This window comes from Mesoplodon densirostris, assembly GCF_025265405.1.
Source record: "Mesoplodon densirostris isolate mMesDen1 chromosome Y unlocalized genomic scaffold, mMesDen1 primary haplotype SUPER_Y_unloc_1, whole genome shotgun sequence".
NCBI lineage: Eukaryota > Metazoa > Chordata > Mammalia > Artiodactyla > Ziphiidae > Mesoplodon > Mesoplodon densirostris.
The window spans coordinates 2,187,455-2,248,402 of NW_026778236.1; the positions used below are offsets into that span (position 1 = coordinate 2,187,455).

The 60,948-nt window shown below is 44.5% G+C and overlaps 1 pseudogene; it reads left to right on the forward strand.

Moving 5' to 3' along the window:
* Positions 1-51,855: 51,855 nt before the first annotated feature.
* On the forward strand, positions 51,856-60,571 carry LOC132482962 (RNA-binding motif protein, X chromosome-like; annotated as a pseudogene).
* The last annotated feature ends 377 nt before the right edge of the window (positions 60,572-60,948 follow it).

Genomic DNA, 60,948 nt, shown 5'->3' on the forward strand with positions numbered 1-60,948 from the left:
ATATGTCTGAATAGACAGTGTCTCGAGAAGTCTATCAGTTGTTCTTGAACAGTACGTTTAATGTTTGTTCTCCTGGAGAATCAGTTGCCAAGGCAGCGATGAAAAGCCAGTGAAGTTCCTGGAATTTGTCCCTGAATTGAGAAGTTGGGGGTGGGGGTGGAGCTAGGTTTGAAATGCTGCGGGAGGGAATATTGAGTAGATAACTTAACTGTGATTAGCGGCGTACCCTCTTTGCTGTTGACTCTCACTTGCGGGTAGTGGAGCGTATGCCGGGCGCCAGTTTGTTCCGCTTGCACTTTTGTTTTTTGCGGTATGCGGGCCTCTCACTGCTGTGGCCCCTCCCACCGCGGAGCACGGGCTCGGTACCCAGAGGCTCCAGACGCGCAGGCCCAGCGGCCATGGCTCACGGGCCCAGCCGCTCCGCGGCATATGGGATCCTCCCAGACCGGGGCACGAACCCGTATCCCCTGCATCGGCAGGCGGACTCTCAACCACTGCGCCACCAGGGAGGCCCTCTCCACTAGTTTTTAAGAGAACTGTGTTTGTTCCTTTCTTCCTCATGTGTAAATTCTCATTGTGTTCCCAGTGAATTGAAGGTGCTTGCTCTTCATGCCAAGAGTTGGGCATGAGACAGGCGGTTAAGCAAGTAAAGTGAGGATTTATTTAAGCAAGAATATGCCCTCAGGGAGAGCAGGCAGTTAGGTGAGGAGCTGCTGCCCTGGGTTCCACTGGCAAGCCGGTTATGAGGGGCATACAGAGGAAGGGGTGGCATACTCATTGGGGAAGCAGGAGTTTGGGGGTCACATTCCCTGCTTCTTTGCAGCTCCAGAAGGGATTTTTGTCCTTATTTAGCTTAGTCAGAAGTGTCATGGCCTCACTGCATGGTGTGTGCTGCTTGTCTGCAAGGCTAATTTTATTGTAAGGAGAGCATAATGAGCAACAGGTTACATTTGGAAGTAGGAGAGTCCTGTCTTTCCTCATCTCTCTTTGTCTGCCTTCAGGACACTTACCACCGAAAATGTGCAGTTTCCTGTCAGTCTGGGGGTCCTTGTTTTTCTTTGTCTGCCCATGGACCTCTGCTCTTTACCAGGTGCTTGATTTCCTGCCACCTGGCCCCTCTTCCATTACTCTGCTCATATCTAGCTACTCGCCTGCTGTAGCAATTACAGTAATCTTAACCTCACAGTCCATTAATTGCATTGCAGTCACTGAAAAACATGCTTAACATCCAGATTTAATTTTGTTCATGAATGAGTGATATCCAAACCTCTGTAAGATGATTTTCTCAGACACCATCTGAGATTTCATATCAATTGTTTTTCCTCTCGTGTTTCTTTCCTGTCAAGCAGAGGACTAAAATATTAAACAATCATTATTGAAATACCAACAATTCTTTGATTTCCTACTATATACTGAACTTGTCCCTTCCAGTAGAGTTGCTTGGAAGCTGCCGGTTGGCCTACATATTAGGTAGAAACCATAAAACCCCTAAATTAGGGAACAGTTATAACTTTGCCTGATTTAAAGATCAGCTTTTGTATAATGCATACAGCTGTTATCTATCTAGACTATGGAAAGTGTCCCAAGAAATACTAACTGATCACCATCAACTGATCAACTGGTGTTTACATGAACACATTTCATTGCATAGTTTTCTCAAGTGCTCAATAATGGTTAATATACGATTAAGACACTACCAATGCAAAGCATTAACACCACAGGTCTGGGCTTCCCTAGTGGCCCAGTGGTTGAGAGTCCGGCTGCCGATGCAGGGGACACGGGTTCGTGCCCCGGTCCGGGAGGATCCCACATGCCGCGGAGCGGCTGGCCCCGTGAGCCATAGCCTCTGAGCCTGCGCGTCCGGAGCCTGTGCAACGGGAGGGGCCCCAGCGGTGAGAGGCCGGCATACCACAACAACAACAACAAAAAAAACAGTTTCATGATTTTGACCAGTCTCTAAAAAAGGCAGAATTACAAATTAACCTCAGGCTCCCACTTCATATAAAAGTAATTACAATATTTTCACACTTTTGTTTTGAACCCTGAATTATGTTTTCAGCTCAATGTGCTCAGTACGTCATTTAACGTCACAATAACCCTATCTGATAATTCTTTATCATCTTGTTTTTGTAGACTAGGTAAATTTAAGAGTGTAGGTAGCTTACCCAGTTTCATATAACTACTAAATTTTGAAGTTTAGATTATTTTCTGTCTGCCTGACTTCGTATCATATGAAATCACCAGATGCATTATGTCTTCTAGACATTCATCTTTCTGTTTCAGATTATTTTAACAGTTCCACTAAAAAAATTAAGTAAGTAGCATATCTGCATAGCAAGCAGAATGCTTCATGATCTGGTCCTCCCCATTTTACGTCTATCAAGAAATCCCTGAACTCTCCCTACTGATTACCTGGAGCTTCACGTTATTACCCCAAAATGCCTTTTCCTTTTTTTTTTTTTTTTACGGTACGTGGGCATCTCACCGTTGTGGCCTCTCCCGTTGTGGAGCACAAGCTCCGGACGGGCAGGCTCAGCGGCCATGGCTCAGGGGCCCAGCAGCTCAGGGGCATGTGGGATCCTCCCGGACCGGGGCACGAACCCGTGTCCCCTGTATGGGCAGGCGGACTCTCAACCACTGCGCCACCTGGGAAGCCCTTCTCCTTTATATTGATTAAATTAAAGCAACTGGGAAAAGTATGCAGTAAAAAGTAGAGAACACATTCTGCTGTTGCAGTTTTCTTTAGAGTTTCTCCCGCGAGTTCTCCCTCGAGATTCTCTCGCGAGTTTCTCTGTTCACCCCTCCCCCACCTCCACATCTTCCATCTTCCCTACCTCCCCTGCGGCTCATCCCTTCCCCCACCCACCGCTACATCTGGTTCCTTAGCCTCTTTCTAGAAGTAGAGCGCTTGCTCTCGAGCCTTAGTTTAGTTAACGGTCGTCTGAAGAGACGCGGAAGGAGGACTTCTGAAGAGGAGGACAAAATAAGGTAGGAAATTCGGCATTTTAGGGAGGAGAGAATAATTTATACCTCAGGAGAAAGAGTTGACACCTATATGTTCTCCTGTTACCAGAGAAAGCGTGGTAATTCAGATTTTGATTTTTCTCTCAGGCTTTTACTGTAAGAGATAAGAGCCGAGTAAGTGGTGTTTGTATAAATATGTCTGAATAGACAGTGTCTCGAGAAGTCTATCAGTTGTTCTTGAACAGTACGTTTAATGTTTGTTCTCCTGGAGAATCAGTTGCCAAGGCAGCGATGAAAAGCCAGTGAAGTTCCTGGAATTTGTCCCTGAATTGAGAAGTTGGGGGTGGGGGTGGAGCTAGGTTTGAAATGCTGCGGGAGGGAATATTGAGTAGATAACTTAACTGTGATTAGCGGCGTACCCTCTTTGCTGTTGACTCTCACTTGCGGGTAGTGGAGCGTATGCCGGGCGCCAGTTTGTTCCGCTTGCACTTTTGTTTTTTGCGGTATGCGGGCCTCTCACTGCTGTGGCCCCTCCCACCGCGGAGCACGGGCTCGGTACCCAGAGGCTCCAGACGCGCAGGCCCAGCGGCCATGGCTCACGGGCCCAGCCGCTCCGCGGCATATGGGATCCTCCCAGACCGGGGCACGAACCCGTATCCCCTGCATCGGCAGGCGGACTCTCAACCACTGCGCCACCAGGGAGGCCCTCTCCACTAGTTTTTAAGAGAACTGTGTTTGTTCCTTTCTTCCTCATGTGTAAATTCTCATTGTGTTCCCAGTGAATTGAAGGTGCTTGCTCTTCATGCCAAGAGTTGGGCATGAGACAGGCGGTTAAGCAAGTAAAGTGAGGATTTATTTAAGCAAGAATATGCCCTCAGGGAGAGCAGGCAGTTAGGTGAGGAGCTGCTGCCCTGGGTTCCACTGGCAAGCCGGTTATGAGGGGCATACAGAGGAAGGGGTGGCATACTCATTGGGGAAGCAGGAGTTTGGGGGTCACATTCCCTGCTTCTTTGCAGCTCCAGAAGGGATTTTTGTCCTTATTTAGCTTAGTCAGAAGTGTCATGGCCTCACTGCATGGTGTGTGCTGCTTGTCTGCAAGGCTAATTTTATTGTAAGGAGAGCATAATGAGCAACAGGTTACATTTGGAAGTAGGAGAGTCCTGTCTTTCCTCATCTCTCTTTGTCTGCCTTCAGGACACTTACCACCGAAAATGTGCAGTTTCCTGTCAGTCTGGGGGTCCTTGTTTTTCTTTGTCTGCCCATGGACCTCTGCTCTTTACCAGGTGCTTGATTTCCTGCCACCTGGCCCCTCTTCCATTACTCTGCTCATATCTAGCTACTCGCCTGCTGTAGCAATTACAGTAATCTTAACCTCACAGTCCTTTAATTGCATTGCAGTCACTGAAAAACATGCTTAACATCCAGATTTAATTTTGTTCATGAATGAGTGATATCCAAACCTCTGTAAGATGATTTTCTCAGACACCATCTGAGATTTCATATCAATTGTTTTTCCTCTCGTGTTTCTTTCCTGTCAAGCAGAGGCCTAAAATATTAAACAATCATTATTGAAATACCAACAATTCTTTGATTTCCTACTATATACTGAACTTGTCCCTTCCAGTAGAGTTGCTTGGAAGCTGCCGGTTGGCCTACATATTAGGTAGAAACCATAAAACCCCTAAATTAGGGAACAGTTATAACTTTGCCTGATTTAAAGATCAGCTTTTGTATAATGCATACAGCTGTTATCTATCTAGACTATGGAAAGTGTCCCAAGAAATACTAACTGATCACCATCAACTGATCAACTGGTGTTTACATGAACACATTTCATTGCATAGTTTTCTCAAGTGCTCAATAATGGTTAATATACGATTAAGACACTACCAATGCAAAGCATTAACACCACAGGTCTGGGCTTCCCTAGTGGCCCAGTGGTTGAGAGTCCGGCTGCCGATGCAGGGGACACGGGTTCGTGCCCCGGTCCGGGAGGATCCCACATGCCGCGGAGCGGCTGGCCCCGTGAGCCATAGCCTCTGAGCCTGCGCGTCCGGAGCCTGTGCAACGGGAGGGGCCCCAGCGGTGAGAGGCCGGCATACCACAACAACAACAACAAAAAAAACAGTTTCATGATTTTGACCAGTCTCTAAAAAAGGCAGAATTACAAATTAACCTCAGGCTCCCACTTCATATAAAAGTAATTACAATATTTTCACACTTTTGTTTTGAACCCTGAATTATGTTTTCAGCTCAATGTGCTCAGTACGTCATTTAACGTCACAATAACCCTATCTGATAATTCTTTATCATCTTGTTTTTGTAGACTAGGTAAATTTAAGAGTGTAGGTAGCTTACCCAGTTTCATATAACTACTAAATTTTGAAGTTTAGATTATTTTCTGTCTGCCTGACTTCGTATCATATGAAATCACCAGATGCATTATGTCTTCTAGACATTCATCTTTCTGTTTCAGATTATTTTAACAGTTCCACTAAAAAAATTAAGTAAGTAGCATATCTGCATAGCAAGCAGAATGCTTCATGATCTGGTCCTCCCCATTTTACGTCTATCAAGAAATCCCTGAACTCTCCCTACTGATTACCTGGAGCTTCACGTTATTACCCCAAAATGCCTTTTCCTTTTTTTTTTTTTTTTACGGTACGCGGGCATCTCACCGTTGTGGCCTCTCCCGTTGTGGAGCACAAGCTCCGGACGGGCAGGCTCAGCGGCCATGGCTCAGGGGCCCAGCAGCTCAGGGGCATGTGGGATCCTCCCGGACCGGGGCACGAACCCGTGTCCCCTGTATGGGCAGGCGGACTCTCAACCACTGCGCCACCTGGGAAGCCCTTCTCCTTTATATTGATTAAATTAAAGCAACTGGGAAAAGTATGCAGTAAAAAGTAGAGAACACATTCTGCTGTTGCAGTTTTCTTTAGAGTTTCTCCCGCGAGTTCTCCCTCGAGATTCTCTCGCGAGTTTCTCTGTTCACCCCTCCCCCACCTCCACATCTTCCATCTTCCCTACCTCCCCTGCGGCTCATCCCTTCCCCCACCCACCGCTACATCTGGTTCCTTAGCCTCTTTCTAGAAGTAGAGCGCTTGCTCTCGAGCCTTAGTTTAGTTAACGGTCGTCTGAAGAGACGCGGAAGGAGGACTTCTGAAGAGGAGGACAAAATAAGGTAGGAAATTCGGCATTTTAGGGAGGAGAGAATAATTTATACCTCAGGAGAAAGAGTTGACACCTATATGTTCTCCTGTTACCAGAGAAAGCGTGGTAATTCAGATTTTGATTTTTCTCTCAGGCTTTTACTGTAAGAGATAAGAGCCGAGTAAGTGGTGTTTGTATAAATATGTCTGAATAGACAGTGTCTCGAGAAGTCTATCAGTTGTTCTTGAACAGTACGTTTAATGTTTGTTCTCCTGGAGAATCAGTTGCCAAGGCAGCGATGAAAAGCCAGTGAAGTTCCTGGAATTTGTCCGTGAATTGAGAAGTTGGGGGTGGGGGTGGAGCTAGGTTTGAAATGCTGCGGGAGGGAATATTGAGTAGATAACTGTGATTAGCGGCGTACCCTCTTTGCTGTTGACTCTCACTTGCGGGTAGTGGAGCGTATGCCGGGCGCCAGTTTGTTCCGCTTGCACTTTTGTTTTTTGCGGTATGCGGGCCTCTCACTGCTGTGGCCCCTCCCACCGCGGAGCACGGGCTCGGTACCCAGAGGCTCCAGACGCGCAGGCTCAGCGGCCATGGCCCACGGGCCCAGCCGCTCCGCGGCACATGGGATCCTCCCAGACCGGGGCACGAACCCGTATCCCCTGCATCGGCAGGCGGACTCTCAACCACTGCGCCACCAGGGAGGCCCTCTCCACTAGTTTTTAAGAGAACTGTGTTTGTTCCTTTCTTCCTCATGTGTAAATTCTCATTGTGTTCCCAGTGAATTGAAGGTGCTTGCTCTTCATGCCAAGAGTTGGGCATGAGACAGGCGGTTAAGCAAGTAAAGTGAGGATTTATTTAAGCAAGAATATGCCCTCAGGGAGAGCAGGCAGTTAGGTGAGGAGCTGCTGCCCTGGGTTCCACTGGCAAGCCGGTTATGAGGGGCATACAGAGGAAGGGGTGGCATACTCATTGGGGAAGCAGGAGTTTGGGGGTCACATTCCCTGCTTCTTTGCAGCTCCAGAAGGGATTTTTGTCCTTATTTAGCTTAGTCAGAAGTGTCATGGCCTCACTGCATGGTGTGTGCTGCTTGTCTGCAAGGCTAATTTTATTGTAAGGAGAGCATAATGAGCAACAGGTTACATTTGGAAGTAGGAGATTCCTGTCTTTCCTCATCTCTCTTTGTCTGCCTTCAGGACACTTACCACCGAAAATGTGCAGTTTCCTGTCAGTCTGGGGGTTCTTGTTTTTCTTTGTCTGCCCATGGACCTCTGCTCTTTACCAGGTGCTTGATTTCCTGCCACCTGGCCCCTCTTCCATTACTCTGCTCATATCTAGCTACTCGCCTGCTGTAGCAATTACAGTAATCTTAACCTCACTGTCCTTTAATTGCATTGCAGTCACTGAAAAACATGCTTAACATCCAGATTTAATTTTGTTCATGAATGAGTGATATCCAAACCTCTATAAGATGATTTTCTCAGACACCATCTGAGATTTCATATCAATTGTTTTTCCTCTCGTGTTTCTTTCCTGTCAAGCAGAGGGTTAAAATATTAAACAATCATTATTGAAATACTAACAATTCTTTGATTTCCTACTATATACTGAACTTGTCCCTTCCAGTAGACTTGCTTGGAAGCTGCCGGTTGGCCTACATATTAGGTAGAAACCATAAAACCCCTAAATTAGGGAACAGTTATAACTTTGCCCGATTTAAAGATCAGTTTTTGTATAATTCATAGAGTTGTTATCTATCTAGACTATGGAAAGTGTCCCAAGAAATACTAACTGATCACCATCAACTGATCAACTGGTGTTTACATGAACACATTTCATTGCATAGTTTTCTCAAGTGCTCAATAATGGTTAATATACGATTAAGACACTACCAATGCAAAGCATTAACACCACAGGTCTGGGCTTCCCTAGTGGCCCAGTGGTTGAGAGTCCGGCTGCCGATGCAGGGGACACGGGTTCGTGCCCCGGTCCGGGAGGATCCCACATGCCGCGGAGCGGTTAGGCCCGTGAGCCATGGCCGCTGAGACTGGCTTTTGGAGCCTGTGCTTTGCAATGGGAGGGGCCACAACGGTGAGAGGCCGTCATACCGCAAAAAAAAACACCAAAAACCAAAACAGTTTTATGATTTTGACCAGTCTCCAAAAAAGGCAGGATTACAAATTAACCTCAGGCTCCCACTTCATATAAAAGTAATTACAATATTTTGTTTTGAACCCTGAATTATGTTTTCGGCGTTGTGCTCAATGTATGTGCTCAGTACATCATTTAACCTCACAATAACCCTATCTGATAATTCTTTATCATCTTGTTTTTGTAGACTAGGTAAATTTAAGAGTGTAGGTAGCTTACCCAGTTTCATATAACTACTAAATTTTGAAGTTTAGATTATTTTCTGTCTGCCTGACTTCGTATCATATGAAATCACCAGATGCATTATGTCTTCTAGACATTCATCTTTCTGTTTCAGATTATTTTAACAGTTCCACTAAAAAAATTAAGTAAGTAGCATATCTGCATAGCAAGCAGAATGCTTCATGATCTGGTCCTCCCCATTTTACGTCTATCAAGAAATCCCTGAACTCTCCCTACTGATTACCTGGAGCTTCACGTTATTACCCCAAAATGCCTTTTCCTTTTTTTTTTTTTTTTACGGTACGCGGGCATCTCACCGTTGTGGCCTCTCCCGTTGTGGAGCACAAGCTCCGGACGGGCAGGCTCAGCGGCCATGGCTCAGGGGCCCAGCAGGTCAGGGGCATGTGGGATCCTCCCGGACCGGGGCACGAACCCGTGTCCCCTGTATGGGCAGGCGGACTCTCAACCACTGCGCCACCTGGGAAGCCCTTCTCCTTTATATTGATTAAATTAAAGCAACTGGGAAAAGTATGCAGTAAAAAGTAGAGAACACATTCTGCTGTTGCAGTTTTCTTTAGAGTTTCTCCCGCGAGTTCTCCCTCGAGATTCTCTCGCGAGTTTCTCTGTTCACCCCTCCCCCACCTCCACATCTTCCATCTTCCCTACCTCCCCTGCGGCTCATCCCTTCCCCCACCCACCGCTACATCTGGTTCCTTAGCCTCTTTCTAGAAGTAGAGCGCTTGCTCTCGAGCCTTAGTTTAGTTAACGGTCGTCTGAAGAGACGCGGAAGGAGGACTTCTGAAGAGGAGGACAAAATAAGGTAAGAAATTCGGCATTTTAGGGAGGAGAGAATAATTTATACCTCAGGAGAAAGAGTTGACACCTATATGTTCTCCTGTTACCAGAGAAAGCGTGGTAATTCAGATTTTGATTTTTCTCTCAGGCTTTTACTGTAAGAGATAAGAGCCGAGTAAGTGGTGTTTGTATAAATATGTCTGAATAGACAGTGTCTCGAGAAGTCTATCAGTTGTTCTTGAACAGTACGTTTAATGTTTGTTCTCCTGGAGAATCAGTTGCCAAGGCAGCGATGAAAAGCCAGTGAAGTTCCTGGAATTTGTCCCTGAATTGAGAAGTTGGGGGTGGGGGTGGAGCTAGGTTTGAAATGCTGCGGGAGGGAATATTGAGTAGATAACTTAACTGTGATTAGCGGCGTACCCTCTTTGCTGTTGACTCTCACTTGCGGGTAGTGGAGCGTATGCCGGGCGCCAGTTTGTTCCGCTTGCACTTTTGTTTTTTGCGGTATGCGGGCCTCTCACTGCTGTGGCCCCTCCCACCGCGGAGCACGGGCTCGGTACCCAGAGGCTCCAGACGCGCAGGCCCAGCGGCCATGGCTCACGGGCCCAGCCGCTCCGCGGCATATGGGATCCTCCCAGACCGGGGCACGAACCCGTATCCCCTGCATCGGCAGGCGGACTCTCAACCACTGCGCCACCAGGGAGGCCCTCTCCACTAGTTTTTAAGAGAACTGTGTTTGTTCCTTTCTTCCTCATGTGTAAATTCTCATTGTGTTCCCAGTGAATTGAAGGTGCTTGCTCTTCATGCCAAGAGTTGGGCATGAGACAGGCGGTTAAGCAAGTAAAGTGAGGATTTATTTAAGCAAGAATATGCCCTCAGGGAGAGCAGGCAGTTAGGTGAGGAGCTGCTGCCCTGGGTTCCACTGGCAAGCCGGTTATGAGGGGCATACAGAGGAAGGGGTGGCATACTCATTGGGGAAGCAGGAGTTTGGGGGTCACATTCCCTGCTTCTTTGCAGCTCCAGAAGGGATTTTTGTCCTTATTTAGCTTAGTCAGAAGTGTCATGGCCTCACTGCATGGTGTGTGCTGCTTGTCTGCAAGGCTAATTTTATTGTAAGGAGAGCATAATGAGCAACAGGTTACATTTGGAAGTAGGAGAGTCCTGTCTTTCCTCATCTCTCTTTGTCTGCCTTCAGGACACTTACCACCGAAAATGTGCAGTTTCCTGTCAGTCTGGAGGTTCTTGTTTTTCTTTGTCTGCCCATGGACCTCTGCTCTTTACCAGGTGCTTGATTTCCTGCCACCTGGCCCCTCTTCCATTACTCTGCTCATATCTAGCTACTCGCCTGCTGTAGCAATTACAGTAATCTTAACCTCACAGTCCTTTAATTGCATTGCAGTCACTGAAAAACATGCTTAACATCCAGATTTAATTTTGTTCATGAATGAGTGATATCCAAACCTCTGTAAGATGATTTTCTCAGACACCATCTGAGATTTCATATCAATTGTTTTTCCTCTCGTGTTTCTTTCCTGTCAAGCAGAGGGTTAAAATATTAAACAATCATTATTGAAATACTAACAATTCTTTGATTTCCTACTATATACTGAACTTGTCCCTTCCAGTAGACTTGCTTGGAAGCTGCCGGTTGGCCTACATATTAGGTAGAAACCATAAAACCCCTAAATTAGGGAACAGTTATAACTTTGCCTGATTTAAAGATCAGCTTTTGTATAATGCATACAGCTGTTATCTATCTAGACTATGGAAAGTGTCCCAAGAAATACTAACTGATCACCATCAACTGATCAACTGGTGTTTACATGAACACATTTCATTGCATAGTTTTCTCAAGTGCTCAATAATGGTTAATATACGATTAAGACACTACCAATGCAAAGCATTAACACCACAGGTCTGGGCTTCCCTAGTGGCCCAGTGGTTGAGAGTCCGGCTGCCGATGCAGGGGACACGGGTTCGTGCCCCGGTCCGGGAGGATCCCACATGCCGCGGAGCGGCTGGCCCCGTGAGCCATAGCCTCTGAGCCTGCGCGTCCGGAGCCTGTGCAACGGGAGGGGCCCCAGCGGTGAGAGGCCGGCATACCACAACAACAACAACAAAAAAAACAGTTTCATGATTTTGACCAGTCTCTAAAAAAGGCAGAATTACAAATTAACCTCAGGCTCCCACTTCATATAAAAGTAATTACAATATTTTCACACTTTTGTTTTGAACCCTGAATTATGTTTTCAGCTCAATGTGCTCAGTACGTCATTTAACCTCACAATAACCCTATCTGATAATTCTTTATCATCTTGTTTTTGTAGACTAGGTAAATTTAAGAGTGTAGGTAGCTTACCCAGTTTCATATAACTACTAAATTTTGAAGTTTAGATTATTTTCTGTCTGCCTGACTTCGTATCATATGAAATCACCAGATGCATTATGTCTTCTAGACATTCATCTTTCTGTTTCAGATTATTTTAACAGTTCCACTAAAAAAATTAAGTAAGTAGCATATCTGCATAGCAAGCAGAATGCTTCATGATCTGGTCCTCCCCATTTTACGTCTATCAAGAAATCCCTGAACTCTCCCTACTGATTACCTGGAGCTTCACGTTATTACCCCAAAATGCCTTTTCCTTTTTTTTTTTTTTTACGGTACGCGGGCATCTCACCGTTGTGGCCTCTCCCGTTGTGGAGCACAAGCTCCGGACGGGCAGGCTCAGCGGCCATGGCTCAGGGGCCCAGCAGGTCAGGGGCATGTGGGATCCTCCCGGACCGGGGCACGAACCCGTGTCCCCTGTATGGGCAGGCGGACTCTCAACCACTGCGCCACCTGGGAAGCCCTTCTCCTTTATATTGATTAAATTAAAGCAACTGGGAAAAGTATGCAGTAAAAAGTAGAGAACACATTCTGCTGTTGCAGTTTTCTTTAGAGTTTCTCCCGCGAGTTCTCCCTCGAGATTCTCTCGCGAGTTTCTCTGTTCACCCCTCCCCCACCTCCACATCTTCCATCTTCCCTACCTCCCCTGCGGCTCATCCCTTCCCCCACCCACCACTACATCTGGTTCCTTAGCCTCTTTCTAGAAGTAGAGCGCTTGCTCTCGAGCCTTAGTTTAGTTAACGGTCGTCTGAAGAGACGCAGAAGGAGGACTTCTGAAGAGGAGGACAAAATAAGGTAAGAAATTCGGCATTTTAGGGAGGAGAGAATAATTTATACCTCAGGAGAAAGAGTTGACACCTATATGTTCTCCTGTTACCAGAGAAAGCGTGGTAATTCAGATTTTGATTTTTCTCTCAGGCTTTTACTGTAAGAGATAAGAGCCGAGTAAGTGGTGTTTGTATAAATATGTCTGAATAGACAGTGTCTCGAGAAGTCTATCAGTTGTTCTTGAACAGTACGTTTAATGTTTGTTCTCCTGGAGAATCAGTTGCCAAGGCAGCGATGAAAAGCCAGTGAAGTTCCTGGAATTTGTCCGTGAATTGAGAAGTTGGGGGTGGGGGTGGAGCTAGGTTTGAAATGCTGCGGGAGGGAATATTGAGTAGATAACTGTGATTAGCGGCGTACCCTCTTTGCTGTTGACTCTCACTTGCGGGTAGTGGAGCGTATGCCGGGCGCCAGTTTGTTCCGCTTGCACTTTTGTTTTTTGCGGTATGCGGGCCTCTCACTGCTGTGGCCCCTCCCACCGCGGAGCACGGGCTCGGTACCCAGAGGCTCCAGACGCGCAGGCTCAGCGGCCATGGCCCACGGGCCCAGCCGCTCCGCGGCACATGGGATCCTCCCAGACCGGGGCACGAACCCGTATCCCCTGCATCGGCAGGCGGACTCTCAACCACTGCGCCACCAGGGAGGCCCTCTCCACTAGTTTTTAAGAGAACTGTGTTTGTTCCTTTCTTCCTCATGTGTAAATTCTCATTGTGTTCCCAGTGAATTGAAGGTGCTTGCTCTTCATGCCAAGAGTTGGGCATGAGACAGGCGGTTAAGCAAGTAAAGTGAGGATTTATTTAAGCAAGAATATGCCCTCAGGGAGAGCAGGCAGTTAGGTGAGGAGCTGCTGCCCTGGGTTCCACTGGCAAGCCGGTTATGAGGGGCATACAGAGGAAGGGGTGGCATACTCATTGGGGAAGCAGGAGTTTGGGGGTCACATTCCCTGCTTCTTTGCAGCTCCAGAAGGGATTTTTGTCCTTATTTAGCTTAGTCAGAAGTGTCATGGCCTCACTGCATGGTGTGTGCTGCTTGTCTGCAAGGCTAATTTTATTGTAAGGAGAGCATAATGAGCAACAGGTTACATTTGGAAGTAGGAGAGTCCTGTCTTTCCTCATCTCTCTTTGTCTGCCTTCAGGACACTTACCACCGAAAATGTGCAGTTTCCTGTCAGTCTGGAGGTTCCTGTTTTTCTTTGTCTGCCCATGGACCTCTGCTCTTTACCAGGTGCTTCATTTCCTGCCACCTGGCCCCTCTTCCACTACTCTGCTCATATCTAGCTACTCGCCTGCTGTAGCAATTACAGTAATCTTAACCTCACAGTCCTTTAATTGCATTGCAGTCACTGAAAAACATGCTTAACATCCAGATTTAATTTTGTTCATGAATGAGTGATATCCAAACCTCTGTAAGATGATTTTCTCAGACACCATCTGAGATTTAATATCAATTGTTTTTCCTCTCGTGTTTCTTTCCTGTCAAGCAGAGGACTAAAATATTAAACAATCATTATTGAAATACTAACAATTCTTTGATTTCCTACTATATACTGAACTTGTCCCTTCCAGTAGACTTGCTTGGAAGCTGCCGGTTGGTCTACATATTAGGTAGAAACCATAAAACCCCTAAATTAGGGAACAGTTATAACTTTGCCTGATTTAAAGATCAGCTTTTGTATAATGCATACAGCTGTTATCTATCTAGACTATGGAAAGTGTCCCAAGAAATACTAACTGATCACCATCAACTGATCAACTGGTGTTTACATGAACACATTTCATTGCATAGTTTTCTCAAGTGCTCAATAATGGTTAATATACGATTAAGACACTACCAATGCAAAGCATTAACACCACAGGTCTGGGCTTCCCTAGTGGCCCAGTGGTTGAGAGTCCGGCTGCCGATGCAGGGGACACGGGTTCGTGCCCCGGTCCGGGAGGATCCCACATGCCGCGGAGTGGCTGGCCCCGTGAGCCATAGCCTCTGAGCCTGCGCGTCCAGAGCCTGTGCAACGGGAGGGGCCCCAGCGGTGAGAGGCCGGCATACCACAACAACAACAACAAAAAAAACAGTTTCATGATTTTGACCAGTCTCTAAAAAAGGCAGAATTACAAATTAACCTCAGGCTCCCACTTCATATAAAAGTAATTACAATATTTTCACACTTTTGTTTTGAACCCTGAATTATGTTTTCAGCTCAATGTGCTCAGTACGTCATTTAACCTCACAATAACCCTATCTGATAATTCTTTATCATCTTGTTTTTGTAGACTAGGTAAATTTAAGAGTGTAGGTAGCTTACCCAGTTTCATATAACTACTAAATTTTGAAGTTTAGATTATTTTCTGTCTGCCTGACTTCGTATCATATGAAATCACCAGATGCATTATGTCTTCTAGACATTCATCTTTCTGTTTCAGATTATTTTAACAGTTCCACTAAAAAAATTAAGTAAGTAGCATATCTGCATAGCAAGCAGAATGCTTCATGATCTGGTCCTCCCCATTTTACGTCTATCAAGAAATCCCTGAACTCTCCCTACTGATTACCTGGAGCTTCACGTTATTACCCCAAAATGCCTTTTCCTTTTTTTTTTTTTTACGGTACGCGGGCATCTCACCGTTGTGGCCTCTCCCGTTGTGGAGCACAAGCTCCGGACGGGCAGGCTCAGCGGCCATGGCTCAGGGGCCCAGCAGCTCAGGGGCATGTGGGATCCTCCCGGACCGGGGCACGAACCCGTGTCCCCTGTATGGGCAGGCGGACTCTCAACCACTGCGCCACCTGGGAAGCCCTTCTCCTTTATATTGATTAAATTAAAGCAACTGGGAAAAGTATGCAGTAAAAAGTAGAGAACACATTCTGCTGTTGCAGTTTTCTTTAGAGTTTCTCCCGCGAGTTCTCCCTCGAGATTCTCTCGCGAGTTTCTCTGTTCACCCCTCCCCCACCTCCACATCTTCCATCTTCCCTACCTCCCCTGCGGCTCATCCCTTCCCCCACCCACCGCTACATCTGGTTCCTTAGCCTCTTTCTAGAAGTAGAGCGCTTGCTCTCGAGCCTTAGTTTAGTTAACGGTCGTCTGAAGAGACGCGGAAGGAGGACTTCTGAAGAGGAGGACAAAATAAGGTAAGAAATTCGGCATTTTAGGGAGGAGAGAATAATTTATACCTCAGGAGAAAGAGTTGACACCTATATGTTCTCCTGTTACCAGAGAAAGCGTGGTAATTCAGATTTTGATTTTTCTCTCAGGCTTTTACTGTAAGAGATAAGAGCCGAGTAAGTGGTGTTTGTATAAATATGTCTGAATAGACAGTGTCTCGAGAAGTCTATCAGTTGTTCTTGAACAGTACGTTTAATGTTTGTTCTCCTGGAGAATCAGTTGCCAAGGCAGCGATGAAAAGCCAGTGAAGTTCCTGGAATTTGTCCGTGAATTGAGAAGTTGGGGGTGGGGGTGGAGCTAGGTTTGAAATGCTGCGGGAGGGAATATTGAGTAGATAACTGTGATTAGCGGCGTACCCTCTTTGCTGTTGACTCTCACTTGCGGGTAGTGGAGCGTATGCCGGGCGCCAGTTTGTTCCGCTTGCACTTTTGTTTTTTGCGGTATGCGGGCCTCTCACTGCTGTGGCCCCTCCCACCGCGGAGCACGGGCTCGGTACCCAGAGGCTCCAGACGCGCAGGCTCAGCGGCCATGGCCCACGGGCCCAGCCGCTCCGCGGCACATGGGATCCTCCCAGACCGGGGCACGAACCCGTATCCCCTGCATCGGCAGGCGGACTCTCAACCACTGCGCCACCAGGGAGGCCCTCTCCACTAGTTTTTAAGAGAACTGTGTTTGTTCCTTTCTTCCTCATGTGTAAATTCTCATTGTGTTCCCAGTGAATTGAAGGTGCTTGCTCTTCATGCCAAGAGTTGGGCATGAGACAGGCGGTTAAGCAAGTAAAGTGAGGATTTATTTAAGCAAGAATATGCCCTCAGGGAGAGCAGGCAGTTAGGTGAGGAGCTGCTGCCCTGGGTTCCACTGGCAAGCCGGTTATGAGGGGCATACAGAGGAAGGGGTGGCATACTCATTGGGGAAGCAGGAGTTTGGGGGTCACATTCCCTGCTTCTTTGCAGCTCCAGAAGGGATTTTTGTCCTTATTTAGCTTAGTCAGAAGTGTCATGGCCTCACTGCATGGTGTGTGCTGCTTGTCTGCAAGGCTAATTTTATTGTAAGGAGAGCATAATGAGCAACAGGTTACATTTGGAAGTAGGAGATTCCTGTCTTTCCTCATCTCTCTTTGTCTGCCTTCAGGACACTTACCACCGAAAATGTGCAGTTTCCTGTCAGTCTGGGGGTTCTTGTTTTTCTTTGTCTGCCCATGGACCTCTGCTCTTTACCAGGTGCTTGATTTCCTGCCACCTGGCCCCTCTTCCATTACTCTGCTCATATCTAGCTACTCGCCTGCTGTAGCAATTACAGTAATCTTAACCTCACTGTCCTTTAATTGCATTGCAGTCACTGAAAAACATGCTTAACATCCAGATTTAATTTTGTTCATGAATGAGTGATATCCAAACCTCTATAAGATGATTTTCTCAGACACCATCTGAGATTTCATATCAATTGTTTTTCCTCTCGTGTTTCTTTCCTGTCAAGCAGAGGGTTAAAATATTAAACAATCATTATTGAAATACTAACAATTCTTTGATTTCCTACTATATACTGAACTTGTCCCTTCCAGTAGAGTTGCTTGGAAGCTGCCGGTTGGCCTACATATTAGGTAGAAACCATATAACCCCTAAATTAGGGAACAGTTATAACTTTGCCCGATTTAAAGATCAGTTTTTGTATAATTCATAGAGTTGTTATCTATCTAGACTATGGAAAGTGTCCCAAGAAATACTAACTGATCACCATCAACTGATCAACTGGTGTTTACATGAACACATTTCATTGCATAGTTTTCTCAAGTGCTCAATAATGGTTAATATACGATTAAGACACTACCAATGCAAAGCATTAACACCACAGGTCTGGGCTTCCCTAGTGGCCCAGTGGTTGAGAGTCCGGCTGCCGATGCAGGGGACACGGGTTCGTGCCCCGGTCCGGGAGGATCCCACATGCCGCGGAGCGGTTAGGCCCGTGAGCCATGGCCGCTGAGACTGGCTTTTGGAGCCTGTGCTTTGCAATGGGAGGGGCCACAACGGTGAGAGGCCGTCATACCGCAAAAAAAAACACCAAAAACCAAAACAGTTTTATGATTTTGACCAGTCTCCAAAAAAGGCAGGATTACAAATTAACCTCAGGCTCCCACTTCATATAAAAGTAATTACAATATTTTGTTTTGAACCCTGAATTATGTTTTCGGCGTTGTGCTCAATGTATGTGCTCAGTACATCATTTAACCTCACAATAACCCTATCTGATAATTCTTTATCATCTTGTTTTTGTAGACTAGGTAAATTTAAGAGTGTAGGTAGCTTACCCAGTTTCATATAACTACTAAATTTTGAAGTTTAGATTATTTTCTGTCTGCCTGACTTCGTATCATATGAAATCACCAGATGCATTATGTCTTCTAGACATTCATCTTTCTGTTTCAGATTATTTTAACAGTTCCACTAAAAAAATTAAGTAAGTAGCATATCTGCATAGCAAGCAGAATGCTTCATGATCTGGTCCTCCCCATTTTACGTCTATCAAGAAATCCCTGAACTCTCCCTACTGATTACCTGGAGCTTCACGTTATTACCCCAAAATGCCTTTTCCTTTTTTTTTTTTTTTTACGGTACGCGGGCATCTCACCGTTGTGGCCTCTCCCGTTGTGGAGCACAAGCTCCGGACGGGCAGGCTCAGCGGCCATGGCTCAGGGGCCCAGCAGCTCAGGGGCATGTGGGATCCTCCCGGACCGGGGCACGAACCCGTGTCCCCTGTATGGGCAGGCGGACTCTCAACCACTGCGCCACCTGGGAAGCCCTTCTCCTTTATATTGATTAAATTAAAGCAACTGGGAAAAGTATGCAGTAAAAAGTAGAGAACACATTCTGCTGTTGCAGTTTTCTTTAGAGTTTCTCCCGCGAGTTCTCCCTCGAGATTCTCTCGCGAGTTTCTCTGTTCACCCCTCCCCCACCTCCACATCTTCCATCTTCCCTACCTCCCCTGCGGCTCATCCCTTCCCCCACCCACCGCTACATCTGGTTCCTTAGCCTCTTTCTAGAAGTAGAGCGCTTGCTCTCGAGCCTTAGTTTAGTTAACGGTCGTCTGAAGAGACGCGGAAGGAGGACTTCTGAAGAGGAGGACAAAATAAGGTAAGAAATTCGGCATTTTAGGGAGGAGAGAATAATTTATACCTCAGGAGAAAGAGTTGACACCTATATGTTCTCCTGTTACCAGAGAAAGCGTGGTAATTCAGATTTTGATTTTTCTCTCAGGCTTTTACTGTAAGAGATAAGAGCCGAGTAAGTGGTGTTTGTATAAATATGTCTGAATAGACAGTGTCTCGAGAAGTCTATCAGTTGTTCTTGAACAGTACGTTTAATGTTTGTTCTCCTGGAGAATCAGTTGCCAAGGCAGCGATGAAAAGCCAGTGAAGTTCCTGGAATTTGTCCGTGAATTGAGAAGTTGGGGGTGGGGGTGGAGCTAGGTTTGAAATGCTGCGGGAGGGAATATTGAGTAGATAACTGTGATTAGCGGCGTACCCTCTTTGCTGTTGACTCTCACTTGCGGGTAGTGGAGCGTATGCCGGGCGCCAGTTTGTTCCGCTTGCACTTTTGTTTTTTGCGGTATGCGGGCCTCTCACTGCTGTGGCCCCTCCCACCGCGGAGCACGGGCTCGGTACCCAGAGGCTCCAGACGCGCAGGCTCAGCGGCCATGGCCCACGGGCCCAGCCGCTCCGCGGCACATGGGATCCTCCCAGACCGGGGCACGAACCCGTATCCCCTGCATCGGCAGGCGGACTCTCAACCACTGCGCCACCAGGGAGGCCCTCTCCACTAGTTTTTAAGAGAACTGTGTTTGTTCCTTTCTTCCTCATGTGTAAATTCTCATTGTGTTCCCAGTGAATTGAAGGTGCTTGCTCTTCATGCCAAGAGTTGGGCATGAGACAGGCGGTTAAGCAAGTAAAGTGAGGATTTATTTAAGCAAGAATATGCCCTCAGGGAGAGCAGGCAGTTAGGTGAGGAGCTGCTGCCCTGGGTTCCACTGGCAAGCCGGTTATGAGGGGCATACAGAGGAAGGGGTGGCATACTCATTGGGGAAGCAGGAGTTTGGGGGTCACATTCCCTGCTTCTTTGCAGCTCCAGAAGGGATTTTTGTCCTTATTTAGCTTAGTCAGAAGTGTCATGGCCTCACTGCATGGTGTGTGCTGCTTGTCTGCAAGGCTAATTTTATTGTAAGGAGAGCATAATGAGCAACAGGTTACATTTGGAAGTAGGAGAGTCCTGTCTTTCCTCATCTCTCTTTGTCTGCCTTCAGGACACTTACCACCGAAAATGTGCAGTTTCCTGTCAGTCTGGAGGTTCTTGTTTTTCTTTGTCTGCCCATGGACCTCTGCTCTTTACCAGGTGCTTGATTTCCTGCCACCTGGCCCCTCTTCCATTACTCTGCTCATATCTAGCTACTCGCCTGCTGTAGCAATTACAGTAATCTTAACCTCACAGTCCTTTAATTGCATTGCAGTCACTGAAAAACATGCTTAACATCCAGATTTAATTTTGTTCATGAATGAGTGATATCCAAACCTCTGTAAGATGATTTTCTCAGACACCATCTGAGATTTCATATCAATTGTTTTTCCTCTCGTGTTTCTTTCCTGTCAAGCAGAGGGTTAAAATATTAAACAATCATTATTGAAATACTAACAATTCTTTGATTTCCTACTATATACTGAACTTGTCCCTTCCAGTAGACTTGCTTGGAAGCTGCCGGTTGGCCTACATATTAGGTAGAAACCATAAAACCCCTAAATTAGGGAACAGTTATAACTTTGCCTGATTTAAAGATCACCTTTTGTATAATGCATACAGCTGTTATCTATCTAGACTATGGAAAGTGTCCCAAGAAATACTAACTGATCACCATCAACTGATCAACTGGTGTTTACATGAACACATTTCATTGCATAGTTTTCTCAAGTGCTCAATAATGGTTAATATACGATTAAGACACTACCAATGCAAAGCATTAACACCACAGGTCTGGGCTTCCCTAGTGGCCCAGTGGTTGAGAGTCCGGCTGCCGATGCAGGGGACACGGGTTCGTGCCCCGGTCCGGGAGGATCCCACATGCCGCGGAGCGGCTGGCCCCGTGAGCCATAGCCTCTGAGCCTGCGCGTCCGGAGCCTGTGCAACGGGAGGGGCCCCAGCGGTGAGAGGCCGGCATACCACAACAACAACAACAAAAAAAACAGTTTCATGATTTTGACCAGTCTCTAAAAAAGGCAGAATTACAAATTAACCTCAGGCTCCCACTTCATATAAAAGTAATTACAATATTTTCACACTTTTGTTTTGAACCCTGAATTATGTTTTCAGCTCAATGTGCTCAGTACGTCATTTAACCTCACAATAACCCTATCTGATAATTCTTTATCATCTTGTTTTTGTAGACTAGGTAAATTTAAGAGTGTAGGTAGCTTACCCAGTTTCATATAACTACTAAATTTTGAAGTTTAGATTATTTTCTGTCTGCCTGACTTCGTATCATATGAAATCACCAGATGCATTATGTCTTCTAGACATTCATCTTTCTGTTTCAGATTATTTTAACAGTTCCACTAAAAAAATTAAGTAAGTAGCATATCTGCATAGCAAGCAGAATGCTTCATGATCTGGTCCTCCCCATTTTACGTCTATCAAGAAATCCCTGAACTCTCCCTACTGATTACCTGGAGCTTCACGTTATTACCCCAAAATGCCTTTTCCTTTTTTTTTTTTTTACGGTACGCGGGCATCTCACCGTTGTGGCCTCTCCCGTTGTGGAGCACAAGCTCCGGACGGGCAGGCTCAGCGGCCATGGCTCAGGGGCCCAGCAGCTCAGGGGCATGTGGGATCCTCCCGGACCGGGGCACGAACCCGTGTCCCCTGTATGGGCAGGCGGACTCTCAACCACTGCGCCACCTGGGAAGCCCTTCTCCTTTATATTGATTAAATTAAAGCAACTGGGAAAAGTATGCAGTAAAAAGTAGAGAACACATTCTGCTGTTGCAGTTTTCTTTAGAGTTTCTCCCGCGAGTTCTCCCTCGAGATTCTCTCGCGAGTTTCTCTGTTCACCCCTCCCCCACCTCCACATCTTCCATCTTCCCTACCTCCCCTGCGGCTCATCCCTTCCCCCACCCACCGCTACATCTGGTTCCTTAGCCTCTTTCTAGAAGTAGAGCGCTTGCTCTCGAGCCTTAGTTTAGTTAACGGTCGTCTGAAGAGACGCGGAAGGAGGACTTCTGAAGAGGAGGACAAAATAAGGTAAGAAATTCGGCATTTTAGGGAGGAGAGAATAATTTATACCTCAGGAGAAAGAGTTGACACCTATATGTTCTCCTGTTACCAGAGAAAGCGTGGTAATTCAGATTTTGATTTTTCTCTCAGGCTTTTACTGTAAGAGATAAGAGCCGAGTAAGTGGTGTTTGTATAAATATGTCTGAATAGACAGTGTCTCGAGAAGTCTATCAGTTGTTCTTGAACAGTACGTTTAATGTTTGTTCTCCTGGAGAATCAGTTGCCAAGGCAGCGATGAAAAGCCAGTGAAGTTCCTGGAATTTGTCCCTGAATTGAGAAGTTGGGGGTGGGGGTGGAGCTAGGTTTGAAATGCTGCGGGAGGGAATATTGAGTAGATAACTGTGATTAGCGGCGTACCCTCTTTGCTGTTGACTCTCACTTGCGGGTAGTGGAGCGTATGCCGGGCGCCAGTTTGTTCCGCTTGCACTTTTGTTTTTTGCGGTATGCGGGCCTCTCACTGCTGTGGCCCCTCCCACCGCGGAGCACGGGCTCGGTACCCAGAGGCTCCAGACGCGCAGGCTCAGCGGCCATGGCCCACGGGCCCAGCCGCTCCGCGGCACATGGGATCCTCCCAGACCGGGGCACGAACCCGTATCCCCTGCATCGGCAGGCGGACTCTCAACCACTGCGCCACCAGGGAGGCCCTCTCCACTAGTTTTTAAGAGAACTGTGTTTGTTCCTTTCTTCCTCATGTGTAAATTCTCATTGTGTTCCCAGTGAATTGAAGGTGCTTGCTCTTCATGCCAAGAGTTGGGCATGAGACAGGCGGTTAAGCAAGTAAAGTGAGGATTTATTTAAGCAAGAATATGCCCTCAGGGAGAGCAGGCAGTTAGGTGAGGAGCTGCTGCCCTGGGTTCCACTGGCAAGCCGGTTATGAGGGGCATACAGAGGAAGGGGTGGCATACTCATTGGGGAAGCAGGAGTTTGGGGGTCACATTCCCTGCTTCTTTGCAGCTCCAGAAGGGATTTTTGTCCTTATTTAGCTTAGTCAGAAGTGTCATGGCCTCACTGCATGGTGTGTGCTGCTTGTCTGCAAGGCTAATTTTATTGTAAGGAGAGCATAATGAGCAACAGGTTACATTTGGAAGTAGGAGATTCCTGTCTTTCCTCATCTCTCTTTGTCTGCCTTCAGGACACTTACCACCGAAAATGTGCAGTTTCCTGTCAGTCTGGGGGTTCTTGTTTTTCTTTGTCTGCCCATGGACCTCTGCTCTTTACCAGGTGCTTGATTTCCTGCCACCTGGCCCCTCTTCCATTACTCTGCTCATATCTAGCTACTCGCCTGCTGTAGCAATTACAGTAATCTTAACCTCACTGTCCTTTAATTGCATTGCAGTCACTGAAAAACATGCTTAACATCCAGATTTAATTTTGTTCATGAATGAGTGATATCCAAACCTCTATAAGATGATTTTCTCAGACACCATCTGAGATTTCATATCAATTGTTTTTCCTCTCGTGTTTCTTTCCTGTCAAGCAGAGGGTTAAAATATTAAACAATCATTATTGAAATACTAACAATTCTTTGATTTCCTACTATATACTGAACTTGTCCCTTCCAGTAGACTTGCTTGGAAGCTGCCGGTTGGCCTACATATTAGGTAGAAACCATAAAACCCCTAAATTAGGGAACAGTTATAACTTTGCCCGATTTAAAGATCAGTTTTTGTATAATTCATAGAGTTGTTATCTATCTAGACTATGGAAAGTGTCCCAAGAAATACTAACTGATCACCATCAACTGATCAACTGGTGTTTACATGAACACATTTCATTGCATAGTTTTCTCAAGTGCTCAATAATGGTTAATATACGATTAAGACACTACCAATGCAAAGCATTAACACCACAGGTCTGGGCTTCCCTAGTGGCCCAGTGGTTGAGAGTCCGGCTGCCGATGCAGGGGACACGGGTTCGTGCCCCGGTCCGGGAGGATCCCACATGCCGCGGAGCGGTTAGGCCCGTGAGCCATGGCCGCTGAGACTGGCTTTTGGAGCCTGTGCTTTGCAATGGGAGGGGCCACAACGGTGAGAGGCCGTCATACCGCAAAAAAAAACACCAAAAACCAAAACAGTTTTATGATTTTGACCAGTCTCCAAAAAAGGCAGGATTACAAATTAACCTCAGGCTCCCACTTCATATAAAAGTAATTACAATATTTTGTTTTGAACCCTGAATTATGTTTTCGGCGTTGTGCTCAATGTATGTGCTCAGTACATCATTTAACCTCACAATAACCCTATCTGATAATTCTTTATCATCTTGTTTTTGTAGACTAGGTAAATTTAAGAGTGTAGGTAGCTTACCCAGTTTCATATAACTACTAAATTTTGAAGTTTAGATTATTTTCTGTCTGCCTGACTTCGTATCATATGAAATCACCAGATGCATTATGTCTTCTAGACATTCATCTTTCTGTTTCAGATTATTTTAACAGTTCCACTAAAAAAATTAAGTAAGTAGCATATCTGCATAGCAAGCAGAATGCTTCATGATCTGGTCCTCCCCATTTTACGTCTATCAAGAAATCCCTGAACTCTCCCTACTGATTACCTGGAGCTTCACGTTATTACCCCAAAATGCCTTTTCCTTTTTTTTTTTTTTTTTACGGTACGCGGGCATCTCACCGTTGTGGCCTCTCCCGTTGTGGAGCACAAGCTCCGGACGGGCAGGCTCAGCGGCCATGGCTCAGGGGCCCAGCAGCTCAGGGGCATGTGGGATCCTCCCGGACCGGGGCACGAACCCGTGTCCCCTGTATGGGCAGGCGGACTCTCAACCACTGCGCCACCTGGGAAGCCCTTCTCCTTTATATTGATTAAATTAAAGCAACTGGGAAAAGTATGCAGTAAAAAGTAGAGAACACATTCTGCTGTTGCAGTTTTCTTTAGAGTTTCTCCCGCGAGTTCTCCCTCGAGATTCTCTCGCGAGTTTCTCTGTTCACCCCTCCCCCACCTCCACATCTTCCATCTTCCCTACCTCCCCTGCGGCTCATCCCTTCCCCCACCCACCGCTACATCTGGTTCCTTAGCCTCTTTCTAGAAGTAGAGCGCTTGCTCTCGAGCCTTAGTTTAGTTAACGGTCGTCTGAAGAGACGCGGAAGGAGGACTTCTGAAGAGGAGGACAAAATAAGGTAAGAAATTCGGCATTTTAGGGAGGAGAGAATAATTTATACCTCAGGAGAAAGAGTTGACACCTATATGTTCTCCTGTTACCAGAGAAAGCGTGGTAATTCAGATTTTGATTTTTCTCTCAGGCTTTTACTGTAAGAGATAAGAGCCGAGTAAGTGGTGTTTGTATAAATATGTCTGAATAGACAGTGTCTCGAGAAGTCTATCAGTTGTTCTTGAACAGTACGTTTAATGTTTGTTCTCCTGGAGAATCAGTTGCCAAGGCAGCGATGAAAAGCCAGTGAAGTTCCTGGAATTTGTCCCTGAATTGAGAAGTTGGGGGTGGGGGTGGAGCTAGGTTTGAAATGCTGCGGGAGGGAATATTGAGTAGATAACTTAACTGTGATTAGCGGCGTACCCTCTTTGCTGTTGACTCTCACTTGCGGGTAGTGGAGCGTATGCCGGGCGCCAGTTTGTTCCGCTTGCACTTTTGTTTTTTGCGGTATGCGGGCCTCTCACTGCTGTGGCCCCTCCCACCGCGGAGCACGGGCTCGGTACCCAGAGGCTCCAGACGCGCAGGCCCAGCGGCCATGGCTCACGGGCCCAGCCGCTCCGCGGCATATGGGATCCTCCCAGACCGGGGCACGAACCCGTATCCCCTGCATCGGCAGGCGGACTCTCAACCACTGCGCCACCAGGGAGGCCCTCTCCACTAGTTTTTAAGAGAACTGTGTTTGTTCCTTTCTTCCTCATGTGTAAATTCTCATTGTGTTCCCAGTGAATTGAAGGTGCTTGCTCTTCATGCCAAGAGTTGGGCATGAGACAGGCGGTTAAGCAAGTAAAGTGAGGATTTATTTAAGCAAGAATATGCCCTCAGGGAGAGCAGGCAGTTAGGTGAGGAGCTGCTGCCCTGGGTTCCACTGGCAAGCCGGTTATGAGGGGCATACAGAGGAAGGGGTGGCATACTCATTGGGGAAGCAGGAGTTTGGGGGTCACATTCCCTGCTTCTTTGCAGCTCCAGAAGGGATTTTTGTCCTTATTTAGCTTAGTCAGAAGTGTCATGGCCTCACTGCATGGTGTGTGCTGCTTGTCTGCAAGGCTAATTTTATTGTAAGGAGAGCATAATGAGCAACAGGTTACATTTGGAAGTAGGAGAGTCCTGTCTTTCCTCATCTCTCTTTGTCTGCCTTCAGGACACTTACCACCGAAAATGTGCAGTTTCCTGTCAGTCTGGGGGTTCTTGTTTTTCTTTGTCTGCCCATGGACCTCTGCTCTTTACCAGGTGCTTGATTTCCTGCCACCTGGCCCCTCTTCCATTACTCTGCTCATATCTAGCTACTCGCCTGCTGTAGCAATTACAGTAATCTTAACCTCACAGTCCTTTAATTGCATTGCAGTCACTGAAAAACATGCTTAACATCCAGATTTAATTTTGTTCATGAATGAGTGATATCCAAACCTCTGTAAGATGATTTTCTCAGACACCATCTGAGATTTCATATCAATTGTTTTTCCTCTCGTGTTTCTTTCCTGTCAAGCAGAGGGTTAAAATATTAAACAATCATTATTGAAATACTAACAATTCTTTGATTTCCTACTATATACTGAACTTGTCCCTTCCAGTAGACTTGCTTGGAAGCTGCCGGTTGGCCTACATATTAGGTAGAAACCATAAAACCCCTAAATTAGGGAACAGTTATAACTTTGCCTGATTTAAAGATCACCTTTTGTATAATGCATACAGCTGTTATCTATCTAGACTATGGAAAGTGTCCCAAGAAATACTAACTGATCACCATCAACTGATCAACTGGTGTTTACATGAACACATTTCATTGCATAGTTTTCTCAAGTGCTCAATAATGGTTAATATACGATTAAGACACTACCAATGCAAAGCATTAACACCACAGGTCTGGGCTTCCCTAGTGGCCCAGTGGTTGAGAGTCCGGCTGCCGATGCAGGGGACACGGGTTCGTGCCCCGGTCCGGGAGGATCCCACATGCCGCGGAGCGGCTGGCCCCGTGAGCCATAGCCTCTGAGCCTGCGCGTCCGGAGCCTGTGCTTCGCAACGGTAGGGGCCCCAGCCGTGAGAGGCCGGCATACCGCAACAACAACAACAAAAAAAACAGTTTCATGATTTTGACCAGTCTCTAAAAAAGGCAGAATTACAAATTAACCTCAGGCTCCCACTTCATATAAAAGTAATTACAATATTTTCACACTTTTGTTTTGAACCCTGAATTATGTTTTCAGCTCAATGTGCTCAGTACGTCATTTAACCTCACAATAACCCTATCTGATAATTCTTTATCATCTTGTTTTTGTAGACTAGGTAAATTTAAGAGTGTAGGTAGCTTACCCAGTTTCATATAACTACTAAATTTTGAAGTTTAGATTATTTTCTGTCTGCCTGACTTCGTATCATATGAAATCACCAGATGCATTATGTCTTCTAGACATTCATCTTTCTGTTTCAGATTATTTTAACAGTTCCACTAAAAAAATTAAGTAAGTAGCATATCTGCATAGCAAGCAGAATGCTTCATGATCTGGTCCTCCCCATTTTACGTCTATCAAGAAATCCCTGAACTCTCCCTACTGATTACCTGGAGCTTCACGTTATTACCCCAAAATGCCTTTTCCTTTTTTTTTTTTTTTTACGGTACGCGGGCATCTCACCGTTGTGGCCTCTCCCGTTGTGGAGCACAAGCTCCGGACGGGCAGGCTCAGCGGCCATGGCTCAGGGGCCCAGCAGCTCAGGGGCATGTGGGATCCTCCCGGACCGGGGCACGAACCCGTGTCCCCTGTATGGGCAGGCGGACTCTCAACCACTGCGCCACCTGGGAAGCCCTTCTCCTTTATATTGATTAAATTAAAGCAACTGGGAAAAGTATGCAGTAAAAAGTAGAGAACACATTCTGCTGTTGCAGTTTTCTTTAGAGTTTCTCCCGCGAGTTCTCCCTCGAGATTCTCTCGCGAGTTTCTCTGTTCACCCCTCCCCCACCTCCACATCTTCCATCTTCCCTACCTCCCCTGCGGCTCATCCCTTCCCCCACCCACCGCTACATCTGGTTCCTTAGCCTCTTTCTAGAAGTAGAGCGCTTGCTCTCGAGCCTTAGTTTAGTTAACGGTCGTCTGAAGAGACGCGGAAGGAGGACTTCTGAAGAGGAGGACAAAATAAGGTAAGAAATTCGGCATTTTAGGGAGGAGAGAATAATTTATACCTCAGGAGAAAGAGTTGACACCTATATGTTCTCCTGTTACCAGAGAAAGCGTGGTAATTCAGATTTTGATTTTTCTCTCAGGCTTTTACTGTAAGAGATAAGAGCCGAGTAAGTGGTGTTTGTATAAATATGTCTGAATAGACAGTGTCTCGAGAAGTCTATCAGTTGTTCTTGAACAGTACGTTTAATGTTTGTTCTCCTGGAGAATCAGTTGCCAAGGCAGCGATGAAAAGGCAGTGAAGTTCCTGGAATTTGTCCGTGAATTGAGAAGTTGGGGGTGGGGGTGGAGCTAGGTTTGAAATGCTGCGGGAGGGAATATTGAGTAGATAACTTAACTGTGATTAGCGGCGTACCCTCTTTGCTGTTGACTCTCACTTGCGGGTAGTGGAGCGTATGCCGGGCGCCAGTTTGTTCCGCTTGCACTTTTGTTTTTTGCGGTATGCGGGCCTCTCACTGCTGTGGCCCCTCCCACCGCGGAGCACGGGCTCGGTACCCAGAGGCTCCAGACGCGCAGGCCCAGCGGCCATGGCTCACGGGCCCAGCCGCTCCGCGGCATATGGGATCCTCCCAGACCGGGGCACGAACCCGTATCCCCTGCATCGGCAGGCGGACTCTCAACCACTGCGCCACCAGGGAGGCCCTCTCCACTAGTTTTTAAGAGAACTGTGTTTGTTCCTTTCTTCCTCATGTGTAAATTCTCATTGTGTTCCCAGTGAATTGAAGGTGCTTGCTCTTCATGCCAAGAGTTGGGCATGAGACAGGCGGTTAAGCAAGTAAAGTGAGGATTTATTTAAGCAAGAATATGCCCTCAGGGAGAGCAGGCAGTTAGGTGAGGAGCTGCTGCCCTGGGTTCCACTGGCAAGCCGGTTATGAGGGGCATACAGAGGAAGGGGTGGCATACTCATTGGGGAAGCAGGAGTTTGGGGGTCACATTCCCTGCTTCTTTGCAGCTCCAGAAGGGATTTTTGTCCTTATTTAGCTTAGTCAGAAGTGTCATGGCCTCACTGCATGGTGTGTGCTGCTTGTCTGCAAGGCTAATTTTATTGTAAGGAGAGCATAATGAGCAACAGGTTACATTTGGAAGTAGGAGAGTCCTGTCTTTCCTCATCTCTCTTTGTCTGCCTTCAGGACACTTACCACCGAAAATGTGCAGTTTCCTGTCAGTCTGGGGGTTCTTGTTTTTCTTTGTCTGCCCATGGACCTCTGCTCTTTACCAGGTGCTTGATTTCCTGCCACCTGGCCCCTCTTCCATTACTCTGCTCATATCTAGCTACTCGCCTGCTGTAGCAATTACAGTAATCTTAACCTCACAGTCCTTTAATTGCATTGCAGTCACTGAAAAACATGCTTAACATCCAGATTTAATTTTGTTCATGAATGAGTGATATCCAAACCTCTGTAAGATGATTTTCTCAGACACCATCTGAGATTTCATATCAATTGTTTTTCCTCTCGTGTTTCTTTCCTGTCAAGCAGAGGGTTAAAATATTAAACAATCATTATTGAAATACTAACAATTCTTTGATTTCCTACTATATACTGAACTTGTCCCTTCCAGTAGACTTGCTTGGAAGCTGCCGGTTGGCCTACATATTAGGTAGAAACCATAAAACCCCTAAATTAGGGAACAGTTATAACTTTGCCTGATTTAAAGATCACCTTTTGTATAATGCATACAGCTGTTATCTATCTAGACTATGGAAAGTGTCCCAAGAAATACTAACTGATCACCATCAACTGATCAACTGGTGTTTACATGAACACATTTCATTGCATAGTTTTCTCAAGTGCTCAATAATGGTTAATATACGATTAAGACACTACCAATGCAAAGCATTAACACCACAGGTCTGGGCTTCCCTAGTGGCCCAGTGGTTGAGAGTCCGGCTGCCGATGCAGGGGACACGGGTTCGTGCCCCGGTCCGGGAGGATCCCACATGCCGCGGAGCGGCTGGCCCCGTGAGCCATAGCCTCTGAGCCTGCGCGTCCGGAGCCTGTGCTTCGCAACGGTAGGGGCCCCAGCCGTGAGAGGCCGGCATACCGCAACAACAACAACAAAAAAAACAGTTTCATGATTTTGACCAGTCTCTAAAAAAGGCAGAATTACAAATTAACCTCAGGCTCCCACTTCATATAAAAGTAATTACAATATTTTCACACTTTTGTTTTGAACCCTGAATTATGTTTTCAGCTCAATGTGCTCAGTACGTCATTTAACCTCACAATAACCCTATCTGATAATTCTTTATCATCTTGTTTTTGTAGACTAGGTAAATTTAAGAGTGTAGGTAGCTTACCCAGTTTCATATAACTACTAAATTTTGAAGTTTAGATTATTTTCTGTCTGCCTGACTTCGTATCATATGAAATCACCAGATGCATTATGTCTTCTAGACATTCATCTTTCTGTTTCAGATTATTTTAACAGTTCCACTAAAAAAATTAAGTAAGTAGCATATCTGCATAGCAAGCAGAATGCTTCATGATCTGGTCCTCCCCATTTTACGTCTATCAAGAAATCCCTGAACTCTCCCTACTGATTACCTGGAGCTTCACGTTATTACCCCAAAATGCCTTTTCCTTTTTTTTTTTTTTTTACGGTACGCGGGCATCTCACCGTTGTGGCCTCTCCCGTTGTGGAGCACAAGCTCCGGACGGGCAGGCTCAGCGGCCATGGCTCAGGGGCCCAGCAGCTCAGGGGCATGTGGGATCCTCCCGGACCGGGGCACGAACCCGTGTCCCCTGTATGGGCAGGCGGACTCTCAACCACTGCGCCACCTGGGAAGCCCTTCTCCTTTATATTGATTAAATTAAAGCAACTGGGAAAAGTATGCAGTAAAAAGTAGAGAACACATTCTGCTGTTGCAGTTTTCTTTAGAGTTTCTCCCGCGAGTTCTCCCTCGAGATTCTCTCGCGAGTTTCTCTGTTCACCCCTCCCCCACCTCCACATCTTCCATCTTCCCTACCTCCCCTGCGGCTCATCCCTTCCCCCACCCACCGCTACATCTGGTTCCTTAGCCTCTTTCTAGAAGTAGAGCGCTTGCTCTCGAGCCTTAGTTTAGTTAACGGTCGTCTGAAGAGACGCGGAAGGAGGACTTCTGAAGAGGAGGACAAAATAAGGTAAGAAATTCGGCATTTTAGGGAGGAGAGAATAATTTATACCTCAGGAGAAAGAGTTGACACCTATATGTTCTCCTGTTACCAGAGAAAGCGTGGTAATTCAGATTTTGATTTTTCTCTCAGGCTTTTACTGTAAGAGATAAGAGCCGAGTAAGTGGTGTTTGTATAAATATGTCTGAATAGACAGTGTCTCGAGAAGTCTATCAGTTGTTCTTGAACAGTACGTTTAATGTTTGTTCTCCTGGAGAATCAGTTGCCAAGGCAGCGATGAAAAGCCAGTGAAGTTCCTGGAATTTGTCCCTGAATTGAGAAGTTGGGGGTGGGGGTGGAGCTAGGTTTGAAATGCTGCGGGAGGGAATATTGAGTAGATAACTTAACTGTGATTAGCGGCGTACCCTCTTTGCTGTTGACTCTCACTTGCGGGTAGTGGAGCGTATGCCGGGCGCCAGTTTGTTCCGCTTGCACTTTTGTTTTTTGCGGTATGCGGGCCTCTCACTGCTGTGGCCCCTCCCACCGCGGAGCACGGGCTCGGTACCCAGAGGCTCCAGACGCGCAGGCCCAGCGGCCATGGCTCACGGGCCCAGCCGCTCCGCGGCATATGGGATCCTCCCAGACCGGGGCACGAACCCGTATCCCCTGCATCGGCAGGCGGACTCTCAACCACTGCGCCACCAGGGAGGCCCTCTCCACTAGTTTTTAAGAGAACTGTGTTTGTTCCTTTCTTCCTCATGTGTAAATTCTCATTGTGTTCCCAGTGAATTGAAGGTGCTTGCTCTTCATGCCAAGAGTTGGGCATGAGACAGGCGGTTAAGCAAGTAAAGTGAGGATTTATTTAAGCAAGAATATGCCCTCAGGGAGAGCAGGCAGTTAGGTGAGGAGCTGCTGCCCTGGGTTCCACTGGCAAGCCGGTTATGAGGGGCATACAGAGGAAGGGGTGGCATACTCATTGGGGAAGCAGGAGTTTGGGGGTCACATTCCCTGCTTCTTTGCAGCTCCAGAAGGGATTTTTGTCCTTATTTAGCTTAGTCAGAAGTGTCATGGCCTCACTGCATGGTGTGTGCTGCTTGTCTGCAAGGCTAATTTTATTGTAAGGAGAGCATAATGAGCAACAGGTTACATTTGGAAGTAGGAGAGTCCTGTCTTTCCTCATCTCTCTTTGTCTGCCTTCAGGACACTTACCACCGAAAATGTGCAGTTTCCTGTCAGTCTGGGGGTTCTTGTTTTTCTTTGTCTGCCCATGGACCTCTGCTCTTTACCAGGTGCTTGATTTCCTGCCACCTGGCCCCTCTTCCATTACTCTGCTCATATCTAGCTACTCGCCTGCTGTAGCAATTACAGTAATCTTAACCTCACAGTCCTTTAATTGCATTGCAGTCACTGAAAAACATGCTTAACATCCAGATTTAATTTTGTTCATGAATGAGTGATATCCAAACCTCTGTAAGATGATTTTCTCAGACACCATCTGAGATTTCATATCAATTGTTTTTCCTCTCGTGTTTCTTTCCTGTCAAGCAGAGGGTTAAAATATTAAACAATCATTATTGAAATACTAACAATTCTTTGATTTCCTACTATATACTGAACTTGTCCCTTCCAGTAGAGTTGCTTGGAAGCTGCCGGTTGGCCTACATATTAGGTAGAAACCATAAAACCCCTAAATTAGGGAACAGTTATAACTTTGCCTGATTTAAAGATCACCTTTTGTATAATGCATACAGCTGTTATCTATCTAGACTATGGAAAGTGTCCCAAGAAATACTAACTGATCACCATCAACTGATCAACTGGTGTTTACATGAACACATTTCATTGCATAGTTTTCTCAAGTGCTCAATAATGGTTAATATACGATTAAGACACTACCAATGCAAAGCATTAACACCACAGGTCTGGGCTTCCCTAGTGGCCCAGTGGTTGAGAGTCCGGCTGCCGATGCAGGGGACACGGGTTCGTGCCCCGGTCCGGGAGGATCCCACATGCCGCGGAGCGGCTGGCCCCGTGAGCCATAGCCTCTGAGCCTGCGCGTCCGGAGCCTGTGCTTCGCAACGGTAGGGGCCCCAGCCGTGAGAGGCCGGCATACCGCAACAACAACAACAAAAAAAACAGTTTCATGATTTTGACCAGTCTCTAAAAAAGGCAGAATTACAAATTAACCTCAGGCTCCCACTTCATATAAAAGTAATTACAATATTTTCACACTTTTGTTTTGAACCCTGAATTATGTTTTCAGCTCAATGTGCTCAGTACGTCATTTAACCTCACAATAACCCTATCTGATAATTCTTTATCATCTTGTTTTTGTAGACTAGGTAAATTTAAGAGTGTAGGTAGCTTACCCAGTTTCATATAACTACTAAATTTTGAAGTTTAGATTATTTTCTGTCTGCCTGACTTCGTATCATATGAAATCACCAGATGCATTATGTCTTCTAGACATTCATCTTTCTGTTTCAGATTATTTTAACAGTTCCACTAAAAAAATTAAGTAAGTAGCATATCTGCATAGCAAGCAGAATGCTTCATGATCTGGTCCTCCCCATTTTACGTCTATCAAGAAATCCCTGAACTCTCCCTACTGATTACCTGGAGCTTCACGTTATTACCCCAAAATGCCTTTTCCTTTTTTTTTTTTTTTTACGGTACGCGGGCATCTCACCGTTGTGGCCTCTCCCGTTGTGGAGCACAAGCTCCGGACGGGCAGGCTCAGCGGCCATGGCTCAGGGGCCCAGCAGCTCAGGGGCATGTGGGATCCTCCCGGACCGGGGCACGAACCCGTGTCCCCTGTATGGGCAGGCGGACTCTCAACCACTGCGCCACCTGGGAAGCCCTTCTCCTTTATATTGATTAAATTAAAGCAACTGGGAAAAGTATGCAGTAAAAAGTAGAGAACACATTCTGCTGTTGCAGTTTTCTTTAGAGTTTCTCCCGCGAGTTCTCCCTCGAGATTCTCTCGCGAGTTTCTCTGTTCACCCCTCCCCCACCTCCACATCTTCCATCTTCCCTACCTCCCCTGCGGCTCATCCCTTCCCCCACCCACCGCTACATCTGGTTCCTTAGCCTCTTTCTAGAAGTAGAGCGCTTGCTCTCGAGCCTTAGTTTAGTTAACGGTCGTCTGAAGAGACGCGGAAGGAGGACTTCTGAAGAGGAGGACAAAATAAGGTAAGAAATTCGGCATTTTAGGGAGGAGAGAATAATTTATACCTCAGGAGAAAGAGTTGACACCTATATGTTCTCCTGTTACCAGAGAAAGCGTGGTAATTCAGATTTTGATTTTTCTCTCAGGCTTTTACTGTAAGAGATAAGAGCCGAGTAAGTGGTGTTTGTATAAATATGTCTGAATAGACAGTGTCTCGAGAAGTCTATCAGTTGTTCTTGAACAGTACGTTTAATGTTTGTTCTCCTGGAGAATCAGTTGCCAAGGCAGCGATGAAAAGCCAGTGAAGTTCCTGGAATTTGTCCCTGAATTGAGAAGTTGGGGGTGGGGGTGGAGCTAGGTTTGAAATGCTGCGGGAGGGAATATTGAGTAGATAACTTAACTGTGATTAGCGGCGTACCCTCTTTGCTGTTGACTCTCACTTGCGGGTAGTGGAGCGTATGCCGGGCGCCAGTTTGTTCCGCTTGCACTTTTGTTTTTTGCGGTATGCGGGCCTCTCACTGCTGTGGCCCCTCCCACCGCGGAGCACGGGCTCGGTACCCAGAGGCTCCAGACGCGCAGGCCCAGCGGCCATGGCTCACGGGCCCAGCCGCTCCGCGGCATATGGGATCCTCCCAGACCGGGGCACGAACCCGTATCCCCTGCATCGGCAGGCGGACTCTCAACCACTGCGCCACCAGGGAGGCCCTCTCCACTAGTTTTTAAGAGAACTGTGTTTGTTCCTTTCTTCCTCATGTGTAAATTCTCATTGTGTTCCCAGTGAATTGAAGGTGCTTGCTCTTCATGCCAAGAGTTGGGCATGAGACAGGCGGTTAAGCAAGTAAAGTGAGGATTTATTTAAGCAAGAATATGCCCTCAGGGAGAGCAGGCAGTTAGGTGAGGAGCTGCTGCCCTGGGTTCCACTGGCAAGCCGGTTATGAGGGGCATACAGAGGAAGGGGTGGCATACTCATTGGGGAAGCAGGAGTTTGGGGGTCACATTCCCTGCTTCTTTGCAGCTCCAGAAGGGATTTTTGTCCTTATTTAGCTTAGTCAGAAGTGTCATGGCCTCACTGCATGGTGTGTGCTGCTTGTCTGCAAGGCTAATTTTATTGTAAGGAGAGCATAATGAGCAACAGGTTACATTTGGAAGTAGGAGAGTCCTGTCTTTCCTCATCTCTCTTTGTCTGCCTTCAGGACACTTACCACCGAAAATGTGCAGTTTCCTGTCAGTCTGGGGGTTCTTGTTTTTCTTTGTCTGCCCATGGACCTCTGCTCTTTACCAGGTGCTTGATTTCCTGCCACCTGGCCCCTCTTCCATTACTCTGCTCATATCTAGCTACTCGCCTGCTGTAGCAATTACAGTAATCTTAACCTCACAGTCCTTTAATTGCATTGCAGTCACTGAAAAACATGCTTAACATCCAGATTTAATTTTGTTCATGAATGAGTGATATCCAAACCTCTGTAAGATGATTTTCTCAGACACCATCTGAGATTTCATATCAATTGTTTTTCCTCTCGTGTTTCTTTCCTGTCAAGCAGAGGGTTAAAATATTAAACAATCATTATTGAAATACTAACAATTCTTTGATTTCCTACTATATACTGAACTTGTCCCTTCCAGTAGACTTGCTTGGAAGCTGCCGGTTGGCCTACATATTAGGTAGAAACCATAAAACCCCTAAATTAGGGAACAGTTATAACTTTGCCTGATTTAAAGATCACCTTTTGTATAATGCATACAGCTGTTATCTATCTAGACTATGGAAAGTGTCCCAAGAAATACTAACTGATCACCATCAACTGATCAACTGGTGTTTACATGAACACATTTCATTGCATAGTTTTCTCAAGTGCTCAATAATGGTTAATATACGATTAAGACACTACCAATGCAAAGCATTAACACCACAGGTCTGGGCTTCCCTAGTGGGCCAGTGGTTGAGAGTCCGGCTGCCGATGCAGGGGACACGGGTTCGTGCCCCGGTCCGGGAGGATCCCACATGCCGCGGAGCGGCTGGCCCCGTGAGCCATAGCCTCTGAGCCTGCGCGTCCGGAGCCTGTGCTTCGCAACGGGAGGGGCCCCAGCCGTGAGAGGCCGGCATACCGCAACAACAACAACAAAAAAAACAGTTTCATGATTTTGACCAGTCTCTAAAAAAGGCAGAATTACAAATTAACCTCAGGCTCCCACTTCATATAAAAGTAATTACAATATTTTCACACTTTTGTTTTGAACCCTGAATTATGTTTTCAGCTCAATGTGCTCAGTACGTCATTTAACCTCACAATAACCCTATCTGATAATTCTTTATCATCTTGTTTTTGTAGACTAGGTAAATTTAAGAGTGTAGGTAGCTTACCCAGTTTCATATAACTACTAAATTTTGAAGTTTAGATTATTTTCTGTCTGCCTGACTTCGTATCATATGAAATCACCAGATGCATTATGTCTTCTAGACATTCATCTTTCTGTTTCAGATTATTTTAACAGTTCCACTAAAAAAATTAAGTAAGTAGCATATCTGCATAGCAAGCAGAATGCTTCATGATCTGGTCCTCCCCATTTTACGTCTATCAAGAAATCCCTGAACTCTCCCTACTGATTACCTGGAGCTTCACGTTATTACCCCAAAATGCCTTTTCCTTTTTTTTTTTTTTTACGGTACGCGGGCATCTCACCGTTGTGGCCTCTCCCGTTGTGGAGCACAAGCTCCGGACGGGCAGGCTCAGCGGCCATGGCTCAGGGGCCCAGCAGGTCAGGGGCATGTGGGATCCTCCCGGACCGGGGCACGAACCCGTGTCCCCTGTATGGGCAGGCGGACTCTCAACCACTGCGCCACCTGGGAAGCCCTTCTCCTTTATATTGATTAAATTAAAGCAACTGGGAAAAGTATGCAGTAAAAAGTAGAGAACACATTCTGCTGTTGCAGTTTTCTTTAGAGTTTCTCCCGCGAGTTCTCCCTCGAGATTCTCTCGCGAGTTTCTCTGTTCACCCCTCCCCCACCTCCACATCTTCCATCTTCCCTACCTCCCCTGCGGCTCATCCCTTCCCCCACCCACCGCTACATCTGGTTCCTTAGCCTCTTTCTAGAAGTAGAGCGCTTGCTCTCGAGCCTTAGTTTAGTTAACGGTCGTCTGAAGAGACGCGGAAGGAGGACTTCTGAAGAGGAGGACAAAATAAGGTAAGAAATTCGGCATTTTAGGGAGGAGAGAATAATTTATACCTCAGGAGAAAGAGTTGACACCTATATGTTCTCCTGTTACCAGAGAAAGCGTGGTAATTCAGATTTTGATTTTTCTCTCAGGCTTTTACTGTAAGAGATAAGAGCCGAGTAAGTGGTGTTTGTATAAATATGTCTGAATAGACAGTGTCTCGAGAAGTCTATCAGTTGTTCTTGAACAGTACGTTTAATGTTTGTTCTCCTGGAGAATCAGTTGCCAAGGCAGCGATGAAAAGCCAGTGAAGTTCCTGGAATTTGTCCCTGAATTGAGAAGTTGGGGGTGGGGGTGGAGCTAGGTTTGAAATGCTGCGGGAGGGAATATTGAGTAGATAACTTAACTGTGATTAGCGGCGTACCCTCTTTGCTGTTGACTCTCACTTGCGGGTAGTGGAGCGTATGCCGGGCGCCAGTTTGTTCCGCTTGCACTTTTGTTTTTTGCGGTATGCGGGCCTCTCACTGCTGTGGCCCCTCCCACCGCGGAGCACGGGCTCGGTACCCAGAGGCTCCAGACGCGCAGGCCCAGCGGCCATGGCTCACGGGCCCAGCCGCTCCGCGGCATATGGGATCCTCCCAGACCGGGGCACGAACCCGTATCCCCTGCATCGGCAGGCGGACTCTCAACCACTGCGCCACCAGGGAGGCCCTCTCCACTAGTTTTTAAGAGAACTGTGTTTGTTCCTTTCTTCCTCATGTGTAAATTCTCATTGTGTTCCCAGTGAATTGAAGGTGCTTGCTCTTCATGCCAAGAGTTGGGCATGAGACAGGCGGTTAAGCAAGTAAAGTGAGGATTTATTTAAGCAAGAATATGCCCTCAGGGAGAGCAGGCAGTTAGGTGAGGAGCTGCTGCCCTGGGTTCCACTGGCAAGCCGGTTATGAGGGGCATACAGAGGAAGGGGTGGCATACTCATTGGGGAAGCAGGAGTTTGGGGGTCACATTCCCTGCTTCTTTGCAGCTCCAGAAGGGATTTTTGTCCTTATTTAGCTTAGTCAGAAGTGTCATGGCCTCACTGCATGGTGTGTGCTGCTTGTCTGCAAGGCTAATTTTATTGTAAGGAGAGCATAATGAGCAACAGGTTACATTTGGAAGTAGGAGAGTCCTGTCTTTCCTCATCTCTCTTTGTCTGCCTTCAGGACACTTACCACCGAAAATGTGCAGTTTCCTGTCAGTCTGGGGGTTCTTGTTTTTCTTTGTCTGCCCATGGACCTCTGCTCTTTACCAGGTGCTTGATTTCCTGCCACCTGGCCCCTCTTCCATTACTCTGCTCATATCTAGCTACTCGCCTGCTGTAGCAATTACAGTAATCTTAACCTCACAGTCCTTTAATTGCATTGCAGTCACTGAAAAACATGCTTAACATCCAGATTTAATTTTGTTCATGAATGAGTGATATCCAAACCTCTGTAAGATGATTTTCTCAGACACCATCTGAGATTTCATATCAATTGTTTTTCCTCTCGTGTTTCTTTCCTGTCAAGCAGAGGGTTAAAATATTAAACAATCATTATTGAAATACTAACAATTCTTTGATTTCCTACTATATACTGAACTTGTCCCTTCCAGTAGACTTGCTTGGAAGCTGCCGGTTGGCCTACATATTAGGTAGAAACCATAAAACCCCTAAATTAGGGAACAGTTATAACTTTGCCTGATTTAAAGATCAGCTTTTGTATAATGCATACAGCTGTTATCTATCTAGACTATGGAAAGTGTCCCAAGAAATACTAACTGATCACCATCAACTGATCAACTGGTGTTTACATGAACACATTTCATTGCATAGTTTTATCAAGTGCTCAATAATGGTTAATATACGATTAAGACACTACCAATGCAAAGCATTAACACCACAGGTCTGGGCTTCCCTAGTGGCCCAGTGGTTGAGAGTCCGGCTGCCGATGCAGGGGACACGGGTTCGTGCCCCGGTCCGGGAGGATCCCACATGCCGCGGAGCGGCTGGCCCCGTGAGCCATAGCCTCTGAGCCTGCGCGTCCGGAGCCTGTGCTTCGCAACGGGAGGGGCCCCAGCCGTGAGAGGCCGGCATACCGCAACAACAACAACAAAAAAAACAGTTTCATGATTTTGACCAGTCTCTAAAAAAGGCAGAATTACAAATTAACCTCAGGCTCCCACTTCATATAAAAGTAATTACAATATTTTCACACTTTTGTTTTGAACCCTGAATTATGTTTTCAGCTCAATGTGCTCAGTACGTCATTTAACCTCACAATAACCCTATCTGATAATTCTTTATCATCTTGTTTTTGTAGACTAGGTAAATTTAAGAGTGTAGGTAGCTTACCCAGTTTCATATAACTACTAAATTTTGAAGTTTAGATTATTTTCTGTCTGCCTGACTTCGTATCATATGAAATCACCAGATGCATTATGTCTTCTAGACATTCATCTTTCTGTTTCAGATTATTTTAACAGTTCCACTAAAAAAATTAAGTAAGTAGCATATCTGCATAGCAAGCAGAATGCTTCATGATCTGGTCCTCCCCATTTTACGTCTATCAAGAAATCCCTGAACTCTCCCTACTGATTACCTGGAGCTTCACGTTATTACCCCAAAATGCCTTTTCCTTTTTTTTTTTTTTTACGGTACGCGGGCATCTCACCGTTGTGGCCTCTCCCATTGTGGAGCACAAGCTCCGGACGGGCAGGCTCAGCGGCCATGGCTCAGGGGCCCAGCAGGTCAGGGGCATGTGGGATCCTCCCGGACCGGGGCACGAACCCGTGTCCCCTGTATGGGCAGGCGGACTCTCAACCACTGCGCCACCTGGGAAGCCCTTCTCCTTTATATTGATTAAATTAAAGCAACTGGGAAAAGTATGCAGTAAAAAGTAGAGAACACATTCTGCTGTTGCAGTTTTCTTTAGAGTTTCTCCCGGGAGTTCTCCCTCGAGATTCTCTTGCTTGTTTCTCTTGCGAGTTTCTCTGTTCACCCCTCCCCCACCTCCACATCTTCCATCTTCCCTACCTCCCCTGCGGCTCATCCCTTCCCCCACCCACCGCTACATCTGGTTCCTTAGCCTCTTTCTAGAAGTAGAGTGCTTGCTCTCGAGCCTTAGTTTAGTTAACGGTCGTCTGAAGAGACGCGGAAGGAGGACTTCTGAAGAGGAGGACAAAATAAGGTAAGAAATTCGGCATTTTAGGGAGGAGAGAATAATTTATACCTCAGGAGAAAGAGTTGACACCTATATGTTCTCCTGTTACCAGAGAAAGCGTGGTAATTCAGATTTTGATTTTTCTCTCAGGCTTTTACTGTAAGAGATAAGAGCCGAGTAAGTGGTGTTTGTATAAATATGTCTGAATAGACAGTGTCTCGAGAAGTCTATCAGTTGTTCTTGAACAGTACGTTTAATGTTTGTTCTCCTGGAGAATCAGTTGCCAAGGCAGCGATGAAAAGCCAGTGAAGTTCCTGGAATTTGTCCCTGAATTGAGAAGTTGGGGGTGGGGGTGGAGCTAGGTTTGAAATGCTGCGGGAGGGAATATTGAGTAGATAACTTAACTGTGATTAGCGGCGTACCCTCTTTGCTGTTGACTCTCACTTGCGGGTAGTGGAGCGTATGCCGGGCGCCAGTTTGTTCCGCTTGCACTTTTGTTTTTTGCGGTATGCGGGCCTCTCACTGCTGTGGCCCCTCCCACCGCGGAGCACGGGCTCGGTACCCAGAGGCTCCAGACGCGCAGGCCCAGCGGCCATGGCTCACGGGCCCAGCCGCTCCGCGGCATATGGGATCCTCCCAGACCGGGGCACGAACCCGTATCCCCTGCATCGGCAGGCGGACTCTCAACCACTGCGCCACCAGGGAGGCCCTCTCCACTAGTTTTTAAGAGAACTGTGTTTGTTCCTTTCTTCCTCATGTGTAAATTCTCATTGTGTTCCCAGTGAATTGAAGGTGCTTGCTCTTCATGCCAAGAGTTGGGCATGAGACAGGCGGTTAAGCAAGTAAAGTGAGGATTTATTTAAGCAAGAATATGCCCTCAGGGAGAGCAGGCAGTTAGGTGAGGAGCTGCTGCCCTGGGTTCCACTGGCAAGCCGGTTATGAGGGGCATACAGAGGAAGGGGTGGCATACTCATTGGGGAAGCAGGAGTTTGGGGGTCACATTCCCTGCTTCTTTGCAGCTCCAGAAGGGATTTTTGTCCTTATTTAGCTTAGTCAGAAGTGTCATGGCCTCACTGCATGGTGTGTGCTGCTTGTCTGCAAGGCTAATTTTATTGTAAGGAGAGCATAATGAGCAACAGGTTACATTTGGAAGTAGGAGAGTCCTGTCTTTCCTCATCTCTCTTTGTCTGCCTTCAGGACACTTACCACCGAAAATGTGCAGTTTCCTGTCAGTCTGGAGGTTCTTGTTTTTCTTTGTCTGCCCATGGACCTCTGCTCTTTACCAGGTGCTTCATTTCCTGCCACCTGGCCCCTCTTCCATTACTCTGCTCATATCTAGCTACTCGCCTGCTGTAGCAATTACAGTAATCTTAACCTCACAGTCCTTTAATTGCATTGCAGTCACTGAAAAACATGCTTAACATCCAGATTTAATTTTGTTCATGAATGAGTGATATCCAAACCTCTGTAAGATGATTTTCTCAGACACCATCTGAGATTTCATATCAATTGTTTTTCCTCTCGTGTTTCTTTCCTGTCAAGCAGAGGGTTAAAATATTAAACAATCATTATTGAAATACTAACAATTCTTTGATTTCCTACTATATACTGAACTTGTCCCTTCCAGTAGACTTGCTTGGAAGCTGCCGGTTGGCCTACATATTAGGTAGAAACCATAAAACCCCTAAATTAGGGAACAGTTATAACTTTGCCTGATTTAAAGATCAGCTTTTGTATAATGCATACAGCTGTTATCTATCTAGACTATGGAAAGTGTCCCAAGAAATACTAACTGATCACCATCAACTGATCAACTGGTGTTTACATGAACACATTTCATTGCATAGTTTTCTCAAGTGCTCAATAATGGTTAATATACGATTAAGACACTACCAATGCAAAGCATTAACACCACAGGTCTGGGCTTCCCTAGTGGCCCAGTGGTTGAGAGTCCGGCTGCCGATGCAGGGGACACGGGTTCGTGCCCCGGTCCGGGAGGATCCCACATGCCGCGGAGCGGCTGGCCCCGTGAGCCATAGCCTCTGAGCCTGCGCGTCCGGAGCCTGTGCAACGGGAGGGGCCCCAGCGGTGAGAGGCCGGCATACCACAACAACAACAACAAAAAAAACAGTTTCATGATTTTGACCAGTCTCTAAAAAAGGCAGAATTACAAATTAACCTCAGGCTCCCACTTCATATAAAAGTAATTACAATATTTTCACACTTTTGTTTTGAACCCTGAATTATGTTTTCAGCTCAATGTGCTCAGTACGTCATTTAACCTCACAATAACCCTATCTGATAATTCTTTATCATCTTGTTTTTGTAGACTAGGTAAATTTAAGAGTGTAGGTAGCTTACCCAGTTTCATATAACTACTAAATTTTGAAGTTTAGATTATTTTCTGTCTGCCTGACTTCGTATCATATGAAATCACCAGATGCATTATGTCTTCTAGACATTCATCTTTCTGTTTCAGATTATTTTAACAGTTCCACTAAAAAAATTAAGTAAGTAGCATATCTGCATAGCAAGCAGAATGCTTCATGATCTGGTCCTCCCCATTTTACGTCTATCAAGAAATCCCTGAACTCTCCCTACTGATTACCTGGAGCTTCACGTTATTACCCCAAAATGCCTTTTCCTTTTTTTTTTTTTTTTACGGTACGCGGGCATCTCACCGTTGTGGCCTCTCCCGTTGTGGAGCACAAGCTCCGGACGGGCAGGCTCAGCGGCCATGGCTCAGGGGCCCAGCAGCTCAGGGGCATGTGGGATCCTCCCGGACCGGGGCACGAACCCGTGTCCCCTGTATGGGCAGGCGGACTCTCAACCACTGCGCCACCTGGGAAGCCCTTCTCCTTTATATTGATTAAATTAAAGCAACTGGGAAAAGTAATGCAGTAAAAAGTAGAGAACACATTCTGCTGTTGCAGTTTTCTTTAGAGTTTCTCCCGCGAGTTCTCCCTCGAGATTCTCTCGCGAGTTTCTCTGTTCACCCCTCCCCCACCTCCACATCTTCCATCTTCCCTACCTCCCCTGCGGCTCATCCCTTCCCCCACCCACCGCTACATCTGGTTCCTTAGCCTCTTTCTAGAAGTAGAGCGCTTGCTCTCGAGCCTTAGTTTAGTTAACGGTCGTCTGAAGAGACGCGGAAGGAGGACTTCTGAAGAGGAGGACAAAATAAGGTAAGAAATTCGGCATTTTAGGGAGGAGAGAATAATTTATACCTCAGGAGAAAGAGTTGACACCTATATGTTCTCCTGTTACCAGAGAAAGCGTGGTAATTCAGATTTTGATTTTTCTCTCAGGCTTTTACTGTAAGAGATAAGAGCCGAGTAAGTGGTGTTTGTATAAATATGTCTGAATAGACAGTGTCTCGAGAAGTCTATCAGTTGTTCTTGAACAGTACGTTTAATGTTTGTTCTCCTGGAGAATCAGTTGCCAAGGCAGCGATGAAAAGGCAGTGAAGTTCCTGGAATTTGTCCGTGAATTGAGAAGTTGGGGGTGGGGGTGGAGCTAGGTTTGAAATGCTGCGGGAGGGAATATTGAGTAGATAACTGTGATTAGCGGCGTACCCTCTTTGCTGTTGACTCTCACTTGCGGGTAGTGGAGCGTATGCCGGGCGCCAGTTTGTTCCGCTTGCACTTTTGTTTTTTGCGGTATGCGGGCCTCTCACTGCTGTGGCCCCTCCCACCGCGGAGCACGGGCTCGGTACCCAGAGGCTCCAGACGCGCAGGCTCAGCGGCCATGGCCCACGGGCCCAGCCGCTCCGCGGCACATGGGATCCTCCCAGACCGGGGCACGAACCCGTATCCCCTGCATCGGCAGGCGGACTCTCAACCACTGCGCCACCAGGGAGGCCCTCTCCACTAGTTTTTAAGAGAACTGTGTTTGTTCCTTTCTTCCTCATGTGTAAATTCTCATTGTGTTCCCAGTGAATTGAAGGTGCTTGCTCTTCATGCCAAGAGTTGGGCATGAGACAGGCGGTTAAGCAAGTAAAGTGAGGATTTATTTAAGCAAGAATATGCCCTCAGGGAGAGCAGGCAGTTAGGTGAGGAGCTGCTGCCCTGGGTTCCACTGGCAAGCCGGTTATGAGGGGCATACAGAGGAAGGGGTGGCATACTCATTGGGGAAGCAGGAGTTTGGGGGTCACATTCCCTGCTTCTTTGCAGCTCCAGAAGGGATTTTTGTCCTTATTTAGCTTAGTCAGAAGTGTCATGGCCTCACTGCATGGTGTGTGCTGCTTGTCTGCAAGGCTAATTTTATTGTAAGGAGAGCATAATGAGCAACAGGTTACATTTGGAAGTAGGAGATTCCTGTCTTTCCTCATCTCTCTTTGTCTGCCTTCAGGACACTTACCACCGAAAATGTGCAGTTTCCTGTCAGTCTGGAGGTTCCTGTTTTTCTTTGTCTGCCCATGGACCTCTGCTCTTTACCAGGTGCTTCATTTCCTGCCACCTGGCCCCTCTTCCACTACTCTGCTCATATCTAGCTACTCGCCTGCTGTAGCAATTACAGTAATCTTAACCTCACAGTCCTTTAATTGCATTGCAGTCACTGAAAAACATGCTTAACATCCAGATTTAATTTTGTTCATGAATGAGTGATATCCAAACCTCTATAAGATGATTTTCTCAGACACCATCTGAGATTTCATATCAATTGTTTTTCCTCTCGTGTTTCTTTCCTGTCAAGCAGAGGGTTAAAATATTAAACAATCATTATTGAAATACTAACAATTCTTTGATTTCCTACTATATACTGAACTTGTCCCTTCCAGTAGACTTGCTTGGAAGCTGCCGGTTGGCCTACATATTAGGTAGAAACCATAAAACCCCTAAATTAGGGAACAGTTATAACTTTGCCTGATTTAAAGATCAGCTTTTGTATAATGCATACAGCTGTTATCTATCTAGACTATGGAAAGTGTCCCAAGAAATACTAACTGATCACCATCAACTGATCAACTGGTGTTTACATGAACACATTTCATTGCATACTTTTCTCAAGTGCTCAATAATGGTTAATATACGATTAAGACACTACCAATGCAAAGCATTAACACCACAGGTCTGGGCTTCCCTAGTGGCCCAGTGGTTGAGAGTCCGGCTGCCGATGCAGGGGACACGGGTTCGTGCCCCGGTCCGGGAGGATCCCACATGCCGCGGAGCGGCTGGCCCCGTGAGCCATAGCCTCTGAGCCTGCGCGTCCGGAGCCTGTGCTTCGCAACGGGAGGGGCCCCAGCGGTGAGAGGCCGGCATACCGCAACAACAACAACAAAAAAAACAGTTTCATGATTTTGACCAGTCTCTAAAAAAGGCAGAATTACAAATTAACCTCAGGCTCCCACTTCATATAAAAGTAATTACAATATTTTCACACTTTTGTTTTGAACCCTGAATTATGTTTTCAGCTCAATGTGCTCAGTACGTCATTTAACGTCACAATAACCCTATCTGATAATTCTTTATCATCTTGTTTTTGTAGACTAGGTAAATTTAAGAGTGTAGGTAGCTTACCCAGTTTCATATAACTACTAAATTTTGAAGTTTAGATTATTTTCTGTCTGCCTGACTTCGTATCATATGAAATCACCAGATGCATTATGTCTTCTAGACATTCATCTTTCTGTTTCAGATTATTTTAACAGTTCCACTAAAAAAATTAAGTAAGTAGCATATCTGCATAGCAAGCAGAATGCTTCATGATCTGGTCCTCCCCATTTTACGTCTATCAAGAAATCCCTGAACTCTCCCTACTGATTACCTGGAGCTTCACGTTATTACCCCAAAATGCCTTTTCCTTTTTTTTTTTTTTTTACGGTACGCAGGCATCTCACCGTTGTGGCCTCTCCCGTTGTGGAGCACAAGCTCCGGACGGGCAGGCTCAGCGGCCATGGCTCAGGGGCCCAGCAGCTCAGGGGCATGTGGGATCCTCCCGGACCGGGGCACGAACCCGTGTCCCCTGTATCAGCAGGCGGACTCTCAACCACTGCGCCACCTGGGAAGCCCTTCTCCTTTATATTGATTAAATTAAAGCAACTGGGAAAAGTATGCAGTAAAAAGTAGAGAACACATTCTGCTGTTGCAGTTTTCTTTAGAGTTTCTCCCTCGAGTTCTCCCTCGAGATTCTCTTGCTTGTTTCTCTTGCGAGTTTCTCTGTTCACCCCTCCCCCACCTCCACATCTTCCATCTTCCCTACCTCCCCTGCGGCTCATCCCTTCCCCCACCCACCGCTACATCTGGTTCCTTAGCCTCTTTCTAGAAGTAGAGCGCTTGCTCTCGAGCCTTAGTTTAGTTAACGGTCGTCTGAAGAGACGCGGAAGGAGGACTTCTGAAGAGGAGGACAAAATAAGGTAAGAAATTCGGCATTTTAGGGAGGAGAGAATAATTTATACCTCAGGAGAAAGAGTTGACACCTATATGTTCTCCTGTTACCAGAGAAAGCATGGTAATTCAGATTTTGATTTTTCTCTCAGGCTTTTTCTGTAAGAGATAAGAGCCGAGTAAGTGGTGTTTGTATAAATATGTCTGAATAGACAGTGTCTCGAGAAGTCTATCAGTTGTTCTTGAACAGTACGTTTAATGTTTGTTCTCCTGGAGAATCAGTTGCCAAGGCAGCGATGAAAAGCCAGTGAAGTTCCTGGAATTTGTCCGTGAATTGAGAAGTTGGGGGTGGGGGTGGAGCTAGGTTTGAAATGCTGCGGGAGGGAATATATTGAGTAGATAACTTAACTGTGATTAGCGGCGTACCCTCTTTGCTGTTGACTCTCACTTGCGGGTAGTGGAGCGTATGCCGGGCGCCAGTTTGTTCCGCTTGCACTTTTGTTTTTTGCGGTATGCGGGCCTCTCACTGCTGTGGCCCCTCCCACCGCGGAGCACGGGCTCGGTACCCAGAGGCTCCAGACGCGCAGGCCCAGCGGCCATGGCTCACGGGCCCAGCCGCTCCGCGGCTCGTGGGATCCTCCCAGACCGGGGCACGAACCCGTATCCCCTGCATCGGCAGGCGGACTCTCAACCACTGCGCCAGCAGGGAGGCCCTCTCCACTAGTTTTTAAGAGAAATGTGTTTGTTCCTTTCTTCCTCATGTGTAAATTCTCATTGGGTTCCCAGTGAATTGAAGGTGCTTGCTCTTCATGCCAAGAGTTGGGCATGAGACAGGCGGTTAAGCAAGTAAAGTGAGGATTTATTTAAGCAAGAATATGCCCTCAGGGAGAGCAGGCAGTTAGGTGAGGAGCTGCTGCCCTGGGTTCCACTGGCAAGCCGGTTATGAGGGGCATACAGAGGAAGGGGTGGCATACTCATTGGGGAAGCAGGAGTTTGGGGGTCACATTCCCTGCTTCTTTGCAGCTCCAGAAGGGATTTTTGTCCTTATTTAGCTTAGTCAGAAGTGTCATGGCCTCACTGCATGGTGTGTGCTGCTTGTCTGCGAGGCTAATTTTATTGTAAGGAGAGCATAATGAGCAACAGGTTACATTTGGAAGTAGGAGAGTCCTGTCTTTCCTCATCTCTCTTTGTCTGCCTTCAGGACACTTACCACCGAAAATGTGCAGTTTCCTGTCAGTCTGGAGGTTCTTGTTTTTCTTTGTCTGCCCATGGACCTCTGCTCTTTACCAGGTGCTTGATTTCCTGCCACCTGGCCCCTCTTCCACTACTCTGCTCATATCTAGCTACTCGCCTGCTGTAGCAATTACAGTAATCTTAACCTCACAGTCCTTTAATTGCATTGCAGTCACTGAAAAACATGCTTAACATCCAGATTTAATTTTGTTCATGAATGAGTGATATCCAAACCTCTGTAAGATGATTTTCTCAGACACCATCTGAGATTTAATATCAATTGTTTTTCCTCTCGTGTTTCTTTCCTGTCAAGCAGAGGACTAAAATATTAAACAATCATTATTGAAATACTAACAATTCTTTGATTTCCTACTATATACTGAACTTGTCCCTTCCAGTAGACTTGCTTGGAAGCTGCCGGTTGGCCTACATATTAGGTAGAAACCATAAAACCCCTAAATTAGGGAACAGTTATAACTTTGCCTGATTTAAAGATCAGCTTTTGTATAATGCATACAGCTGTTATCTATCTAGACTATGGAAAGTGTCCCAAGAAATACTAACTGATCACCATCAACTGATCAACTGGTGTTTACATGAACACATTTCATTGCATAGTTTTCTCAAGTGCTCAATAATGGTTAATATACGATTAAGACACTACAAATGCAAAGCATTAACACCACAGGTCTGGGCTTCCCTAGTGGCCCAGTGGTTGAGAGTCCGGCTGCCGATGCAGGGGACACGGGTTCGTGCCCCGGTCCGGGAGGATCCCACATGCCGCGGAGCGGCTGGCCCCGTGAGCCATAGCCTCTTGAGCCTGCGCGTCCGGAGCCTGTGCAACGGGAGGGGCCCCAGCGGTGAGAGGCCGGCATACCACAACAACAACAACAAAAAAAACAGTTTCATGATTTTGACCAGTCTCTAAAAAAGGCAGAATTACAAATTAACCTCAGGCTCCCACTTCATATAAAAGTAATTACAATATTTTCACACTTTTGTTTTGAACCCTGAATTATGTTTTCAGCTCAATGTGCTCAGTACGTCATTTAACCTCACAATAACCCTATCTGATAATTCTTTATCATCTTGTTTTTGTAGACTAGGTAAATTTAAGAGTGTAGGTAGCTTACCCAGTTTCATATAACTACTAAATTTTGAAGTTTAGATTATTTTCTGTCTGCCTGACTTCGTATCATATGAAATCACCAGATGCATTATGTCTTCTAGACATTCATCTTTCTGTTTCAGATTATTTTAACAGTTCCACTAAAAAAATTAAGTAAGTAGCATATCTGCATAGCAAGCAGAATGCTTCATGATCTGGTCCTCCCCATTTTACGTCTATCAAGAAATCCCTGAACTCTCCCTACTGATTACCTGGAGCTTCACGTTATTACCCCAAAATGCCTTTTCCTTTTTTTTTTTTTTTTTACGGTACGCGGGCATCTCACCGTTGTGGCCTCTCCCGTTGTGGAGCACAAGCTCCGGACGGGCAGGCTCAGCGGCCATGGCTCAGGGGCCCAGCAGCTCAGGGGCATGTGGGATCCTCCCGGACCGGGGCACGAACCCGTGTCCCCTGTATCGGCAGGCGGACTCTCAACCACTGCGCCACCTGGGAAGCCCTTCTCCTTTATATTGATTAAATTAAAGCAACTGGGAAAAGTATGCAGTAAAAAGTAGAGAACACATTCTGCTGTTGCAGTTTTCTTTAGAGTTTCTCCCGCGAGTTCTCCCTCGAGATTCTCTCGCGAGTTTCTCTGTTCACCCCTCCCCCACCTCCACATCTTCCATCTTCCCTACCTCCCCTGCGGCTCATCCCTTCCCCCACCCACCGCTACATCTGGTTCCTTAGCCTCTTTCTAGAAGTAGAGCGCTTGCTCTCGAGCCTTAGTTTAGTTAACGGTCGTCTGAAGAGACGCGGAAGGAGGACTTCTGAAGAGGAGGACAAAATAAGGTAAGAAATTCGGCATTTTAGGGAGGAGAGAATAATTTATACCTCAGGAGAAAGAGTTGACACCTATATGTTCTCCTGTTACCAGAGAAAGCGTGGTAATTCAGATTTTGATTTTTCTCTCAGGCTTTTACTGTAAGAGATAAGAGCCGAGTAAGTGGTGTTTGTATAAATATGTCTGAATAGACAGTGTCTCGAGAAGTCTATCAGTTGTTCTTGAACAGTACGTTTAATGTTTGTTCTCCTGGAGAATCAGTTGCCAAGGCAGCGATGAAAAGGCAGTGAAGTTCCTGGAATTTGTCCGTGAATTGAGAAGTTGGGGGTGGGGGTGGAGCTAGGTTTGAAATGCTGCGGGAGGGAATATTGAATAGATAACTGTGATTAGCGGCGTACCCTCTTTGCTGTTGACTCTCACTTGCGGGTAGTGGAGCGTATGCCGGGCGCCAGTTTGTTCCGCTTGCACTTTTGTTTTTTGCGGTATGCGGGCCTCTCACTGCTGTGGCCCCTCCCACCGCGGAGCACGGGCTCGGTACCCAGAGGCTCCAGACGCGCAGGCCCAGCGGCCATGGCTCACGGGCCCAGCCGCTCCGCGGCTCGTGGGATCCTCCCGGAGCGGTGCCGAACCCGTGTCCCCTGGATAGGCAGGCGGACTGTCAACCACTGCGCCACCAGGGAAGCCCTCTCGTGCAGTTTTTTTTCTTTTTTTTTTCTTTTTTGTTTCCTTCGGGTTTTCTTTGTGAAAGCAGAGGTACTGAGCAATACAAGCAAGATACCTATTTTAACTTAAATGATTTAAAACTTGTAATTTTAGTTATCAAATGTCAAAATGTTGATTCACTTGACAAAAAGCGTCTGATTTAATTTGGCATATAAAGAATGGTACTCTCTTTTGACCAGTGTTTCTTAAAGTCTCTCAATCTAAGTAAACACACTTTACATTTTCCTCAATAAAGGAAGTAGCTCCCTCCTTTTCCCTTATGACTTACCACTTTTAAAGTTTGTGGAAAAAAATTATTTTAAACATTTTTTGATGCATACACAAGAAAAATGTGAGTAGATGTGAACAATTTAAAAATATGTTTAAGGTATATTCTGCACAGTTCATAAAACATATTAACTGTTAGATGTGTAGAATCCAGGACTATTTATTATTGCTTATTTTTTTGTTGTGTTTTGGAAAAGAAGCCTTGAACCCTGCAGGTAAAATAATTTACAGTTGCCTTCTAATCTAGTTTTTACATACAGGTTTTTGTAAGATATCTATAAAGAATGGAGCATTTGTTACGCCAGTGCTTGTTTGGCTTTGTGTTACAAGTTTCCTCTCTTTTAAGTAAGAAACGGCAAATATTTTCACTGCTATAGGGTACTTCAGTTGAGTTATAAACAGGAGTAATAGTTTTTGCTTATAATTTATTTTTTGCTATATGTATAAAGATATATTTTTCATTACTTACAGAAAAATGGCGGAAGCAGATCAGGCTGGGAAACTGTTCATAGGAGGCCTCCATGCTGACACCAATGAAAATTCTCTTGAAGTGGTATTTGGGAAATATGGTCACATTATGGAAGGTAATTTTTAGAACTTATATATATATATATATATATATATATACATATACACACATATATATATATATGTTCGAAGCAAAAGTGTATTAAACACACACCATTGAACAGCTAAGTTAAAGTGCTTTTTCTGTTTGTAACACATGAGCACTTTTTTTTAAAGTTTCTGTTTTTTATTAGGAAAGCACTGGGCAATGAGGGAAAGTGTACACCTTAGGGGCTCCTACTACTGAGAAGGGCAAAAAGCAGTGTTTCTTTCTTCACCCCAGCCACGCTTTGCAGCATGCTGGGTTTTACTTACCTGACCAGGGATCAAGCCCATGCACAGTGGCATGCAGCATGTGGATCTTAGTTGCCTGACGAGGGATCAGACCCGTGTCCCCTTCATTGGGAACGTGGAGTCTTATCCACTGGACCACCAGGGAAGTCCCAGGGCTTTTTAAACATACTGTCGTCATAGGACATGAAATGGGATGAGATATGCTAGCTGTAGAACGGTTGCAATTATTGACTCAATTTTTAAAATACTAGAAATGATATAAAATGGAAAGGGTTTTTTTGCTTTATTTGTTTTTGGTTTTTGTTTTGTTTTTAAGTAACTTCCGGGAGGCTGTTACTGCACTGTGTCCATAACATGAAATTAAGGAGGCCTTATGAGAAAGTGTCAAAGGATTGATTATTTTGAAAATATGAAACGTTCAATTTTATGTGAAATTTAAATTAAAAATATTTATGTATATTACAGTTACGTTGATGAAGAATCAGAAAAAAAACAAGTCTAGAGGCTTTGCTTTTATTACTTTTGAGAATCCTGCAGATGCAAAGGATGCTGTCCAAGATATGAATGGAAAAGTAAGAGACTTTAATAATATTTTGTGTTCTCCATTTATTACTATTTCAAGATTTTTTTTTCTAATTTTTTAAAGTAACATGATGCCATATAAGGCTTCACTCTCCATTTTGTCACATAAGTATTGGATTGTCCGGTTGGAAGGAGATTGACATTAACATGAGCTTTAACAATATATTTTAAACCTGTTTTAGCATTCAAATGTAAAAGTAAATGAGTTTTAGCCTGTAGAGCTCTCCCCAATATCCCGTACTGTTATTTTTAAGTCTCGACTTTTTTGTACTTCAGAGTCAGTCTTCCTTGTGTCACTGTTACAAATAATCACTTGTCCCTTACAACTGTACTTTTAATTGCATATTTGCTCAAAGAATTTTTTTATATTGTAGGTAGTATTTTTCCCATTTTATATTGCAGGTCATATCTTTTTATATTCATCATCCTGTGAATTGTTCATTGTTAAAAGTACTTCCAGCGCATCTCAGTTCTCATAGTGTGGAACACATACATTAATTCCCTTTGTCCTATAGCTTGGTTTCTGGTATGCTGCAGGCACTTGGCACATGTTGACCCTTTTACTTTACTTTCATATTTTAAGGTATGGTAGTACCTAAAAGTTGATCTTGACTCATGCATGATTTTATTTTGGGTGCAGAGGTAAATTTGTGTCATGAAGGATAGTAGACCCCCATTATCTGTTTGTTTTCAAGCACAAGAACGTGTAGTCTGTATAGACATTATTCTTCAATTCTTTATTCAACAGATATTTTATTGCCAGGCATTGCTTTAGCAATTGATTAATGGTTGTGGGGAATACAAAATACCTATTTTCTTGGACACTTGTGTTCTAGGGTGAACGATGAGAAACGTACAAGTAAAACTAAATACAATTTCATATGCAAAAATATTAAGGAAAATAAAGTAGGTAATTTCATTAGAGTTTAAGGGGAGTGGATTTCTATACATATACATCTAAGAATGTTAAATCCTGAATGTTGGGAGGGAGGCAGCCATTCATAAGTGTATGGGAAATAGTTTGGACCCAGAAACAGAAAAGGAGGCCCTAACATGGGAGCACATGGCTGTTGAGGCTGTTTGTATTGGGCCAGGGCCCATCCATATCCACCAGAAGTCTTAGTAGGAATTCAGCATTTAAAATCGTTTTCCAAGGATAACATGAAACAGCTAGAGTGTTTTACTTAGAGCAATTATATTATGATTTAAATTATGTTATCAAAAATCACATTGGCATCTATAGAAGGTTAATGTAGGAAGTTGTTGGGAGATTAAGAAGTGTAAGCATTTCTGAAACATAAGAATATGAAGTACCATTATAAGAAGTTACTCTTGGGGGACATGTTCAAACAACTGAATAAGGCAAGAAATGTTAAGGACCAAATAAGTGCTCTATTTAAAAAAAAAATCAAAGAAATTATTAGAAGTAAATACAGAAGAACAATCATGTTGGAAAATTTTCTTTCCCTTAATATTTAATAAATGGTAAAAACAATTAGAGTAGGAATAACCATTTTGAATAAATAACTGAATAATTTTATTTTTTAAATGACACGCATACTTTTATATACCCTTGGGACACTGAAAACTTTGAATGGTAGAAGTAGAGAAAGGAAGTGAGTTTAGTTCTCCATTATAGAAAATAAAAGGGTATATTCTCTCATGATAAGTGAGAGGTATTAATCTTCTTTTAATACCAGAGGACATTTCAGGGAGCTCTAATTGCCAATACGTACACTTTGTGTTGGATGACTTAATGAAAGGCAGTTACTAATTAAGTCTCATTTATCTGGCATGGTGAAGGACACCATCATTTCAGAAGAAAATGTTTGCTTTGGGGAAAAAATATTGATCTTGAACTAGAGCAGTAGGAAATAAATTTGATGCGATGTTATTAATGTTATACTTAATCTGTTTAGTCTTTGGATGGAAAGGCAATTAAGGTAGAGCAAGCCAACAAACCATCTTTTGAAAGCGGTGGTACACAGAGACCACAACCTCCTGCAAGAAACAGGGGCCATCTGAGAAATCCGAGACATGGAAGAGGAAGAATTCGAAGAGGAGGAAATGGAAGAGGAGGAAATGGAAGAGGAGGAAGTGGGAGCGCAAGAGAGCATCCCTCCCCTGGAGGACACCTGGGTAATGTTTTCAAATACAAGGCTGCAACCATAGGACCGAAAAATAGTAGGTTTAACTGTATAGAAACCTCTCAGTTTTTATTCCATCCTTTATGAGCAAAGTAGTGTGTAAGTACTATCAGATGATGAATCACATTGATAGTCAGAAGTATTTCTAAGTGGTGAAGAATTATTGTAGGTATAAAATGACTTAACTAGGTAATGTGCAAAAAGTTAATCACCGTACAGGGGAATAGCATAAATTTTAAAGTAAATTCAGTCTCTTTTACCATTATTACTAATTGCCTCTTTTCTTCGAGAATTTTTCTACAGAGTTTCCTACTGTCGATCATATATTAGAATTTTTCACTTTAGGACCAATATCTTGATATGAGTTTAAATCAATGATTCATTCATAATCTATTAAAAATACATTGGTTAATTTTATTCTGAGAGTAGCCTTATTGCATCATAAACATCCTAGAGAATCTTGAAAACTCCACAACAGAAAATAAAAGTCACTCAGAATATCCACAATTCAGGGCTAAACACTTCATATTTTAGGTTTCACCTTGCAGTATTTGTCTTAAGTATATGTGTTCAGACATCTAAGCAAATCTCCATTGTCATTTTGATATGAGGCTTTTCTACCTGGGTCTCTGGTATGCATTTGGGAAAATACCTGAGGGAAATAAATAGAGCTTTAGATTCTAAAAGGTGTCTTTGATCCAGGAAAAGAGTAAAAAGCTCTGCTTCAGACATATGTATGTTTTCTTTGTGTGTGTGTATTAGAGGAGAAAGTCGTTGAAAATGCCTTTTTTTGGATTTTTTCAGAGAAGTTTTCTACTTAGTAAGAAAAGGAGGAAAAGCACTTTGCATTTCAAAAACTTGCATATATTTAACAACCTTTGCTTCATCTATTAACCATAACCAGTCTTCAGAAATAAAACATTTAGTTTCTTTTTGTGATAATTACATGTGTGAATTTTAGGAAATGTTTTTGGAAAGTTCAGTTAAAGGGTAACCCATTTTAAGAAAACACAGTTTTGCTCTTTTCCCACTATCTTGACCTTGAGAAAAGTTGACCAGTTCATATTCTGCCATGTGTAAGAATACTCATTTTTTTCTTGCCTGTGGCAATACAGGGGAATTGGAATATACCTAAACATCTTTCTGGTTAGAAAGGTAACACATAAATTTTCAGTATTTAGTGTGCATTTCTTAAATACTATTAAAATTGAACAGAACGTAGCCCTTTTCACTGAGAAATTAACATTAAGAGTTGATCTGTGAATAACACAGGCTTGAACTGTTGATCAACTTACAAGCAGATTTTTTTTTTCAATAACTACATATAAGATCACTACATGATCCAAGGTTGGTTGAATCCATGGATGCAGAACTAGGGATACTGGACCAAGTGTAAAGTTATAAGCAGATATTCTCCTGCAAAGGGAGTTATTTGTATGTATATACTTAACTTTTAGGTAATGCATTTTTTATTCATCTTTTTTTATTTTTAATGTTTTGATTTATACCTAGGATGTTGTGTTTTTCAAAAGCTTCCTTGACACCAGAATTATATAACTAATAACTTATCATCTTCCTCCTAACATGATGAAAAATTCAGTTTTACATTTAATTTATCCAGGTTTTCCTGTACTCTCTCTCTTCTCCCCAAACCGCTTTCATACCAGTGGTTCTTTAGTTTTTTCCTAGATTTTCAAAACTGACTTTTACGGTAAGTCTTTGAACTCTACTAACTTATGTGTCATATGAGGAAACAATCATATTGGTTTAGACAGATAGGAAAGCTGAAGACTGGAGTAATTGTTGAGTGAAAATTTATAACAATAAGTGAAACTTGCCCAATGAAAAAATGTTGATTCTACTTAACTAAAATGATTTCATTTAAACACAGGTCATGGTGGGCATACTCCTAGTCCCAACGCGAGTTTTTCCAGGGGAGCCTTTCCAGTTAAAAGAGGACCATCTTCGAGAAGTGGAGGTCCTCCTCCTAAGAGATGTGCTCAGAGACGAAGCAGCAGTGGGGTGGGAAGACAAGGTAAATGCTATATAATGCAGAGAGAGTTGTTTCTGATTAATGAAAGTGAGCTATTTTTAAACAGAATGTTTAAGCAGAATGGAAAGTGAGAAGTATATGAACATGTTAACCAATCACTAATTTATTTATTGATTTGTGGTTGGGAAATAATTTTTCAGTTTTTGATTATAGATGTAATAGGTGATTAGCACTGCTGTGGGGAAAACATTGCTTGTAAGTCCATGTTTGCTATAGAATTCCTCTTAATTTAAGTTGCTGCTAACACTTTTTGGTTAGTAGGCTTCTTCATCACATAGTTTCAGTATCAGAATTTTCATGAAAACTATGTCCTGTGAGAGAATGTTCTGGTCTGTAGACTAGTTTAGCTATGTATATTGGCTACCTGGTTTTATTAATTATTATAAACAATAATTGAAACTTGCCATATGAACTGTAGTTTGTGCTCTTAACATTTTTGGAACTGTTTTCTGATCCTTAATATGGTACAGACTTGAAACAGCCATTATCAAATTGCCATTTTACCTGTAGAATATGAATGAAGCCAAATGTAGCACGATATTGACTTCAAAATACAACAGAAGCTAAGAAACCTACCCTTTCCATTATTAGATGGTTAGCCTAGGGAACAAACAAGAGAAGAGAACAAACAAGGTCCTAGTGAGCTCCAGGAGTGAGGAATAAGAATTAACACATGAAGAGAATGTTATTTATGGGAGATAGTTTCATATTTTGGAAGCGGTACAGTGTTTTTCAAATGAGCCCTTTATTGCTAATAAACAAGAGAAGTCACTACTGCTATCATCATACAAGGTCAATAATTAAGGTTGTACACTTAAAGGAGAGAGCCAACCACTTGGTGATTGAATATGTGACAGTAGTTACCAAAAATTAATGTTTTGCTCCAAGTTTGAGAAGTGTTCCCTACTGCTGGTAATTTAAAGGTTATGCCAAATGTATGGGGAACGGGAGATGTCAGAAAATACAATGTTCAGTGGTAACATTGAAAGGGAAACGAAAATGTGCGTAAATGGAATTTTAGAAGGAGTAGTTTTTTTAAATGATTTTGGAGAGTGGAAGGATATCAGACTTTGGGATTTTTCTTTGAAACATTACTGTCAATTTTGAGATACTTACATAAGCATTCTTAAATTAAAGGTTCAGTATCACATGGAAGAGAAAATTATGGAGGTCCTCCTCATAGAGAGCCAGTCTCTTTTCAGAGAGTTGGCTATATGTCACAAAGAGATGGTGGTTATGCTACTAGAGACAGGTAAGAGAAAACACAGTATATGAATTAAGTCATGGTTAATTTTGTTGTTCTTGTTGAAATTTACCTAACACAAAATTGAACCTTTAAAAGTGAACAAGTCAGTAACATTTAGTACACTTAACAGTGTTATGCAACCACCAGCTCTGTTCAGTTCCAAAACATTTCATTACCCCAAAATAAAATTAATAAGCAGTCACTCCCATTTTCTCCCCCCTTGTCCCTGGTAGGTACCCACCTGTGTCCTTATCTATGAATTTATCTAATCCTGAATATACCATACTAATGGAAGCAAACAATATGTGACCTTTATTATCCAGCTTTCCCTTAGCATAAATGTTTTCAAAGATCATTCATGCTCTAGCATGAATCAGTACTTCAGACCTTGTTTTTTTTTTTTTTGGCTGACTAAATATTCCATTTTATGTGCGATTAACATGGTTTGTTTATCCATCTGTGTGATTTATTCCCATCATGGTGCTGTCATGAATACTCCTGTACAAGCATTTGGGTACCTGTTTTCAATTCTTTTTGAGTGTATATATACTTAGGAGTGGAATTCCTGGGACATATAGTAATTCTTTAATTTTTTAAGGAACTGCTGATCTGTTCCATAGAGCCGGTACTATTTTACAATTCTGCCACGCACATATACTTGATTTGTTTCTCTGCATCTGCACCAACACGTGATATATTAAGTTTCTTTATTTTTAATTATAGCCAGTCTGAGAGGTGCAAAGTAGATATTCCATTTTGGTTTTGAATTTCATTTCTCTAATAAATATGTTGAGCAGGTTTTCAGGTCCTTGTTGCTCATTGTATATCTTCTTTGAACAAAAGTATATTCAAGTCCTTTGCCCGTTTAAAATTTTTTGTCTTTTTGCTGTCTGAATTCTTTATATATTCTGGATATGATAAGTTGCCTTTAAAACTTTATCTGCTTTATTTAAGTTATTCACGGAGAAATTATCCAAGCTTCCGAGCCAGGAAGGATTATATTCCGCCATGTAGAGTCTATGCACACGGTTATTATGGACATTCAAGTTCTCGGATTGATCATCCCTCTAGAGGATATAGGTAATATAAAATTTTGTGTTTATATCAAATAAAAACATTCTTTTAAATTATGTGACCGTGACACATAATTTAAATTGATGACATAATTTATATCATTCTTTTAAATTTAGTGATCGTGATGGCTATGGTGGAAATCCTGATACAGATTATTCTGCATATCGAAGTGGAAGCTCTTACAGGGATTCATATGGGAGTTACGGTAAGAGTCCAGTTACAACTTGTAAATCATAGAATTAGACTTAACCAGATCGTTGTTTACTCTACTTTTACTTCAGTTCCTTAAAGGTAAAACTATGATTAGCATAGCCTTTTTTATAAGTTAAAGACCTTTGAATTGTTTTGTTAATAGCTCACTTAAAATAAAATGCTATGAAGGGTAAATGGGCAGTCTCATCTTTTTTTCTCATTACCGAAAAACTATTTTAACATTAGTATTATTATTTTATTTATTTATTTTTTTGCAGCACATGGGCCTCTCAGCGTTGTGCCCTCTCCCATTGCAGAGCACAGGCTCCTCACGCGCAGGCCCAGCGGCCGTGGCCCATGGTCCCAACCGCTCCCTGGCATGTGGGATCCTCCCGGACCGGGGCACGAACCCGTGTCCCCTGCATCGGCAGGCGGACTGTCAACTACTGCGCCACCAGGGAAGCCCCACTAAATCTTGTTAAACGTTGCCACTCTACTGATTATTTAAAAATTCTAAAATATTGGCTTTTATTGTCAAACTACTTAGGCTGAAAAATATTGCTCTCTCTTTTAAATAAATATGAAAGCCCTTCACCCTTGCTACATAGTTTATATTTTCATAGCAGTGACAGATAAAGCTTATCTTTTCCAATATTTAGCACTTTGAGTCATGTTATATGATACCAGAAAAATTTGTAATGTTTAAAGTTTGTTTATCAATCATTAACTTCCCAGTTGACTACCGTGTTGCACCAGCAGCACGAAGGGTCCCGCTGACATATGGAGGAATCAGTTGCTGTGATAGCAATACGAGAGATGTATATGGAGGAGGTCCGGAAGGTTACTCAAGCAGCCAAAGCAATACTTATTCAAGTGGTTGTGAGCGTGGAAGACAGGAACAATGAGGGTTTCCACCCTCTGTGAATAGGGAGTACCTTGCTCCCTGTGACTCTCATACAGTAGCTCAGGTTGTGGGGCATCCAGATGAGGTTATGTGGGAAGCCAATCTGAAAGAGAGGGCCGAAGCAGATATTAAAAATAACACTCAGTTATGTACCAAATGTTCTTTACAAAGGAAAAGTTTAAGTTCTTTTCTTTAATTGATGCTTGAATACCACTAAAAGAAAAACGTTGGTTTGCGGGGACGAGGCATATATTACCTTTTCCTCTATGAATTTTCAGACAAAGTGAAAACATGGAATTATTCAAAGTACTTGCATAGTTGTTAATATTAATTGAAATATAGAATTTGTGTTTAAAATGTTCAAAATTTTCAGAATAAAAAAATCAGAATTTTCTTGAAACCTATGTCCTGTGAGAGAATGTTCTGGTCTGTAGACTAGTTTAGCTATGTATATTGTCTACCTGTTTTTTTATTTAATTATTATAAACAATAATTGAAACTTGCCATAT